General features: G+C 37.8%; 3 protein-coding genes and 1 pseudogene across 3 annotated transcripts in view; 3 read left to right on the forward strand and 1 right to left on the reverse strand.

The window, feature by feature from the left end:
• Positions 1-2,365: 2,365 nt before the first annotated feature.
• On the reverse strand, positions 2,366-35,131 carry LOC133978674 (Golgi apparatus protein 1-like). The gene is made up of 26 exons (XM_062416998.1): positions 34,814-35,131; positions 24,503-24,532; positions 20,776-20,862; positions 19,781-19,996; positions 17,864-18,070; positions 16,840-16,911; positions 16,521-16,707; positions 16,133-16,350; positions 15,023-15,144; positions 14,748-14,849; positions 14,346-14,499; positions 13,478-13,615; positions 13,171-13,257; positions 13,016-13,078; positions 12,687-12,800; positions 11,888-11,976; positions 11,565-11,682; positions 10,128-10,220; positions 9,816-9,953; positions 9,600-9,723; positions 9,345-9,487; positions 8,233-8,334; positions 7,989-8,096; positions 6,942-7,062; positions 6,665-6,771; positions 2,366-6,177 (listed from the first exon to the last, which is right to left on the reverse strand). The coding sequence occupies exons 1-26, from the start codon at positions 35,129-35,131 to the stop codon at positions 6,010-6,012; spliced, it is 3,426 nt and encodes a 1,141-aa protein (XP_062272982.1). The 3' UTR covers positions 2,366-6,009.
• Positions 35,132-37,460: 2,329 nt separating this feature from the next.
• LOC133995246 (troponin I, fast skeletal muscle-like) lies at positions 37,461-45,592 on the forward strand (annotated as a pseudogene).
• Positions 45,593-46,614: 1,022 nt separating this feature from the next.
• Positions 46,615-54,437, forward strand: aph1b (APH1B gamma secretase subunit). The gene is made up of 6 exons (XM_062423031.1): positions 46,615-46,887; positions 48,221-48,391; positions 50,710-50,783; positions 51,518-51,640; positions 51,817-51,944; positions 53,146-54,437. The coding sequence occupies exons 1-6, from the start codon at positions 46,775-46,777 to the stop codon at positions 53,311-53,313; spliced, it is 777 nt and encodes a 258-aa protein (XP_062279015.1). The 5' UTR covers positions 46,615-46,774; the 3' UTR covers positions 53,314-54,437.
• A 7,339-nt stretch (positions 54,438-61,776) lies between these two features.
• The window catches only part of otog (otogelin), a 70,993-nt gene continuing 60,680 nt past the window's right edge, over positions 61,777-72,089 (forward strand). The window contains exons 1-11 of the mRNA XM_062434736.1: positions 61,777-61,801; positions 61,952-62,094; positions 62,543-62,713; positions 62,761-63,187; positions 63,312-63,680; positions 65,770-65,871; positions 67,081-67,238; positions 68,631-68,752; positions 69,021-69,229; positions 70,566-70,696; positions 71,408-71,514. Of these exons, the coding sequence (XP_062290720.1) occupies positions 61,777-61,801; positions 61,952-62,094; positions 62,543-62,713; positions 62,761-63,187; positions 63,312-63,680; positions 65,770-65,871; positions 67,081-67,238; positions 68,631-68,752; positions 69,021-69,229; positions 70,566-70,696; positions 71,408-71,514 (1,964 nt within the window). The remainder of the gene's footprint in view (positions 61,802-61,951; positions 62,095-62,542; positions 62,714-62,760; positions 63,188-63,311; positions 63,681-65,769; positions 65,872-67,080; positions 67,239-68,630; positions 68,753-69,020; positions 69,230-70,565; positions 70,697-71,407; positions 71,515-72,089) is intronic.

Raw genomic sequence — 72,089 nt, forward strand, 5'->3', positions numbered from 1 at the left:
TTTGTTTTTAAGGGAGTCTCCTTTCCCCCCCCCCCCCTCCTGCTCGGCTAACCCATGTAGACGTCCCAAAAAATAACGTTAGAGAATTTAAAGCTACTACGCTGCTGCTCCTTTTTTTTTTTTTTTTTTTTCTCCCTTTTCTTCCCAAAAAATTGTAACCTGTACAGTACATAACGTTGTGGGAAGCAACAATAAAGAGCTTTCTACCGTCAGAAGTTTTACAGACTTTTGTTTTGTCTTCATGTCAGTTTTAATAACCTGCATTTAAACAAACATACTAAATAATTACAGTATACTTTTTGAGTGCATACCTTGTCGAGTGGAGCTAAAGCTGCTTTTCTTATACTGTAATTTATCATCCAGCGGCTGCGTCCCAATGCTTTAAAGGACAGGTTCAAAAATGTTCAAGTCTGTCTTAAATCAACAGTCATGAGCCCAGACAATCACTGAAACATGTGTTTCTTGCTGTAATCATTCCTCCTGTTCATTATGTTCCAATCATAAAGACATTAGGGAATAAAACCGTTTCCCATTATAAATCAATCTTAGGATCTTTGCATTTAAAAATATGTTAATATAAAGTTTTAAATTATGTTTATGTTGGAAATTACAACTAAAGTCTGAGCAAAATTTGATTGATTATAAGGTTACAGTTAAAAAAAAGTGTTGAATGATTAATTTTCTTTAGTACAGAATGTTCAGTAAATGTCGACATCAGCAAAAAGTAAAACATTTGTTGAGGTAAAGGGTTTTTAATTTCACCCTGTAGCTTTTTCCAGAGTTTTCAGCCCTATCCTACAGCTGTCTACAGTGAATAGAGGTTAGGTAACATCATTACGTGATGTGTATATGGGAGCAGGAAGAGAGGAAGTTTAGGGGGTTTCATGATGATACCTGAGTAGCTTCCACTCACTGAAGAAGGTTATAAGATCTGCTCAAAAGCTCTGGAAAAATCTATGAAACTCTGGAAATCGGCTAAAATGCCAAACATTATTTTTTATGCATCACGACTAATTGACTAATTAAGAACTCCCTACAAGTCCTCTGATTGGAATAATACATTGTTTATTTTTTTCATATAAAAAAGTTATGAGTCATTGGAAATAAATCAGAATCTATTAATAATGAGTCAGAATATGACTGGATACAAGATGTAAGTTTCTATGTCATGCTTGTGTACGCTGCGTCTTGGACCAAAACTGGCTCTAAGCTAGTTGTAAAGTCACACTAAAACTCAAGTTTGAGAGAGATGAATGTAAAAAATTAAACTGCTCATACATCATTCTGCACAGAGAACAAGAAAAACACATTTTTGAGTGGAGGGGGTAGTTATGACCAAACACAAAGAAATCAATATTGTTTCCTTTGATGTTTGTCTGTTGGGTTTGGTTTGTTTTAAATATTGAAAACCACTTACAGTATTGAACACGATCACAGCGCCCTCTGGTGTAGAAAACTGCTTCTAGTTAGGAGCTGAACTCTTCCTGACTGTCTGTGTTACGCCTGAATAATTCAGTGTGACACGAGTTTTTCACAGCAGGCATTTTGGCTTGTCAAGTTTAATAATAAAACTTTAATAATAGCTCATTTAAAGTGTGTAAAGCATGTCAGTGAGCCAGCATACATGAAACTCAGCCTTAATTATTAGTAGTAACACTTGTGTTTGACACGTCAAAACGACTGCAGGGAGAAAGGTTTATACGGTAGGTCTGTATTAAATCCTCTCTGTGCAGTTAAAGGACAGGTTTATAATTTTATATGAGCACTGAAATATGTTTTCCTCGCTGTAATCATTCCTCCTGTTCATACTGACTGTTAAAAAATCTCCTTCAAATGTGCTTTCAGTAGAAGTGATGGAGGACAAAATCCATTTAAAAGTAGATGTGAAGCTTATATTGAGCTTCATCAGTCTGAGTTAGTCATATCAAGTGATATCTGACACATTTACAGTCTTTATAGCATCAGATTCCCTCTTAGTGTTTCCCTGTTGAGCTGTGGTGGAAGTATAGTAACAAAAAGACTTTGGTACTAAAAACACTGTAACATTGAAACATAGAAGATGAAGATTTGACTCATGTGGACGACTGAAGCTTCATATTAGCTTCAGATCAACTTTTAAGTACTTTATTTTACACAGAAGGAGGACTGTGGATTTAGTCCTCCATCACTTACATTATAAGTTTATTATAAAGATGATATTCTAATGGTCAGTATGAACAGGAGGAATAATTACAGCTGTTTTTGTTCCTTCCAGACCTCCTGAAAGTTCCTTTTTGATTTAATGCAATATATCTTCATTTTAAAAAACACTATAGACCAAGAACACGACGCTCAGTATTTAAAAACACTCACGTTGAGACGAAGATATGAAAATCAGCAGACAGTTTTATTAAATTGACAAATTTTTATCTGTACAGCAAAATCAAATCTCACAATGATAAATCTGTTACATCTTCATATTACATAGCATAATCTAAAAAGAAACAAATTGCACACCAATAAAGTTTGTACACGTAGAGACTTACATACAAAACTGGTTATGATAGCTGTATTTTAATGGCCTGTTAAATCGCTCCGATTCAACGTCCGGCTTCAGCTGACGCAGACAGAAACAAAAGGATCATTTTTAGAAAAGCTCAAAGCAGCGAGCTGTTGGTTTCTATCTGACGACCGATCCGCTCTGCTCTCACTTAAAAGACATTCCTCTTTTATTTTTTCACAGTCAAAATCCTTCGAGAATGAGTCCACAAATTATTTGCAACTTGAGCTTCGTTGACGTTTGTAAATGAGCAGAAAAAAGTTTGACGGTTTTTTCTGGTTTTCATCATTTACAGAAATTAATGTGCAAGCTGCAAAATATTTGCAAAAAAGAAAAAATGTGGTTATTTCTTTTTTTTTTTTTTTTTAGAAAGTACATGAAATGCATCACATAAAGAAAGAGTCAACACTTAGAAAAAGAACAAAACTGCAACAACAACAAAAAAGAAAACAGTATAATGTCAGTCATTTTCCTGCAGCACAACTATCTGTTTATGGCTCTAATATCTGTAAAATACTGGCCGAGGGAATTTATTTTCATTTATGAAATGTTGTGATATCAGAATAAATCCTTCAAAAACTTCCCTGCATCTGATACATTTTTCTTAAATTGGACAACGTCAGTTTTAAGGGCACTAAAACTCTGATACTTGAGTTGATCTTGAGCTTCTAAAACCATGACTGGAGACTCAAAATGATAAAAAATGTTTTATAAATATGTGTTATTTAATTGAAAATACACATCAGATATTAATCAGCTCAGGCTTCAAGTTGATGGTCACACACTTGGTGGAAATAAATAAAATCTAAACACACAGATCAGCTGAATGCCTCAGCCTTGGGAAGTACAACTGCATATATTTAAACTTTCTCCAGGGATTAGGAAAGTTATTTTACCCTCTAAAAAGTCCCTTTTTATACTTTTCAAAAGTAAAGGATCTTTAAGGTTTGCTGATTGGTCAAACAGACTCTACAGCAGTTCAACTTGTGTACCGCTTCATTCATAAAACAAGGAAGTATTTTAGTGTCAATTTAGGACAAGGGGAAGACATTCTTCTTCTTTTGTTAATATTAAAAGTAAAGTGAAGTATGAAAAAAGTAGTATAAACCTTTTCGTGGGAGCTGTGTGACATCTGATAAATGTATCTGTTGAGGCTGAAGACTACACATTTGAAAATGGAGCCATAAAGAAGTGAAGTTATCAGACATGTGTAGCTAGCTCCTCGAGGCTATATTAGCCACTATTAGCATAAAACTGTCAGCGATCAAATTGAACTGTGGGTAATGTAGGCGCAAGTTTTTGACAAGAAAGAACAATGTGTGGATCTGCTGCATTAACTCTGATACTAAACTGTCCATTCTGAGTCAGTCATGATTAAATGTGATGCTAAACTGGGGGAGTACTCTTTAAAAACTGCTTTAATTATATGTTTTTTGGGCTCTTGGAGGGCAGCAGAACAGGCAGGTAGTGTACATTAGCTTAATACGAGCTGGAGCCAGGAGGCAGTTAGCTTAGCTTCACATAAAGGCTGAAAAGCAGAGAGAGAAAAACAGCTAACGTGGCTCCGTCCAAACTAAATAATTCATCTGCCAGCATCTCTAACGCTCACTAATTAACATGTTGTATCTCATTTATTTCATCCGTAGGAAAAAAAAAAGACAGCTGTTTTTGGAGGGAGTTAAATAGAGAAATTAGTGTTGTATAAATGTACTTTACGAAACTCGCCTGGCAACCTCACCATAGCAACAGGACTCCAGGAAGTCAAAGCATAGTTACAGCTTATTGTTCTAATTCATCACTCTTTTGTCTTTTTCTCCTCATGGCTTAATTTGTTGAAAATAAAGAGATATTTTTAGTTTTTTGGACATTTGGACCGACTCATCTGGACTCATGGAATTACTCAAAACTTGCTGGGAAAAAAAAGAAAAAAGGAAGAAACAACTTTACGCTGTATTTCAGTAGGTTAGCAACTCAGTGCAGGTTTAGGCTCAATAAATAAATGATCAGATATTTTAAGAAAAGAGAAAAAACAGCTTTTTTTTTTTCTTTTTTTTTTCTTAACACAAGTCTCATCTTTAAAAAGGCGATATCCACATGATCCATCATTTCCTCTGGAGCTGCAAAGATTAGTCAACTTGATCAATGAAAAAATCAATCAGCAACTATTTTGATAATCTATGAATCATGTGCTAAACATTCTTAGATGCGTTTTCTTTATCTTACATTACAGTGAATTGAATGTATTCAAGATTTAAACTGTTGGTTGGATGAAATAAGACAATTTTCGGATGTTTTACAGACCGAACGATTCATCAGCAGATTCATTGATAATGGAAATAAGGATTAGTTGCAGCTCTAACTTCCTCCCTCATAAAACAAAGATAACCGCTCATGTCTGTGCTGCTCTGTTTATGTGGCAGGTTGAGTCTGTTCATTAAAAGGCAACACAAATAGTGACTTTTATCGTCTTTACAATCCAACAATTGAGATGAATAAAACATTTTGGCTTCCACTTGTGTAATCTGACCTCTCACAGCTGCTGACTTTCACCTCAGCAGCTGTGTTTAGCTGCACAGCAACACACACAAAACTCAAGAATCAGTCATTAATCAACAATAAATAAGGCATAAAAATAAAAAGTGCAAAGATTGAATTATTAGCATTTAAATGAAGTTATAAAAGGATAAAATTGAATGTGCACACAATGTTTCTGATAATAGAGACCAGCTTAACCCTCGCGATGTGGGTCCTAACTGGTCTGAAAAGATGTTAAGAGTCGTACCTGGCGAGCTGGATGTGAAGAGGACGGGATTTTCATGAACGATGAGAAAAAAGGAAAAAAAAAAACGTTTCAACAAGCAACAAGTTGATCTCAGAATTCAACCTTTAAAAGTTTGCCTCAATTTTCCAAGTAGCTTCTTGTGCGATTCAGGCAGCCGCAGTCACTTATAATGAAACGATTTCTTGTAGCTCTACATGCTTCCAGTCTCCATTAAATATGACAACAAAAAAAACAAAAAACAAAAAGCTTCAGGATCTAACGAAAGGGAAAGGGGGGAAAGAAATCCTAACCTCAGCGAGAGAGAAGCAGCATCCCTCAGTCACACCATGAACAGCGCTTATTTAAGAAACGGAAAAGATGCCTGACGATCTCGCATCCAACTCCAAACAAATGTCATCGGAGAAAAGCAGGATTTGCTCGGAGGAGGAAAAAAAAGTACAAATGCTCCGATCAGAGAGACGATCAATCGAGGTTTGGAGATGCCCAAATGGAGATTTTTTAAAGGTTTTTTTCGTGAGATTCGGGGACCGAGGAGGTCTAGATGTGAGCTCTGGCGTTGGCACTGTGCAGGTTGGCTGGTTACAGACCAGGCATCTGAGAGAAGAGGAGGAAGAGGAGGAGGAAGAGGAGAGATACAGGGAGGTGCGAGGAGTCAGTCTTTTTCCGAAGGCGTCGAAGCGCTCGTCCTCTACCGGTCCTTCAGCTCTCTCGTCACCCGCTTGGTGATGCGACCACACAGCAGCCCCACCAGGAAGAGGATGCACACGCTCAGAGCGATCATGAGCAGGATGTAGTTCTTTGAGGGCGACAGCATCACCTGCACGGCCAGGTCTGAGAAACCCTCTGCTGGCGCCACCTACAGGACAGACGGACAGATTAAAACAGCGAAACTAAAGATGCTCGACTCGTTCTTTTCAGATCACGAGTTTGAGATGTCAGCACTCAAAAATCACTGTATACAGGGGCATCACCAGGGATGTTGGGCCCCTTGAAAAGATATTACATCGGGCCCCACCAACCATGCATTAATTCTGTAACATCACCTCTATCTATGAAGGCGTGCAACTCTCTTGTAGTCTAATACTAACTGTACAATATTGACTGACATTGAGCTGTGATAATATAACACTGTGTAGACATGCATGCAACACTCTGCATACAAATAAAGTGTTAGTTTAATGCATTAGTTTAATTGTGAATTAAATATTCTATTAATGTCTTACAGCACCCCTGACTGTATATCATGACTTTTATGATGCACAGCAGCAAAAACAAACAATAAACAGATTAATACAGGGAGTAAAACATCTTTTTAAGTTGAGATGCTTCCTCCTGGTGTTTACCTTGGCAGCGTAGCTCCACATGTCGATGCGGTCTTGAAGTCTTTTCTTACACTCTGGCTGCAGACGGACTCTTTTGTCCTGCAACGCCTCCATCAGACACGACATCTCTGGATGGTGAGAAAGAAAGACAAAAGTAAAACATGCAAACACAAACTGAAAGGTGTCAATCCTATGTGTTGATAGTCAGAGGTAAAGCCAACAAGTTGATACGTCTTTATGAGTCAGTACAAACACGAGAAACAGCGAAGATGTGAATAAAATGAGTGAAAGCACCCACGTCTTCCTCTGCCGGGAGTGATGGCAGCACAGTGGTGTTTGAGGTCCAGAGCGCAGGCTGTGTGGAGGACCGGGTCCACAAAGATGTCCGCCTTACTCTCCTTCAGCATGTTCAGGACTTCCTGCACACGAGAAGAAGAAATGAAAAAATAACTTATCTTCAAACCAACACCAGATCTTTTTTTGGACTGAATCATCTAAACAGCTTCTAGACACAGACAGTGACTCAAAGTCCTGGTTGAGTTTAATCTTTGAGACATGCTGGATATTTTTGATGGTGAAGCCTCTTTTTTAACCTTAATAATATGTTTTATATTTGACCAGGAGAGTCTGTTGAAATCTAAATGTTCTGAGTCTTGCTTAAGATTGCTGCACAACTATATTACAGACCAGCATTCACCAAAGAAATAAGAATAAAGAAAAGAAGGAAAATGTAAAATCTACTTTAAGATGTTTTTGTTTGATAAAAGTTCAAATTTAGCATCAGTTTCTATGTAGTGTTGTGATTTGGACCGTTTCACCTCTAAATCAGTAAGCTCAGCCTCATTGTGGTGTTTTAAATAAGTCAATCAGACAGAAAGAAATTAATGCAAAGACATTTAAAACCTTTGGAACAAATGTCCATCTATGCTTACAAAAACATGTGAATGTTTCCAAAATCTAAATATTGGCTTGTTGATCATTTAACACATTTTTCCTACAGTTGTCAGACACCTGAACACACCAAGGAATGATTTTTTAAATAGTCCCTGTTGGTGCAGTAACTGTGTGAATAATATAATAATGCAACTTTAATAAGATATATAAAATGAAATGTGATAAATTCAAGTAGTAGACTCAAGTAGTCGTCTATTTAATTTTCTTCAAAGTGTGTTAAGATGACCTGAAACCTGCAGCCTGCTTTTGAAAATGTGCACAAGACTTATAAACATCTTATCTTCTAAACTGTGTACTGACTGAAGATTTTCAATAAATATAAAAAGAAAAAAGATACTTTTAGTCGAAGTAATCCTCAACTAGTGCAGCAGACAGTGTGAAGTAAATGTACCTTTTTACAGCCCTCCTGTCTGATCTTCAGCAGGTTGACTTTCAGACATTCTTCCACCTGACCGGTTTGCTCCTGAGCTGCTGCCTCCTCCGCACACAACCTGGAGATCTGGAGGAGCGGGGAGGAGAAAAGAGGAGGACGGGACACGTGAAGGGAGGAGAAGAGACATCAAGGAGGATATGCAGTGTGTGTGTGTGTGTGTGTGTGTGTGTGTGTGTGTGTGTGTGTGTGTGTGTGTGTGTACCTCGTCGGAGCAGTGCATCTGCAGCTGTGGGTCCAGTCTGTAGTCCAGCGCTGACTCCTGCAGGATCACTCTGATCTGGTCTTCACAGTCTGGAGACAACCTCTGAACCAAACAGCAGCCAGGAAACACACAGTTTAATACAACAATCACAAAATATCACAATTCTCTATGTACATATTTTAAAAGACTCATGAAACACAGATTTAGGAGTACCTGGCTTGTACCTGTAATTTCATAACCAGTTAAAGTAAGTTAAAATTGTATTTAAAAATTAGTCCACCATTAACTCAAGTTTTATCTGCAGTAGTTAATCTGAACACAGTGTAGATGATCTTTAAGGTTAACTGGACCTTTATATACATTTATATTGTTTGGTTTGAGCCTTTTTTTAAATCCTCATCTTTTATTTGCAGTTTTGAGTAAAACTTTATTTTACAGGTCCCTTAATTTGATAAGAATTTCCTGGCAACTTTCAATGAATGGTTAATTTTACAGAGAGGCTGGTGCAATTTGGTACAAATTATAAGAAAAAATATAAAAAATATTAAGTTGTTTAAGTTAGTAAGTGCTGATTCGAAATATTTGGGTTCATACGTAGCTGTTAATTAGAAAAAATCCTTAGCAAATTAAACTATTGACAATTCTGGATCTGATAGTTAATACTTAGCTTTCAGTGTAGTTTTGTGTGTCAAACAATATATTAACATTTTAGTTTTTTTCCCTGAAGGTAATTGCTGTTTAACTGTCAACTCTGAGCACATTTATTTGAAAGGGTTATAAAACAAATGTGCAAATACTTGGTTTGAAAAAAATAAATACAACTAATTAGACACTGAAATATGTTATGCCATTTACATAATTGTTAAGAATCTAACTTATTAGGAGTCTTAGCAGTTCTCATTTTTCTCATTATTTTTACCACATTGCAGCACCAACTCTGCTAAATGTCACAATTATTAACCATTAAATATCTGCAGCTCTTCAGACCTCAGAGAATTTCCAGGAAGTTTGTATAAAATAAACTAAAACGTTAAGTTTCATCGGTTTTAAAGCCTCCTGCTACTTCCTGCAGAGGTTTCAGGAAACAGACTGTGATGTCATCGAGGTCTCACCTGGTCTGCGTATTTGAGTTTGAGGCAGGCGATGACCTGACCCTCCAGCTCGCTGTCCTCGCTCGCCTTGTTCAGGATAGACTGGCAGAACTTCGGGATGTCGGCTCGACAAGCTTTCCTCAACACCGGGTTCAACCTGTAGTCTGGAGGAGGAAGAAGAGAGGAGGATGTGTCAGTAAAGTCAACGTGGAGATCGGATTATATGAAATCTTGCATCATATTTGCATATTCCAGGTGTTTTATTAACGTGTGCACCTGTGTTCTGGGTGATCTGCCTCTTGGTGATCATCTGTTTACACTTTGGATCCATCAGCTCGCTGTTCTTGTTCTGTTTCAGACACTGAAGAACGTTTCTGGCGTCGGCTTCGGTGCAGAACCGCTGCAGGAGAGAGTTTCAGTCAGTGACATCGCTCCACTTCCTGTCTTAAATCACAAGTATTTTCTCTTCCTCCTCCTCCTCATCTTCCTCACCTTGATCATCTGCTTGCAGACTCTCATCAGCTGGTAGTCGAGCTCGGGGTCGGTCATCTCCGTCTCCTGCAGCCGGAAGATCCGCTGGTGGCATCGCTGACTGAGCTGCTTCTTCTGCTCCTTCAGACACTCGATCATCTGAGGAGGAGACGAGAGGAGGCAGATCAGAGGGAAGAGGGAGAGGTGGAGAAAAGAGAGAAGAGAGATCAGACGGAGGGAGGGAGGGACAGGAGGAAAGATGAGAGAAGTGTTTTAAACATTTCTGTATGTCTTCATATTTCTAATGTTTGTAGTGCGTCTGATGTTTCTTACCTGAGCGTTACCGAAGGCCACGTTGGGACACAGGCGGCTGATGTCAGACTTACAGGGATCGTACAGCTCTGGCTCCAACCGAATATCCTCCGACTGAGATGAGAGGAGAATGAAGAGTTGTAAGTTTAACGTAATAAAGTAGCTACGAGGTTTCATGGTGTTACATAAGCTAAAAGCTTTACAGGCAAACAAAACTGCTGAAACTGTTCGACAGCATTTTCACACTTGGCCTAATGTGTTAGTGTTTTAAAGTATTATTATAATATTTCTCCAGGATTAAAGCACGTTAACGATGAAGTCTGTTAAATGAAACACTGAGTCAACTACTAAACATTGGTCTGAAGTTTGCTTTGAGTAAACTCTGGTGATGGACTCTGCACCAACTGGCTCATAAGCTGATAGTTAAACAATATAAATGGACTGTGATACACACTAACATTATCTGTCATTGCATGAAGTCCGTCATTTGTTGATTTGTTTTAAGATATCAGTAAATATATAATTAGATTTTTCACAGGCTGTTTCACACAGTCAGTCAGAGCATTGCAGACCTCATATTATAACCTGCAGAGTCTTCAGTCTTGCTATCAGCTGTGTGAACTTTGGCACAGTGAAGCTTTGAGCTAACATACATAAAGTGTAATGTTTACCATGTTCACCATCTTAGTTCAGCCTGTTAGCATGCTAATGTTTGCTAATGAGCTCTAAACACAAAGTACAGCTGAAGGGGGGGTGGGGGTGTTGTTAGTATTGCAGGTATGTGGTCGTAAACTAAAGTATTAGACACAGTGAAACTGATTTGATGATGGTTATTATTACAATCCATCCAAATTTGGTGCCAACTCATACAGGAGGTTGATTTTATTCTTTTAGTGTTTCACTTCTAAGCATTTTATTTATTATTTAATTCACCATGATCTATTACTTCTGTGTCTCTGTCTTTATCTCTGTGCTCTTCATAACTTACTTTTATCTGCCTCGTTTGGTTTTATTACTTCTGTAAATAAAGTTTATTATAATAATATTAATTATTATTATTATTATTAAAAGTGCATGACAATCCATTCAATAGTTATTGATCAATGCTGCTAGCGTGGCAAAAAAAAAACATTATCAGGACTGAGCACAATAAAATAAGAGTCATCTACTAAAAGCCTGTTAAGCCATGCTAGGAAACAAGAAATGCATCTTGTTTGAAGTTGATGCTGCAGCTCATGTACCGAGGTATGACTGTTTTTATTGGTGTGTGTGTATGTGTGTGTGTGTTTGCTATGAAGACCAAAACGGTTGCATTAACATTATGTGACGTAAGTAGAGAGTTGTCATGGAAACCTGTCGCAAAACTAATCTGGACTCGTGTGGGTGTGTGTGTGTGTGTGTGTGTGTGTGTGTGTGTGTGTGTGTGTGTGTATGTGTGTGTGTGTGTGTGGGAGGTACCATCTCCAGCTCCTCCACCCGCAGCTGTTTACGACACTTGAGAGAAACCCGCTGCTCTTTGGCTTCCTGCAGCGTGTCGTTCCTCACTGTGGTGCTGAGACAGATGACCACGTCCACCCTGAAGGGTCACAAACATCAAACGTGTTAGTTAGTTCAAATCAGATCTACTGGATGCATACAATTACTTTCTCACTAAGTGTTCTGCAGAGAAACAAAGAGAAGAATAAAACAGCATCAAATGTGACATTAATTCCACATTTTGGTAAATACACATACTCACTTTCTTCTAATCCAAAATGTTCAACTATGTCTGTAAAACTCACTTCTTTTTGATGTTTGGACACAGGCGCAGAACGTCCTCCTTGCAGGCCATCTTGAACTTATAGGAGAAGCGGAAATCCTTCATCTGAATCTGTAAATTGGGAACAAGGGAAATGGAGATTTAATGAAGCCTCTTATTATACAGACGCACCTGCAGCAGAGCAAAACACTAAAAAAACAATTATAGTTTCCCAATCCTATGATTACTTTTAAATTACTTTTAAAATAAATAATGACTTGCTTCTTTAAAATGACTGTAACAGAGGTAGAAGAACAAAAAAACCCTGTTATCTATTTAGTTGTAGGCGAGATAAACTTGATCTTTAAGTAAAAATAATTTGAAATTAGTTATAAATGTAATCTAAAGCAAAACATTTAAGGAAAGATTAAGCAAAGGTGCCTGAATGACAGAGAGAAATAGAAAACAACAAGTAAGCACTCACAGAAACACACCTCTGTTAAGGTTGCACAATCCTCTAGATCTTTATTAATAAGAGATAAATGTGCAGAAATTTTTAATATAAATTCAAAATCAATTATTTATGCCTCAGCCCAATTAATTTCACACGTTTTTAAGATATGCTGCTTCATAGCAACCAACCAACCAGGACTGAAAAACTCCTTTTAGTGAAAAGAAAATAGCTAAGAGCAGATTCATTTGGATTTATCTCCCAAATTAGTTGTAAAATGTAAAATGTAATTAATGAAAGTATTTCTGGTGAGAATGGGGCAAAAAAAAAAAAAAAAAAAAAAAAAAAAACAGAAAGAAAGAGATAAAAACAGAGAAATGTTGTAACTGACCAGCTGGAAGTGCGTAACACCCACTGAACACTTGTCGTTCATTTCCTTCTGTTGTTTATTCTGAACCAAACACTCCATCAGGTCACCGGTGTCGATCTGGTTATCAGCGAAATCCTACACACACACACACAAACACACACACACAAACACATATAATTATCTACATATCCATAAAGGCAAAGTTAATAACTGGACTTGCTTTAGATTCATAAAGAACTAAAGGAGTGGATTTAAGAACTAAAGAAACCTTTTGGATGAGTGTAATTGAGCTTTTACCATGTTAAGGTAAAACTCTTTGTGTGTACATAAAGCAAAGTTGATATTCTTACATGGCAGTGAGTCTGGATGACGGGCTCACAGGCTCTGATCAGCAGCGCGTCAATCTGGATGTCCTGAACAATGAGACAGTATACAGGTGAGACAAAGAAGATCCCATATCATCAACACCTCTCAGCTACTCAGGTTAATACTGCTGAGCTCTGACCTCTGACTCCAGCTCTGTCAGGTTGCCCACGACTTCCCTGCAGGTAGAGACCAAGTCCTCCAAATGATCCTGCAGACACTCCAACTCCTGCACACGCAAATACAGATGTGGGAAATAGTCAGTCAGCAGAAAGTATGAAAGATTAGTGTTTAAATGACTACAACGTGCAAAACTCTAAAAGGTTTTTTATGGTTTAAATATAAGAAGATACATGATGATGGGTCGAACAACCAACAGAGGGCGGTTAAAGATCAACCAGCTGATTAAAGCATCAGTTATAATTGATATCAGCATTTATGTGTCCCACCTGTCCAGCCTCCGTCTTCTCGCTGCACCACTTGCCGAGGTCCGTGATGCATCGTTTCTGCAGCTCGGGGTCCAGCTTCACGTCCAGCGCCCTCTGGTGGAGAATCCTCTGCACCTCCACCTTACAGTCCCGTGATAACTACGCACACACACAAACAAATAAACACACACATTAGTACTAGAAACAGATACTAGATTATAGATTGATACTGAGACTGATGTGATATTGATATCTTGGATTGATTGTTTGACGTGAAATACTTTAACATAAAAACAAATTGTGTGATTTTATTTGCTGATGTTGGTAAGCTTCTGCATATTTAAGCAGACAGAGTGATAAACTGGCACTGCTCGGCATCGCTGTGGGGAAGGAACACACACACACACACTCACACTCACACACACACTCACACTCACACTCACACTCACACACACACTCACACTCACACTCACACTCACACTCACACTCACACTCACACTCACACTCACACTCACACTCACACACACACACACACACACACACTCACACACACACACACACACACACACACACACACACACACACACACACACACACACACACACACACACACACAAAATCACCCCAGTTTATCAGTCAGGCACAGATTAAAATCTCATCTCAACCTGGATTGTCGATGTCATTTTCATCATCATCATCATCAATTAACCCCTTCACCAGGATCAATACAGATTGTTTGAGGTGAACCATCGACCACTTACCTTCTCCTCAGTTTTTACCTGTTAAGTTTAAAAAACATGAAAGTTTTTACAGCTGCAGAGTTACAACAATAAACTATCTCAACACATTTTGAAAAGGAGCGAGATTGATCACATGTTACAAATCGTACCCTGCGTCCCTGCTCCTCGGTGCGGTACGCGTGGCGGTAGAGGCAAGAGAAGACGGCGCCCGGCGGCATCAGCTCGCTGGTCTCGTTCCAGCTGTGCGTGCGGCAGAGACGGGCAGCGTCGCCCTGACACTTCTTATACAGGATGGGATCCAGTCTGGGAGACACAGAGAGGAGATTCATCTGTATGGTACTATTGTCTCCTCTACTATACTGTTCAGTTTATAAAGAAAAATGAATATGATGAATACATAAATAATCTACCTATGAACTGTTATTTGTCATGCCAATATTGTTGATAACTGTTTGTGTAAACTGTCGCATTAATCTCAACTAACTGCAGCGATGATTTAAAGCAGCTCTGAAGTGAAGAGCAGAAACTTCACTGCTGATGGATGAACTCACTTCCAGTCTCTGGATATGAAATACTGCAGCTCCAACAGCCGATGTTCACAGTCCTCCACCATCTTCTCTGTGTATAGATGCTCCATCAGGCACGACAGGATCCTACACACACACACACACAAATACACACACACACACACACACACACCAGATAATGAATTTGTGTCTATTAGGAATGTGCACAATTTATCACACAATCAAAACGGTCACTGATCATAATTTAAAGGGATATTTCAGATATTTGGACGTGACGTTTGTGTGTTTAACCGGCTCACATTGGGTCTCCGTTGCGGATGTGTTTGCAGGCGGTCTGGATGACGGACTCGCAGGCCTCGTTGAGCGCTCGGTCGATGCGGTAGTCAGCGCCGGGGTCGGCGGACTGGATCAGAGTCTGCAGCTGCAGCGGAAACAAAGGTTCAGGAAAACACGTCAGCAGCAGGAACAGTGATTTATAACCTGTTACAGTCTCTACATGTAAATTAGAGTTTAAATGATAATCATTTGATAATTGAATAATTGTTTTACTCTATTGTCAAGTAAAAGTGCCAAACATTTGATGGTTGCAGTGTTTTTAATTAATCATATATGATAGTTAGTTAGTTAGTTAGTTAGTTAGTTAGTTAGTTAGTTAGTTAGTTAGTTAGTTAGTTAGTTAGTTAGTTAAATAGTTAGTTAGTTAGTTAGTTTAATTTTGGGCTTTTGGGAAATATAATGAGACAATTGTTCGAGAAAATAATTGGTAGATGAATCAATGATGAAATAAAGTCTGTTAGTGTCTCTTCGTGTAAATTAGACTTTAAATAATAAGTCAATTAATCGATTAGTCAACTGACAGAAAATTAATCAGTCACTTTTGATATTTAAATAATTGTCAATTGTCAAGTAAAAGTGCAGAATATTTAATGGTTGCAGTGTTTTAAATTAATCATATATGATAGTTAACAGACATTTTGTGGTTTTTAGACTGTTGGCTGGGAAAAAAAGGACTCTGAAAACATAATTTTGGGCTCTTGGGGATTATAATACACAATTTCACAGACAATTGTTCAGTAGATGAATCGATAATAATAAATAGTCATTAGTTGCATCCTTCATATTAATTATAAAGTACTGTCTGATACTGCAAAACTATTATAAACCATATAAAACTATTTTGAATTATTGAATTATCATTTCTTTATACTCTAAAGTAGTAGATAAGCACTAAAGCCTGATTTCTCAACTCATTTAGAAGAAGATTTGACTGCTATAATTGGTCCAACTACAGAGAAATAGAGACTCTAACCAATCAAAGCAAACTTAGACATATTTTTCTATGCTGGATTGAGGCTAATCTACAGTATCTCTAGTAGAAAATCACTATAAATCGACTCCAGCTAACTTACAGCGGTCTGGCAGGCGTTGTCCACGGTGGTGCTTCGGTCGCCCCGTCCGATCTTCATCAGGCAGTGCAGCGTGCGGCCTTTGCGGTGCAGACCGGAGCAGTGAGCCTCGATCTCTGTCCGACAGTGAAGCACGATCTCCGGACTCAGAGAGAAATCCTCCATCAGCATCCGCCTGTAGTCCAGCATCTCTCCCTGACACTCTCCGCTCACCGGACGACCTGTGAGTAAAAAATCAGATTATTACTGATAATAATTATATATTCTATTTATTTAAAATGTATGTATCTGTATCTCTAGTTTAGTAGTTAACTGGGCATTTTCACTACTTTAATGATTTTGACGACTGAGTTAAGCGTGAAAGGAAACAGAATGAGTCATGGATCAGGACCTCGGTGCACGGCGGCCTCCAGGCACAGCAGCAGGTACGACAGTCGGGCCTCGCGGGCTCTCGGCAGGTTGGTGTCCAGACTGCAGCGCTGCTTCCTCAGATCCACTTTACAGGCTTTAGCCAGAGAGTAACTGACCCGGTAGTCCTGAGAGATCAGCTTCTGACGGGTGGTCAGAGCGTCTCTGCACTTTTGGGGGGGAGAGAGGGGAGGAAGAAAGAGGAAGAGGAAGAGGGGAGTATTAGTGACTGATCGAGGCCGCCTGAGTTCATGAGTTTATGAGATTCCTCTTGCGGGTGATAGATGTTGAGTCGGTGTTACCTTTTCTGACATGGCCTCTTCAAACTTGTGATTGAACAGACACTTGTAGACTTTTCCTTCTCCTGCCTGAGTCTGAGGAGACGAGGGGCAAAGAGAGAGAAACACTTTTATATCATCATCAAGAGAATACTGATGGTTTTCATGCTTTGCTATAACTGTTCAAACATGTTTAGACTAATTTCACACACTCCAGGAAGCTGTTACCTGTACTCATTTTTGTTTATCATAGTAGAAAATCGACATGCCTTTTTAAGCTCACATAACAGAAAATAATATATCCAGTAAACAGCTGTTTGTCTTTATTTTTCATATTAAGATTTAAACAATATGTTTGCATGAAAATCTAATTGAGAATCTAAAGATATCATCATCAAGATAAAGAAATCGTATTTATCAGTTAACTCATCCAACGACCATATTTATAAAACTGTATTTTAATTTTAAAAGATCAAAGAGGAAAAAGACTATTAACGTATTAGAGACACTTTAAGAGCAGCACTAGTAACATTTAGCAACAAGGTAAATAATGATTCATTAATGAGGTTATGCTTTGGTCTATTTATTCATTTGTGAACATTTTGAATGAAATTTGGTGGGAAAGTAGAAGATTAGCATAGAAAGAAGAGGCTTGTTTTTTGGTGCTGATTCAGCAATTTTTTAAAACCTGAAATAAAAGGAGAGGAGGATTTTTAAAATGTCTCACTCCCACACTTCCTGTAGTTGAAGTTAAATGAAAAATCTGTCAGTATGTGTGTATTTTGATGCAGATTGCAAATATTTATAATTAAATGTTTAATTGAAAGAACAAATTCAGAGGCGTGTACACTATAAAGTCTCTGAGTCTTTCAACAGCCAGAATCTAGTATTATTAATTGTGGTTAATGAAACATTTGTGATTTGATACATCCTAATTTGCTCCTGATTTTGGATAAAAACAAACATGTCAATGAATGACACACATTTTGAAACCTAATAACATCTTTATATAGTTTTAAATCTTCAGAAAACAGCAGCGTCTCCTTACGTTCTGACAGAATCTCTCCCTGTCGTCTCGGCAGGAGAAATAAAGATGTCGGTCGAGGTGGAAGTCATCTGACGACAGCTCCGCCACCCGCAGGATGGCCCTCTGACACTCCTCTTTGATCTGATGAGCAGCCCGATCCTGCTGCTCCGCCTGCTTCACCAACGCCTTCTCCAGACAGGAGATCACTTCACCCTGAGAGTGGACGTCCTGACAACACACGAAATATCCTTCAATCAAGTGTAATAACTCAATCATCAATCTGAGAGGGTAGCGACTCTCTGCTTCACTGTGGAGATGCTCTGCATGATTCAGTGAGAAGCAGACATGTAGTTTAATGCTGCCGTCACCAAGCTTCACTGTAGAGATGATACTTAACCCTCCTGTTGCCCTCAGGTCAAGGAAAGACAGGAGGAAGCAAGGAAGGAAGGAAGGGAGGAAAAAAGGAATGAATGAAAGGAGTAAGGAGGGAGGCAGGGAGGAAAAGAGGAAGGAAGGAAGGAAGGAAGGAAGGAAGGAAGTAAGGAAGGAAGTGAGGAAAGAAGTAAGGGAGGAAGGAAAGGTGGAAGGAGGGACAGGAGGAAGGTAGGAAGCAAGGAAGGAAGGAAGGAAGGAAGGAAGGAAGGAAGGAAGGAAGGAAGGAAGTGAGGAAAGAAGTAAGGGAGGAAGGAAAGGTGGAAGGAGGGACAGGAGGAAGGAAGGAAGGAAGGAAGGAAGGAAGGAAGGGAGGGAGGAAAGAAGGGAGGAAGGAATGAGGAAGGAAGGAAGGAAGGAAGCAAGGAAGGAAGGAAGGAAGGGAGGAACGAAGGGAGGAAGGAATGTGGAAGGAAGGAAGAAAGGAAGGAAGGAAGGAAGGAAGGAAGGAAGGAAGGAAGGAAGGAGGGAGGGAGGAAAAGAGGAAAGAAGTAAGGAGAGAGGGAAGGGAGGAAGGAAAGGAGGAAGTAAAGAAGGAAGTGAGGAAAGAAGTATGGAAGGAGAAGGGAGCAAAGAAAGAGGGGAGGAGGGGAAGAACGAAGGAAAAATTAAAGAAAGAGGGAGGAAGGAAGGAAAGAAGGAACAGTCAAAAGAGATCCAGGACCCGGGAGGAGGACAGGAGGGTTAACCAGATGATGAGCGCTGCCTTGTTCTCACCAGACACAGAAGTTAAATCTAATTTATACTAAAAGTTTTACCCAAAGACTTCAAGTTTTGTCTCATCAGAGCAGAAAATCTTCTTTCTTCTTTGCTCTCAGAGTCCTTTTAAATTCTGTGAACCTCAAAGCAGGCTGTAATGTGCCTTTTATTTAAGAGTGGTTTCCGTCTAGCCACTCTATCACAAAAGGCCTGATTGATGGCTTGCTGCTAAGAAGGTCATTCTCCCATCTCAGCAGACGATTTCTGTACCTACGTTAAAGGTTTTTAATCGCCTCCGTGACCAAGGCTCCTCTTTCTGGATTCATCTCAAGAATAATTCAAGCAAACATGAAGCACTTGATCATACTATACAGGACAAAGGCTTTGACAAACCTGTGTAAATTCAATGAGACATCACAGTTTTTTGATTTTTAGTGAACTTGCAAAAATGTCCAAAAATAGGTTTTATCCATTTACAATTAAACCTACAAAAAAACAATAAAGTGTGCATAATGTGGAGGAGTCTGAATACTCTGTGTACATAGATCTAAAAATGGCTCCTACAGACATGTTTTGCAGGTTGCAGTGACGCCTCCGCTGCTAACACAAAAAATAACACCTGAAATTGGATTTAAGAATAAATAAATCTATAAATAAGATTCAACTTTTAACTTTTAAGCAAACTTCTCTCTGCTGATAGACTGAGATGTGGTTAAAAGTTGCAAAAAAAACAACAACTTAATTACAGTTACAGTTACAGTTACAGTTACACACACAGACACACACACACACACACACACTCTTCACCTTGTGTCCTACGTTGATGCTGCCACAGTGCAGGACGTTGATGTCGTCTTTACATTTGTCCATGAAGCCGCAGATCAGTCTGAAGTCGCTGAAGACGATACTGGTCATCTTGGTGATGTACTGGTTGCACTGGTACTCGCTGACGTTGCCACGGTGATCCACCAGGCAGGACACCAGGTAGCCCCGTCCACGCTCCTCCTCGTTACACTCCTTTATCTGAAGGCGTAGGATGAGGATGAGAAGCTATGTTAGACTGAGCTGCTGGTGAAGGAAGCTGAAGAGACGAAGCTGATGATTATTGTGATGTCCTAATCAATAACTGATGCTTCAAAACTAAATGTATTACATTTATTTATTTTTTTAAATCAAGAAAAACTGCTATGGGAGAAAATAATGACCATAAAGATTTGATTCTTAAACTTGAATATGTGAATAACTGTGAATATAATCAATCCTGAATAGGAATGAATGAAATTAGAGCTGCAACGATTAGTCAATTAATCAATTAATAATATAATAAACTTTATTTATAGAGGGCTTCAAACTGCTTTACAGAGAAAAGTTAAAATACAATACAATAAAACAACAGCAAACATACAAATATTATTTTAAAAATTAATAATTAGTCGACTGAAAGAACATTAATCAGCAACAATTTTGATAATCGAATAATAATTCTAGTCAATTTTTAAGACAAATGCCAACCACACACTGGTTAAAACTTGGCTTAAATGTGACAATTTTCTCGTTTTTCTGTGTTATATTTGACAGTTAAATTAATATCTTTTTTAGACTGTTAATTGGATAAAATAAGCAGACTGAAGGCATCACCATGAGTGCTAAGAAACAGCAACTTTTTCACTATTTTCCAGCTTCAACTGTGACTTCACGATGAATCGATAATGTAAATAATCATCAGCTGCAGCCCCACAGTAGACTACTCCATTTAACGTCACAGGAAACTGAACCCCGAGCCTCGTGTGGTGCAGACTGACCTCAGCGATGGTGCTCTTGCAGACCTCCATGGCCACCGACTCAAACTTGGGATCTGTGGTCAGGTTGAGTTTATAGTTCCACAGGAGCTGATGGAGGAGAAGGAGGGAGGGAGATATTTACTTTTTCATACAAGCACACAGTAATGACATCCAAGATCTGTCATGAATTAGCAATTAATCTAATTCAGCTGGAAATAAAGATAAAAAAATAAACCAAACAAACTTGTAAGCATCAACAGAGCAGAGCGTGTGAGGACAGCTGATCCTCACGAGGTGAATTATTAAAGTTCTGCGTGAAGATGTGTGTTTTGGTTATAGTTAAATTAAACACACACACATAACTAAACTCCACTGAGCCTTTAATTTAATCATTAACATCCTCTTCATTGTAGTTTTGGTGTAAGAGGAAGTCACACACACACACACACACACACACACACACACACACACACACACACACACACACACACACACACACACACACACACACACACACACACACACACACACACACACACACACACACACACACACACACACACACACACACACACACACACACAATCACTTGAATAAGAAAGTGTCTCCAAACTTTTGACTGGTACCTTTTAATACCCTTCCTCACACTTCTGGTTTTACCCACTTTATTTTATAGTGACTTTATTTTATTATTTCTTTATTTTATTTCTTTCATCTTTTATAACCTTTTATTTTATTTGGTGTAATCCTACTTCTTACATGTTTTAATCCTACCTCTGGTGTTTCCTCACTGCAGATTCATGAGAGTTATGATGATAACATTTCCTCACTTCCTGTTTTTATTGAGTCATTTTTTTGTTCGTTCTTATTTTCTTTTTATGTTTTTTTTTTTTTTTACCTCCTAAGTGACAAAAACAAGTCTTGATTATTTTAGTAAAAGATTTTCTCCACACATGCTTTAAGATTCATTACATAAAAATCTTCTGCTTGTAATAATAATAAATGTCTTCCTGTTAAAAGCCCACATCTGTGTGACAGTGTGAGCATCTGCAATGTGAGAAAATCATCATCTCTTTTATTATGCCTTTCATTTTTTTTACAGTTAAGATCATACAGTATATTTTCATAAACTTTCTCCTTCTTGAGCATTAAAGGCATCAAACCTCATGAAAGCGGCTGTGATGCAGAGACCTTTAAGCTCCCTGTGATTAGAGTGGAGATGATGAGAAGATGATGACAGCATCTTTTCATCCCACACACAAACAAAACATGTACGTTCAGATGCTGCTTTCACAACATCGGCTCTTAAAGGTGCAGTATGCTCATAATGAGTATATTAAAAATGTTAATATGGAAATCTGGAAGTTTTTAATGTTTCTTAATGCTCACCAATTAAGAAATGAAACAAGGTGCATGTTTAATTGGGCGATTCCAATAGTTTTAGATTCAGGACATTTAAATTTGACTTATTTTTAAGCCAATATGATAAAGAAACATGTTTTTTCCACCACTGGAAATTAGTCTTGCCAGTACTGAGAAGGTTTTGGAACAGCATTTAAACGTGTAATTAACCCTCCTGTTGTCCTCGTAGGAAGGGAGGGGGGAAGGAAGGATGGAAGGGAGGGAGGAAGGAGGGAGGAAGAAAATGAGGGAGGAAGGAGGGAAGGAGGGAGGAAGGAAGGAAATGAAGGAAGGAAGAAGGATGGAAAGGAGGGAGGAAGGAGGAACGACAGAAGAAGGAAGGAAAGAAGGGAAGGAAGGAGGAAGGAGGGAAGAAGGAAGGAAAGGAGGGAAGGAAGAAGGAAGGAAAGGAGGGAGGAAGGAGGGAGAGAGGAGGGAGGAAGGAAGGAAGGAAGGAAGGAAGGAAGGAAGGAAGAAGGAAAGGAAGGAGGGAGAAAGGAAGGAAGAAGGAAGGAAAGGAGGGAGGAAGGAGGGATAGAGGAAGGAGGGAGAAAAGGAAGGAAGGAAAGGAGGGAGGAAGGATGGAAGGAAGGTAAGGGGGAGGAAAAAAGAGAGAAGGAAGGAAGTGAGGAAAGAAGGAACAGTCAAAACAGACGGGGTCAATTTGACCCGGGAGGACGACACAAAGGTTAAATATATATATATATATATATATATATATTAAATATATATATTAAATATATAATAATATACAGTCCAGATGTGCAACCCTGATTAAGACCAATCCACACAGACTCAAAGTGTATCTACTAAATACTCACTAGAAGAGGATGAATATTTATCTAATAACTTATTTTACATTATATATTTTAATTAATTGACATTCTGTTTCCACTTTGATATAAGAGGGTTTGTAGGTGTAAATTCTTGTCAAAAAAGTCAAATGATATTGACCATGACTCCCATTTATAAAAGCAATAAAAAGGGTGAAATCTCCCAGAAGGGGGTGAATGCTTTTTATAGGCTCTGTAAAATATGAAGGAGGTAACAGAGTCCTGGCAAAGTGATTCTTCCATTTATTTTAATTTAGAAGACACTTTCTGGGTCATTAACACTAAATGCTGTAAAATACTTATGAATATGTTCCTCAGTTTTTAAAGAAGAGCAACATGGTAAATATAAAACCATCAATCCTGCACATCTTCTCACAGCATCACTACCTAAACTAAAAATATCAGTCACTTTAGATTTATTTATTGATTTAGAGAAGTTTCCATAAGCCTCATTTTTTTCCCCTTCGGATTCACTTCTTCCTTTCTTTCTTTCTTTCTGTCTTTCTTTGTCTTTTCTTTATTTCTGTGTTTATTGTTTTTCTACCAGCGAGGCTCCAGCTGCAGCAGCCGCAGATAACAACGTCTGACAGTCAGGCCGCCCAGAAAATCACACAACGACAAAACAAGAGAGTCTGTGTGTGTGTGTGTGTGTGTGTGTGTGTGTGTGTGTGTGTGTGTGTGTGTGTGTGTGCGTGTGTGTGCGTGCCCCATGTTAATCGAACCAAGTGCTTTCCGCTGCTGTAATAGAGACAGTCCAAGCACTCCATTAACCTTGTGGTGTTTCATAAACCTGTCTGCCATTAACTGCTCTGAACTCTGAACACTGAGGGTTTATCATCTGGGAGGACGCTGCCGAGACGAGCTGCGGGAACTTCTTATACTGTACTGCAAAAAAATAAAGAAAAACCAGCAGACGACTTGTGTTTGTCAAGGTTTTCAAGAAATGAAAAAATGAGCTGTTTTTATATTCGAATAAAGATCCAAAAGTTTCTAAAGACTCCACGTTGTTATTCTCATTTAAAGGAAATATGAATAATAGTGCATAAGGCCATACATAATCAATCAGTTTACATATTTCCATCAATTTACAGATCATCCAGTATATCTTTAAGGAAGTGTTGGAACATGTAAATAGAGAATTTAGAGATATTATCATCCAGTGTGAGAAAAAAGGCAAATTTAAGGGCAAATCCTCCGTAGTCACATGTACTGTAGAGATCCTTGTGTTCATGTTATATAAAATCCTGCTTCACTATCCTACAAAGGGATTTATGTCAGTGTGAAAAAATATAAAAGGCTCCACTCTTCTGTTAATTATTAACCTTTGAACAGTAACGCTACATGTGATGGACCATGTTCACCGGGGCAACAGAAAAAGGTCGTAAATCACCCGTTTCCTGCCTGCTTCTCCTCTGAGCTATCTAGTAAAAATGTTCAGTGTGTGTGTGTGTGTGTGTGTGTGTGTGTGTGTGTGTGTGTGTGTGTGTGTGTGTGTGATTTAAAGGAATACTCACATGATTGCAGTCAGGAGCAATCTCACTTTCCTGCAGACAGAGACAGAGAGACAAAAGTCAAATGTAGTCTTCAAACATTTATAAACACACGCAGTTAAAATAGAAACAATCATGAGGATCTTGATTGGATTCCTCATCAGGAAATGTGTTCTTTACATTTTGAATGTGTGATTAGACTTTCTGCACACAGTGTTTGGTGGCAGTGAGTTGATGCTTGAGAGAGAGTTTAACCCTCCTGTCGTCCTCCCGGGTCAAATTGACCCCATCTCTTTTGACTGTTCCTTCTTTCCTTCCTCTTTCTTTAATTTTTCCTTCGTTCTCCCCATTCTTCCCTCTTTCTTTGCTCCCTCCTTTGCTCCTTCCTTCCTTCCTTCCTTCATTCCTTCCTCCTTTCCTTCTACCCTTCCTTATCTCCTTACGTCCTTCCTCTTTTCCTCATCCCTCATTACTCCTTTTCCTCATCCCTCATTACTCCTTTCCTTCCTTCCTTCCTTCCTTCCTTCTTTCCTCCCTTCCTCCTTTCCTTCCTTCCTTCCTTCTCTCCTTCCTCCCTTCCTCTTTTCCTCCCTCCCTCCTTACTCCTTTCCTTCCTTCCTTCCTTCCTTCCTTCCTTCCTTCCTTTCCTTCCTTCTTTCCTTCCTTCCTCCCTCCTGTCCTTTCTTGACCTGAGGACAACAGGAGGGTTAAACTAGTGCACAAACTCTGCTTACACCTGGAATTAAAGGTTTATTTCAATATTTCATTTTAGAAAATATACTTCTATATTTATATACTCCTCTTTTTCACGATTGAGCTATCTAAACCAACTCAATCCAAAATGTAATCTTTATTTAATTAGGCAGCCTCATTGGGATTAAGATCTCATTTTAAAGAGACACACAAACTTCACAACTAGAGTCAACAAAGATTTAATAAAAACAGTTACAAGAGTCATTAAAAAATGAGAGATAATAAAGTAGATAAAATCTTCAAGAGGAATAAAAGACTGCAGCTTAAGGGCAGTTTGCAGTTTGTTGCATAGCACCTGAAACCAGCTCTGCCATCATTAGTATGAACATGTGATTTATAAAGTTAAATAGTTACTGTATTTAAATGAGAGAAGAAATGCAAATTAGTTTGGAGCCTTATAGATGAATATTTGTAAGGAAATCCATCCAACCATGAGATACAGAGGCTTTAACTAACCAATGTTTTCAGCTGTTAGGGTAAATGTTCTCATTAAGCACCAAAATCTAAGTCCAGCTGTTTTTCATGGATACTGACATGATTTATAAGGGAGATCATTTCTTATAAAGCAACATTTATCTCTCATTTGAAAATGTATTCATTAGTTCATGTAGATTTTGGAATATAAAATAAAGATATTTGATGAAAAAAGTCAAAAGTCTGGCATGGAGCTTAATTAGTAGTGGCTCCAATTAAGCCCACGTCATGATTTATTTACTAAATATATAAAATATATTGATTTCAGAGAATTAAAAACAGCAATATATGTATTCAGTAACATGTTAAATATTTAAAAAATGAGGAAAAAACCCTCCTGAGCAAAATCTTAAAGGTCTGACTTCAGATGTAACCTCCTTTTAATCATCAACATTTTCATCAGTAACTGTAATGGATTACAGTTACATTTATTTTGTAATTAAATAACATAACGCTGTGTGTCCAACACTGCCAATCAACATGTTGTATCTCATTTGTAGTAAAGACGTCAGCTGGGATGAAGCTTCCAGACGTCTGATCATCACTGAGAGGTTGCCAGCTTTAGTAATGTAGAGACTGTATAAAAAACACTACAGTCACATAAAACTACACAGATGTAAAGCTGCAGCAATTATTTTCAATATCAATTAATCTGCAGATTATTGTTTCATCTCTTCCTTTTGTCTAAATGTTAGTTTGCATCATAAAGACGACAGCAGCCTCCCTATGATCCAGTCTATAAGGAGAAATAGTACCAATATCACACCAAAGCTTTTTTCTTTTCTTTTTTTAAATTCTTAAATAGCAGTTTAACACGAACGCAGCGGTGACAGCTCTCTTCTTTGACTCTCCCACAACATCCTCGACTATCAGAGGAAGGCAGCAGGAGAAGCTGTTCTTACAGCTTCACACCACTTTCACTGTGAAAAGACATGAAAGCACTTCATGTTAACTCTGCTCTGCCCACGGGAACAGAGACAAGACAGAAAATCATAAAAAAAGCCTTCTTCTGACTTCAAACCGTCATTTGCATTAAATGTTTCAGAGACAGAGGAACAAGTGGAATGAGGAAACAGACTCTCGGCAGCCTCCCAGATAAAAAAAAATGAGCAATTAGTAAGACTATGAGTTATTAATTAAAGTAAGGCTGCTCCGTTCAGATCAAAGGCTTCTGAGACAAGACCAGATTTATTAGCTAAACTGATCAAACTGAAGTGATAACAGACTAATTGTGTGTTTGGGTTAAGATGATACTCAAGACCAAATATCAGGGATTTCAAAGTTCACAGTGAGACACAGAGCTGCGTGATATTGGAAAGAAACTGATATATATGGCGATTTGAAAAAATACAGGAAGTTACACCAGATACATTCAACGTGTTATTCATGTGTAGAAATATACAATTAACGATTATAATCTTCATTATTTGGGTACTTTAAAAGTTTTTCCTCTCCTATTTAACCTTCCTGTCGTCCTCCCGGGTCAAATTGAACCCATCTGTTTTGACTGTTCCTTCTTACATCCCTTCCTTCCTTCCATCTGTCTTTCCTCCCTCCTTCCTTCTCTTTTTCTTTCCTTCCTCTCTCTTTCCTCCCTTCCTTCTTTCCTTCCTTCTTTCCTCTGTCCTTCTTTCCTTCCTCCCTTCCTTTCTCCCTCCCTCCCTCGTTCCTTTTTTCCTCCCTCCATCCTACCTACCTTCCTTCCTTTCCTCCCTTCCTTCTTTCCTTTCCTCCCTTCCTTCCTCCCTCCTTTCCTTCCTTCCTTCCCTTCTTTCTTCCTCCCTTCTGTCTTTCCTTCCTTCTTCCTTCCTTCTTCCTTCCTTGACTCGAGGACAACAGGAAGATTAAAGGAAAAATACACAAAAATGAATGTCTTTGTATTCTTATATCAAAATCCAATCATGTTTTTCTTCCTGTAAAATAAAATATTGACGTGTACTTAAACCAATAACATCATGACGTCCAACCCATCAATTCATCTTCAACTTTTAGCAGCACAGAGCAAAGAGATTCATTATGAAACGCCCACTTTTCAACCTTCAAATCAGCCTCCTCTCAACATAATGTCCCCATGTTTCACTCAGAAATACGCAACCATACCGAGGAGGTTTGGATATGAAATGCATCTTAATCATCAGCTTCATATTCACAGCAAAGCTTATTTTCCTCATTTTGCCAGTCTCTTTTTCTTTGTGATTACTGTGGCTAGAAATGCTTGATTCTGCAGTGTTTCATGGGCTCTATTTGCTGTAAAATTGCAGGAAAAAAAAACTACAATTTCTTTGAAGAGTCATACTTAATCTTCAATAACAGGCATACCGCGTGCCACAGAAACAATGATATGTCTGTGCTAGTTGTTCAATCTATCCTCAACAAGAAAACAATGAGCTCAAAGCTATATATGAAAAAGAAACTACTGTACTTTAGTTTCATTTATATCCTTACTGAATGACACAAGTTAAAATGACATGAAATGTGACAATTGGTCCAAATCACAGGAGGATTGTTGATTTTGTCATTTTATGTGGAAAAGTTGTGGCACTGGAGAGATTTTTTAATTTGTTTTCATTATCATTAAAGACTATTTTTTATCTCCAACTAACTTAACACAAACATACACAGTAAATAACTCATCATAAATAGCTTTTTTCTTGCAGCATCCGCTAACATCAGAGGAAAATATGACACTATTATGACATTTATCCTTCAAGGAAACAGAGCAGAGGTCTTACATCACACAGCAAGGGTTTATTTATAATGAGTTAATTAATCAGAGGTGGGATGAAGTTATAAAGTGGTATAAAGGCTGAAGCTAAATCAGAGCTGTAAGAGTTTTTAATATGGAATAAGGATTTTAAATGTTTTTAAATTTGATGTAACTTGTATATTTTTTATTTTGTTATAAAAGCCAAACTAGGGACTGAAGTTGGAAAGTAGCAACAGGACTAATCTCTGTAAGCAGAACATTAGTAGCACTATGTTAACTTGCAAAACTGAATAAAATAAAAAATTAATTATTTTGTCTTGGCAAAGAATCCCTAAATGAAAACCAATTAGTCAGCCACCGTGTCTGCTTTCACTGAGCCTGAACATTCAATACTGTCTCATTTCTGTTTATTAATGTGTTTTTCCAGCCTTGTTACTTTCATAGTGCTTTTATTTAATTGTAAACAGGGCGTTGCTGTAATAGCACGTATGCTCAGGGAATCCACCCTGTAAAAATTGCATCATTTTGAAAACATCTGGGGACCTGTAGAAAGAAAACTGTTCAATACCGAACTAGAAAAAGGCAAAGATGATGTCTCAAATAGATGATGATAGTGTGATTGAAAGCAAATGTGGCAGAACAAAGTGATATCCTACATCAGTGTGTACTGAAACAATCACAGTGAATCATAATGAATTCATTTGACACAAAGTTTAAAAAAAAAAAAAAAAAAAAGGAAAAAGCTGCAGTGACATAAAACAGCCTCCTCTGTGTGTCTGTCTGAGAGGCTGAAGCTGCTCCGCTCTCTAATAGCATCCTTCTCACGCCGTCAATCCAGACTCAGTTAGTGACAGACTGACGCAATGACCACAAATAAAAAAGTGTCCCTGGCCGCCGGCGTGTTTGTGCGGAGGCTAAATGACTTCCTCTCTAAAGCAGTTGGCTCCTAACTGCAGTGATGTTTCTCCGAAGTCTCTCAAATGTCGGATTTCGGGGCTCAAACCACCAGAAAATAAATTGTCAAACGCTGTACCATAACCACATGCTGCTTTGCTTTGGGCTCTGCTGCTGCTACTGTGTGTTTATGTGTGTGTGTGTGTGTGTGTGTGTGTGTGTGTGTGTGTGTGTGTGTGTGTTTCTTTCTCTGGAGAGGAGGCAGATTTATAGGAGCCATTTACCTCTTCAGGAGGCCGCAGCTGTTATAGAGTTGAAGCGATGTAATTATCTCAGTAAAGAGGGCATCGCTCAGGGCGGGTGGAGAAGGAAGGAGTGTGTGTGCGTGTGTGTGTGTGTGTGTGTGTGTGTGTGTGTGTGTGTGTGTGTGTGTGTGTGTGTGTGTGTGTGTGTGTGTGTGTGTGTGTGTCTGTGTTTGACGTCAGCATGGTGGAGGAAGACGAATGATGACAACATGGTGGTTTGGTACCAGAAGCAGGTAAAACCCAGAAGGATAGCCAGGTAATCACAGATGTGTGCTTACATCCTTTCAGTTTGTTTACACACATATTACTGAATTTATAGCTGCAATAATTAAGTCAATTAACTGATTAGTTGATTGACTGAAAATTAATCTAACCCTTTTGATAATTGATTTATTATTTTAGTCATTTTTTAAAGCAAAAATACCAAATATCTGCTGGTTCCAGCTTCTCTGATTTGATTATTTCATGATATTAAAGTGAATATCTTTGGATTTCAGGACTGTTAATCAGACAAAATAAGACATTTGAAGATGTCAACATGAGCTCTAATAAATTGTAACAAGCAATTTTCATAATTTTCTGACATTTTAAACACAAAACCATCAATATAATAAACGGCAGATGAACCAATGATGAAAATAATCATTAGTTGCAGCCCTTACTGAGTTACTGAAGTAAAACTAGATTAAAGTGAGTTCAAGTGTTGATATTGTGCAGAGTAGGAGCCTGTTTAAGATTATTATTATGAGGTATTTTAACCATCCTGTTGTCGGAATTCAAAAATGTGGCATAATTTAATTTAAATGAGGCCTATTGATGATAATCTCCAAAAAAATATGTGTAAAACCTGTGGTAGTAAGTGTAGGGTCTGACACAGAATTGGGTGATAATTTATACCTTTTTCTTTTATAAACAGTCAAAGCATGAATGAGTCAACTCTGATCCAGTAGGACAAAAGTTACACAGACAACAGGAAGGTTAAAAATCCAACTATGATATTTGGTCAATATTTCTCAAGTGATTTTACATCACTGTGTGTTTCCAGGTGCAATAAAGTTCTATAAAGCCTGTTGTGTCTCCAGAGGAAGGGTTAACAAGGCTGAAGACGACGAAGTTTGAAATGAAACTAGAAATATCGTCTCATGCCAACCAGTGAAGTTACAGTTTACATCCACGTCTGTCGAGTTATAGAATAAAATCTACAAACTCTTTAAATACATTAGCAGCCGTGACGATGGTGGAAAATATGGTTAACAGAATATACATTTAGCAATAAGTTTGTTTTACTTATACGTTCATTTCTGTATCATATTTAAACTCCGAATGAATTCAGACTACGTAAAATGAGTTTCTTCCCAGTGAAGAAAGGCAGAGAGGATTTATTCATGATAAGTACAACAGCTCTGAACACCTTGTAACTTTCATTCAAAAGGTTTGAATGCCAAAAATGTTCATGAGTGCTTCTTGCATAAGGCCAAATGAGTGGAATAAAAAAAAAAACCTCTCCATTGTGAGTCTACCAATGTCATAGAAGTGCAATGCTAAATAAGTGCAGCCATCTTTTAACATGAGCATATAACATTTATATTAAAAAAAAGAAAAAGGCACTGCTTCTAAATCACCTCCAACATATCTTTGTCACACCTGTGCTGAATTATTCACCAACATTCAGACACCAAAATATCTGTGATCAGCTAAAACTGGCTTCCGTGCAGCGTAACTCGATTTCTGCATCGCTCAGGGCCGATGGAGGAGGAGGAGGAGGAGGAGGAGGAGGAAGTAAATGTGTATGTGAGTGTGAGTGTGAAAGAGTGAAAGCTACAAAGAGAAAGAAAAACAACGGACAGATTAAACTGGGTCATCAGACTTGTCATCATCGCCACATCTGATATCTTCCTCTAAAGATCAGAGTCCAAAAAACTCTTGAGGGGGAAAAGGAGAGAAGACAACAACTGCAACAATCAGCTAAATATCACTACAGGATTATTTGTAGTGACACACTTCTCACATTAACACCTTCACAGTTTTTTCAAGTGTCTTAAAGCAGCAGTCAGGTGTCCACATGAACAGTGAAAGAGCTTTTTACCTCGCTGTAATCATCCTTCCTGTTCATACTGACTATTAAAAGATCTCCTTCAAATGTGCTTTAAATGTAAAGTGACGGCAGCCAAAATACATATTTAGTGTGAAAACTGTATTGTAAAAGTAGATGTGAAGCTTCTATTGAGCTTCAGCAGTCTGAGTTAGTCATATCAAGTGATATCTGACACATTTAAAGTCTTTATAGCATCAGATTCCCTCTTAGTGTTTCCCTGTTGAGCTGTGGTGGAAGTATAGTAACAAAAAGAGGGACTTTAGCACTAAAAAACAGTAGTAAACTATCTATCAAAATGTCCCAGAGCTCAATTTGACACATTTAAATGAAGTCCACAATCAAAAGATATTCGTTTAAATATCACACAAGATCATAGAAGAACAAGAAACGCTTCAAACTGAACCTGGAGACAAGAAATAGACTAAAAACAATGAATTTATCTGTAAAACGTTGCTTATTAATGTCCCATTGATGGAAAAACCAATGCTTAATCATTTCATCTCTATGTGATTGTATCTTTATCTTCCTGTACTTGCATTTGAACTGTGTATAGGTGAAATAAATGAATTTAAAAGTAGATGATCAGCTTCTATTCAGCTTCATCAGTCTGAGTTAGTCATATCAAGTGATATCTGACACATTTACAGTCTTTATAGCATCAGATTCCCTCTTAGTGTTTCCTGTTGAGCTGTGGTGGAAGTACAGTAACAAAAAGACTTTAGTACTAAAAACACTGTAACGTTGAAACATAGAAGATGAAGATTTGACTCATTTGGTCGACTGAAGCTACATATAAGCTTCAGATCAACTTTTAAATGCTTTATTTTGCACAGAAGGAGGACTGTGGATTTAGTCCTCCATCACTTCCATTATAAGTTTATTATGAAGGGATCTTCTATTGGTCAGTATTAACAGGAGGAATGATTACAGCAAGAAAAGCAGGTTTCAATGTTCATTCAGTCTCCTCACTGTTGTTTTAAGACACTTGAAAAACTTGGGAATCTGTTTTTTTTTCATGTGGGCAGCAGATCTGAAAATAGTGTGTGAAATGTATAATTTTAAATCACAAAGTTAAAAAAAGAAGAAGAAGAAGAAGGAGAAGTCGGCCTCAGGAACGTTCGTGGTTGACCTCACCGCAAAAAGTCATGTGACAGCCGGATGACTGAACACACACTGGCGACCGAGTTGCACCTTACTCAGGTTGATAATTAGTGAAGGGAGGAACGTTTATAGAGCACGGAGAGGTTTGTTCTGCACAGTCTGCAAACCTCAACAACTAACTCAAACCTTTGTCTTCAGAGGAATCGTTCTTTATTATGATGTCATTGTCAGCTGTTTTCACCACTACTGTTTTACAACTTTAAGGCCATAAACATAACATTAATAGTCAGAATCTACTTTTTTTTTTTTACTAATTAATTACTACAAAATGACAAAATGCCTTTCTTTTATGTTACTTCTGCTATTTCTTTTTCCATTTTCTTCCTGTAAATTGTTGGTTCTTCTTCTTTGTCACAAATTTTTTCCGTCACTGGTGGCAGGAACTCCTTCTCTCTCTCTCTCTGTATAAAAATAGATTTGATGTCGATTCACTCACAACAATAAAATCCATTTTATTTACCAGCTACAGGACTGAAAAGATCCATTTTGTTTATAAGTAAGAATGAGAAATACTGTTTAATGTTGCAACTATTGATTATTCTTCTGTTTATTATTAACAAATCTTTTGGTTTATAAAATATCAGAAAATAATAATGAAGAATGTCCATCACAGGTTCCCATATGTATTCACATGGTTGTTGTTTTGTCTTGTTTTGATCAGCAGTCAAACATCTTCAGTTTACTGTGATTGAAAACAGAGCAAAGCAGCAAATCCTCACATTTGAGAAGCTAAAGGATCAGATAATGTTTGTCAATTTTAATCAGTTATTCTTGTTGTTGTTTCATTTTCTGTCCATTAACTAATCAATGAATCCATTTATACTCTAAAACTGAGCATTTGTTCAGCTGCATTTGTTTTCTTGGGCACTTAAAGCGAAGCAGTCAGAGCTTCATGCTGGAAAATATGTTTACAGGAAATCTGACCAGTTGATTAAATAAATAAAATATTACAAAATCAATATAATTAACACAGATTTAATTAGTTTGACTAATGACCATTGTCAAATCTTGTGTACAGCGCTGGTTGAAAAGTATTTTAATATACTGACAAACATCTAAACCTATAAGAGATATGAGAGTCTTCTTCTCTTTACTCTCTCTATTACTCTTTAAATCAGTAATGCTTTTAAACTCAGGACCATATTTACACAGTTAATATGTCAAACTCATTGATTATATTATTGGATTCATTAATATAGTCTCAATACTGCAAAGAAGTAAAAGTGCATAAACATAAAAACTGCTCATCACACTCCTGTAAATTGAATTTCGACCAAGATTGGCTTCCAAAAAAACAAACCATGACCTCAGACACACGCCCTAAAAATCTGATTTTCACTGAGCTCAGATTAACTTTCCACTCTCAGAGAGAGAGAGATGAATGTGGAAAACAAACTCTGCACAGAAAGGGCTCAAGCATGCAAGCACAGGTACAAGAACAAAAACATACTTTAGAGTGGAGTAAGTGAATTACTCCTCAGTGATTTTGCTCAATTTAACAGGATCATTTTGTTTGTTTTTTGTAGTTTCTAGGTTGTCACACAGCTGTGAAATAAGGATGATAATACTGATGAGTTGATCTGGAGCTACTTTACTGTACTGTGTGTGTGTGTGTGTGTGTGTGTGTGTGTGTGTGTGTGTGTGTGTGTGTGTGTGTGTGTGTGTGTGTGTGTGTGTGTGTGTGTGTGTGTGTGTGTGTGTAGCTGGTGTAACCCGGGCAGTGGTGCAGGTGATGGAGATGTTCACCTCTGCACGAGCGTGTTGCAAGGTACAGATGTTCACCTCTGCACCAGCGTGTAGCCAGGTACAGATGTTCACCTCTGCACCAGCGTCCAGCAGCCGGGTGTACATGTCTGACCCACCGGGGCGACACACCCAGCTGATGCTCCTCCTCACTCCTCCTGCAGACCGGAGCTGATCGTGCAGCTCTGCGGGATGCTCCTTACCTCTCTGCGGTCTTGCAGACACTCCAGCACGGCCAGGTTGTTGGTCCAGGTGTGTTTGGGGCAGAGTCGGGTCAGGTCCTCCCTGCAGGCCTCCTCCTCCGACAGCTTCCAGCCGGTCGCCCTTCGAGGCTGTGAGGCCCCAGCACCGGCGGCCGGGGCAGGTGCATCCTTTGCCGGGGGGTCCACGGCTCTGATGACGGGCGGGTTGGGGGGCTCTGCGGGGCCGCTGGCTGCCTTCAAGCCCAAAACGGAGCCAAAGCTGCAGAGACACACTGACGACAACAGCAGCAGCAGCGGAGAGCGACTGTACGCCGCCATCTTCACACCACTGTCAAGCTCGCACTAATGAAACTGAAGCGCTTCCGGTCAGCACATGCAAAATAAAAGCCCGAGTGACCCACACTAAAACAACACTTCCGGTGACGTTATAAAACCTCATGTCATCTCACATGATAACAAATCAGTTGTATGCACTGTTATTTTGTAAAGCAAAAATAAAGTTGTTAAAAAAAAAAAATTAAAAAAAAAGATAACAAATCAGTTATTCTTCTTTAAACCCACTTTACATTGTCAGATTGTAATATAAGACCTTTAATATATATTACTGCAGTAAAGGAGGGAAGTACAGAGGTCATCAGGTGCAAAACATGACAACATTTCAGGAAATACAACATTACAACATTGGGTTTGTTTTTTTTAAATTGTTTTGTTTTGCACCTCAGGGCCACCATACAGAAATTCTTAAAGGTGTAGCGTGCATAATTTAGTGGCATTTAGCAGCACAGACTCGGCAGAAGTGGGATATAGTGGAATATATTCATATTTATGAGTTGCTTGGTGTATAATCACCTCAAAATAAGAGCTGTTGTGTTTTTATTATCTTAGAATCAGCCTGTCAGAAAATTGTCTTTGGCTCAGCAATAACAGAAAATTACATAAACACCATAGAATCCATAAAATAAAATAATATTGTTTCTTAAAATACATAAAATACCTAAATACATAAAATATGTGAGGTATAGAAATACAAGTGCATAACAGTTCCTGTGTGTGTATTGATCATTTGCAAGTGTTTAAATTAAAATATGAATTGCACTTGGGATAAAAGATAAAAGACTTTATAAATATTCCTGGTTGCCAAAGGATGAGAGCTGCCTGCGACAATGCTCCTCGCTTTCTTCTTCATCCTCTCAGTGAACAGTTGGTTCATAAGGAGATGTTCCTCTTCCACAGAGCCCGTCATGTTGCACCTCCTCAACGGACAAACTAAAAACTGACTCTAGAGAGAGTTTCACAGCTACATGAAGTTATTTTACCACAAGGGTCAGGTGAGGGGAGGGGAGTAGGTATTCAATTGGTTGCAATCTACAACATCAACACTAGATGGCACTAAATCCTATACACTGGTTCTTTAAGATATTCAAAGTCTTACTCTCCATGGATGTATTACAAGAACTGGATACTGGACTCAAAGTTGGGGCCTATTCAATCAAATGAGGATTGCTCACCTGGCCTATGGAGAAGGGTCTACTTACACAATATACCCACTTCACTACATAACAACCCCCCTATCTAGTCCAGTCCATCTAGTGTAGCCCTGGACTGGAAATACCTTGTTTGCAAGAATGACTGCTGTCAAATTTTCCTTTATATGCATCTCACTCTCAATTACATGAAAACATAAGATCTATTGATCAATACAATATGAAAGGTAAGTAAAAGTTTGCGATACAGATATTTTATCAATTTTGCAGCATGGTGCTCTGTCTTTTTGGGTTTATCTGAAGCTTCTGTATATGAGGCTTCAGTTTCAGTCTTTTTAGCATTTTTTGTGTTTCCCTGTTGAGCTCTGGTGGAAGTATAGTAACAAAAAGACTTTGGCACTAAAAAGACTGTAACGTTGAAACATATCTACTTGATTGTACTAATTTGGACAATTTAAGCTTCATATTATCTTCAAAAACTACTTCTAAATACATGTTTTGCACAAAAGGAGGACTGTGGATTTTGTCCTCCATCGCTTACAATGTAAATGCATTATGAAAGGATCTTCTCATGGTCAGTATGAACAGGAGGAATGACAACAACAAGAAGCATTTGAACATGTGACTGACAGACTTTAAAGATGGTGAACCTTTCCTTTGAAATTGCAGCAGCTGTTACATTTTTGCCGGTAGGAGGCGACTTTAGGTCTAAACCTAAACTGCTGCTGATTTTACTTTGCTCTCCTGTACAGTATGTTGGGCGGCCTCATAGGTGCAAAACTGGTCCGTTAATGTGCAAACAGAACTCTCCATGAAGTGAATCTGCAGCCTGCTAAACATGAATGCATTTCCATAAGAAGAAGAAAGATGAATTGTACAGTAAAGTTCAACAAACCCCTGAAATATTCATAATTCAACTCTAAAAGTTACAACAAAGTATTTACATATGCATCTTGAAAAAATATGAATTGAAAGTATTGGAAAAGTTTATTTTTGTGTTGCTTTATTTTACCTTTCTTCAGTTTAGTTTTGATGTTCACATATATAAAAAAAATACAGCACAGAAAACTTGATGCTTTAAGAAAAAACTCAATACTGGAAGAGTGTTTGTGTATCTGTCGTTTGCATATCTGCCCTTCCCGCCAAGGGTGCAGCTAAATATAATGAGAACCAGTTAGAGCAATAAATCCTCCTCCCAGTTAAGAGCTGACAGCTGCTGGGAGGCTTTTTCTGGTTCTTTACCAGCTACACACCCACCATGCTCTCATTTAGAAGATATTTGATGGTATTACTGTTGTATATTATTGAGTATTTCCACTTTTTGCTGCTTGTTTCTTCTACTCCACTGCATTTCAGAAGGAAATATTGTACTTTTTACTCCACTACTCTTATCTGACAGCTTTTTAGATTAACCCCCTGTTGTCCTCAAGTCAAGGAAGGAAGGGAGGGAGATGGAAGGAAGGGAGGGAGGAAGGAAGAAGGAAGGAAAGGAGGGAGGAAGGAAGGAAGGGAGGAATAAGGAAGGGAGGAAGAAGGAAGAAAAGGAGGGGGAGGGGGAAAGGAAGGAAGGGAGGAAGTAAGGAAGAAGGAAGGAATGAAGGGAGGAAGGAAGGGAGGAAGGAAAGGAAAGGAAAGAGGGAAGGGAGGGAGGAGAGAAGGAAGGAGGGAGGGAGAAAGGAAAAGAGGAAGGGAGGAAGGAAAGGAACAAAAGGAAGGAAGGAAGGAAGGAAAGAAGGAGGGAGGGAGGAAGGAAGGACAGAAGGAAGGAAGAAAGGGAGTGGAGGAAGGAAAGAAGGAAGGAAGGAAAGAGAGAGGAAGGAAAGAAAGAGAGAAGGAAGGAAGGAAGCAAGGAAGGAAGGAAGGAAGGAAGGGTCAAAACAGACGGGGTCAATTTGACCCAGGAGGACGACACAAGGGTTAAAGAACATAAAAAACACATCACAGGTTTATAGAATTAAACATATTTTAAAGATTAAACCAATATTTCTCAACTTTTTTAGCTTTGCAGTCTATGAGCAGTTAGTTAGTTATAATATAACCACTAAAGAGTGATTTTGTTTAACTATATTAACTTGGGGAAAACTTTCTAATCTGATATTTACATTTATGACTTGAATGCTTGACTACTTGTCACCATTCAGCAAGATGTTTTCATTTTCTTTTCACTTTTTAACATCACTATATACTGTAATGTGAAATAGCAGAAATAAAGCAAACTCCAGAGAGATGAAAGGAGCAGTCAGCTGTTACAGACTGCAGCTGAGTTGATTAACGCTGATTCAGCAGAAATCCCTCCAAAAAGTGAGCTGTCATTGCCTTTATAGAGCGGTGTTGGCTTTATTTTCTCCGGTGGGGCTAAAGGCCAAATATTGCAGAACAAAGACCTTCTTTAACATCAAGCACTATATCTGATTTCTGATTATAGATTACCTTTAAGATGATTTACAACTGACTGCTTCATATACTTCAAGCCACTTATCTCTCACTTACAACACTATCATAGCTCAGACAGAGCAGTTCTTAGTCAGAGTACGTACACACCTTATTAAATAAAAGCTGACGAAGCATACAAAAAGGGAATATTGGTTTCATCAAAGATTTAGCTTTCCACAATTTTACTTTGGGGACTTTTTTTTACCCAGTTTTAGTGTTATTTTGAGTTATTTAACCAAACTAAAGCTTGTTATAATCCATTCTACTCTTTTTAATCTAACATGTCACAGTTTGTAATAGATTGTCAATAGCTTGTGTATTGTTTGAATGACATTTTGTGCATGAAACAATACATTTGTGGCAGTTTTTAGCTGAAGCGTATTGTGTGTAACACTCCTGGGATAATGTAAACCCAATGTTGTATAGGTGCTACATTGACCCAAACTGGTTAAAATTTGAGCCCAGTGATTTTTAGTGTGATGAAAAATGGGTTAACGAGATTTGGAAGCCAAAACTCAGAACATATTTATTTAAAAATGAGTTTAGTACAGAAAAATATGTGAAATTTAATCTGTCTGGACCCAACTTGGATGTGGTATCTCACCATTACATTTGGACACGGGACGTTATGTTGGTACTGATTATTTGGAAGTGAGTGTTTGGAAGACACCTAGTCAAACAAATGTTTTGTAATGGTAACTTTCATATTGTTTTTTCTTCCATGAAACTATACAATATGTGGTATTATGTATCATGTGGGATGGACTATTTTTAATTGTATGTATGACACGAAAATCTGCCTTTCAATACTTTCTGACATGAAATCACTGCTCTTTGAATATGTAACTTTCTAAAAACATCTCAGAAATATATCTTAAAAAGGTTCAGTAACTTCTTAAAACAGCTGGTCACTGGAGTTTAGGAAACGTCACTCAAGCAGGAGGACTTGTTAGAGACTATTTTCAGCTGCGGATTAACACACATTTGGTGCTTAAGTGAGTATTTCTGGCAGCAGGATGGTGTGTTTGTGGTGAAGAAGGAATAGTAGTTTAATAGTTTTTATAATATTACATATCATATTTTAATATCACCAGTTTTATCCTGTAAGAAAACAGAATTTAAGATAAATACAACCCTAAAAAAACTAAACTAATAACATGTAGAGCTCTTGTTATGGTTCCATAATGACTGGAGATGCTTCCAGAAGAAAATTCCTGGAGCATTTGTGTTTTAGCCTCAGCTGCCGTCGTCGACCCTTGTGTCTGGTATTCAACCGACAGCTTCTGAGGACAACTGCTGCTGGTCGATCACACACACACACACACACACACACACACACACACACACACACACACACACACACACACACACACACACACACACTGACCCAACATCTATAAAGACACCCTGAAGCATTCCCATTTATCTCTTTTCTCTTCTTCCAGCTCGCAGGCAGGAGTCAGCTGCAGTCAGGATGGCAGAGTAAGTTCTTCATCACATTGACTTTCTAAATCCATAAAAAAAACTCACAGACAGACAAACTCTAATCTTTGTCCTTATGTTTCGTTTTTTTATATAAAGAAAAAAGATGTCGACGAGCCGGAGGATGCATCTCAAGGTACAGTAAGATGGTGTCGATGAAAGCGTTGAGTATTTAAAGTTTCAGATTTGGGCTTGGTATTATTTTCTCCTGTCAACAGTCAGTAATGAAATATCATCATCACAAATTAAACAGTAAACTTTTGAAAACAATACAACACTGAGGCAAGATGAGCAATTCAAAAATATCTTTAAAAAATAGTTTTAAAAGCAGCATCAGGTTTGTTAAAATGTACATTTTGTATTTTTGTTGGTTTTATATCATTTGAAATTACATTTACACCATTTTTTTTAAAAAGTAAGACTGAATGGTCCTAAAAATGTCAAATGGTGTAACCACAAAAGAATGATAAATAGTAAATATTTTCTCCAAAAGTAAGAAAGAAAGAACAAGAAGTTGGAGGTGGAAAGAATGAAAAAAAAGAAAGAAAGAGGAGGAAGAAGAGAAAGAACAAGAAGTATGAGGAGGAGGAGAGAAAGAAAGCAAGAAAGAAAGGAAGAAAGACAGAAAGAAAGAAAAAAGGAGAAAGAAGTTGGAGGAGGAGGAAAGAAAGAAAAAGAAGTAATCACAAAAGAACGATAAATATTAAATATTTTATCCACCTACAGTGTATTTAAGTGGACCTATACTAATAATTATTTCATTTAAAAACAATGTAAATGATTCCCCAGATGAAATGTAATATTTAGAACAATTGTATTCCATTACCTTTATTTAATATAAAAGTTATAATGTAAGATCAGCCAAACTAGTTGATATGGTGTTTTATTGACAATTTAGTGTTTTTAAGCAAGTTGAATTATTTGGTACAAAGTTTTTATGGTTACACCACTTAGACATTTGTGCCATAATCCTCTAATATATTCTCTCAAAATGGATTAAAAGCAGAAATTTGATGCTGGGTCCACAAAAAAGAATGTGTGCAAAATTATTAACATGTTTATTTTCATATTTTAACCCCTTTTAAATTTGACTAAACCACATGGACACAAAAAAAACATCATTGAAAGTCATATACAGCACTGTGCAAAAGTGTTAGGCTCTAAAAGTAAAGTGAGGAGGGTTTTGAAAATAAAGCCATGAATAGTTTTTATTCATCATATAACTACAAAGTTCAGTAAACAGAAGAAACATAAATTAAATCAATATTTCTTGTAAGCGGCTTTGCCTTTAAAACAGCAGCAGTTCGACACCTGCACGCAGTTTTTCAGGTACTCGGTTGTTGCCACAGTTGTTCTTCTTCTGTGGATTTTGGTCTCAGCTGCTTCTGTCTCTTCGTGTAATCCCAGACTGACCCCATGATGTTGAGATCAAGGCTCTGCGGGGGTCAAACCATCTGTTGCATGACTCCTTGTTGCTGAAGATAGTTCTTTATGACTCTGGCTGCATGCTTGGGGTCATTGTATTGTAGTAGAATAAATTTGAAATGCCTCCTTGATGGTGATGCCTCATGGATAATAATCTGAACATCTAAAGTGCCCAAAATGTTTAAGCTACATTATTGTATAAATTCATTGCCCTCAGAGGATTATAAATATGTTTTTCTTCTTATTCCTTCAGTTGGATGTTATACTGTAGCTTCACTGTGCAGAATGAATTTAACATGCGTACCTATGAGCATGGTTCGTTCCTCTTCCTCCTCAGAGCTTGCTGCTGCAGATCGGAGAGGCGATGCTGAAGGAGGAGGCACAGGAAGCCGAGGAGGATAAGATGAGGTACGTGGAGGAGAAATGTCCCGAGCTCTCCATCCCAGGCTGCATGCAGGAGCTCCAGGTAAACCTCGACCACCTCGATGACAGAAACACTCAGATGTTCACAAACATGACTGATGTAGTTGTTAACAGGATGAGTGTAGAGCTGATGTAGTGATTTAATTCAAGCTAAATGGGTACATACTGTGCTTACCAGTAACATATAAACACATTATATTCTAACATTTAAGGTATCGACCAAAATAAATCGATACCAAGTCGAAATGTCTCCCATCAAACAATACCTGCAATCAATCCTTTTTACACCAAGAGCTAAAAAATATGACTATTTGTATGGACCTGCTCACAGCCAATCAATGCAAGTGTTAAATATTAATAATTTGAAGACTTTCAAAATGCATTTGTGTGAAAATCAAATCCCTTAGATGTTGAGCAGTGGTGGCATCTAATGCAATTTAATGGGTATTGAATGAAGTACTCAATTGGTATTGTATCACTTTAACCCTTTGTAGGTCACACCAAGAAAGCTATTTTAAAAAGCATGTATTTGTTTTCCCTACCTCTTTGAGGCCATGACAATATAAAGCATGGGTTTATTCTCTCATTGACCCTAAATTTGACGTTTTACAGACCTCTACAGACCTCATTTGTTCAAAACTTTAAAAAACCCAAAACATTAAAGACTCATTCTGTTCGTGTATTAGATGACAAAATGAAAGTCAACTTCAAAAATGTCTCCAGCAGGATCTCTTATCTCAGCAGTGATTTGTGTTATTCTTCATTTATACTAGTACAACCTGTATCTATAGCAACCATGACGCAATCTGATGGTCTTTTTGGGCATACATACCTCATACAAGTGGTAATGATTTCCCAAAAAGTTAAATGAGTTAAATAAAATTGTTTTTGACCAGATATCATGACACAAAGTGATGTCCACCAAACGGTTGAGCAAACCTACAAAGGGTTAAGGGTACTGGGATTGGTCCTGGTATCGTCATTTTTTAAACAATACCCAGCCCTGATTATTAAACATTCCACAGCAGCTTTGACAAGTCTTTGAAACTGTGCCATGGGGAAAAAAAGGTTGTTGAATGTTAAAACAAAGTAGTGTTCAAATATGTTCAGTCCAAACAAACTGGTGAAATTCTGTGTTGTGTTTTTAACTGGAAACCAAAGATATATAAAAAGATGTATCAAATCCAATGAAGATGTATTTCGAAAAATCCATTTGTTGTTTACCCAATCTGGCTGAACTGGTGCAGCAGTACAAATATCTTGGTACCGTGATCGACAACAAACTGTGCTTTGAGCTCCATGTTGATGCTGTGTGTACACAACGAACATGAACGTATGCACTTTTATCGTAAGCTTCGCAGTATTATTATCGACACCACTTTTATGTTTTATTCCTGTTTTATTGAATCTGTTTTTACCTTTTCTTTTATCTGCTGGCACGGGTCACTTTGTGTTAAACAGAAACATCGCCTGCAGGGTATTGTGAAGGTGTGCAGCGAAATTGCTGGTACATCATTGAATAACCTCCATGACCTGCATAAGGTCAAGTCCTTGAAAAAAGCCCAATCAATCTTGGCTGATACGACCGATCCCCTGTGGTATAAATTCATGCTGCTACCATCAGGACAGAGATACGATCTGCCACCATGCAGAACTAACAGGTTCAAGAGGTCATTTAGTCCTGCTGCTATCAGCCTTGTAAATGACACTCTTAAAATGTCATTTGTATTTGGTTTGTTGATGTATTTATGTCTGCTAGCTAGCTGTGAATCAAATTGGCCCCCGGTGATAATAAATATACCTTGAACCTTGAACCACATCACTGTACTCTGTCTGCAGACTTTCTCATTGGTTGACTTTTATATACAGCTCTCCTTGGGCTGGTTCCTCCTTATCATGTGTAGAAATCAAAATCAATATAGCCTGTGCTCTCATGCTATTCTACACATGTTAGGATGCAGCTGGGCAAAAAAGCTTTTGAATGAGTTGACACAATGACCAAATTGTCTTTGTGTTATTTTAAAAAGTACTAGTAGGAGGCAGAGGCAGGATGTGCGCAGGTGTTATGGGTGCCATCAGGAACTATCCACCAGTTGCATGAAACCTATTAGTTCTCTTGAGGAGGAACAGATCTGTATATTCAAGGACAGGTTACCAATTAATCTCTATCACACAACATCAAAGATGAAACAGACATGTGAGGATATCATTCCAGGCTAATTCTTCTAATACAATACGCTGCCCTCTCCTCCTTGAACATGTGCAGTAGAGACCAAAACAGAGCTAAAAAGAGAGTGAATACTGGATTTATAAGCGGGTGGCCAGAAAATCAACAACAAATAAATGCTAATGTTGTTCGTGTCTACTGGTGTGTCTATTGTTTGCTAACACAGCAGCAACTTTATAAGGAGATGATGTGTCAGTCTTGTGTTCATACTTGGTTCTGCTGCCCCCAAGTGGCCAAAAATAGAACAACACATGAATATAGCTTTGATTTAAAAGTCTTGATGTTTTGAGAACATCTAAATCATGTCTGGGGACATTGTGTTATATGTGAATAACTGTATTGTCTTATGCTATATTAAAACACAATATAATAAAATAAAACAGTTTCCATCAGTGATATGAAGACTCACCTACTGTCTCTTTTCTTTTCTATGACTCCAACAGGAGCTGTGTCGGAAACTTCACAAGGAGATTGATTTGGTGGACGACGAACGATACGACATGGAGTTCAAAGTGAACAAGTCCAACAAGGAGGTGCGTCTTCTAAAGTTTGACTTAATTTAATAACCTGTAAACTGTAAAACCCAGTAATTTATTTATTCACAGTCAGTTTCTTCTGTCTGTTTGTTTAAACTCAGACACTCAGTAATTAAATAAAACATCATAAGACAATGTTTTACACCATGTTTTATTTAAACTAGAGCTCAGTCTTGTTCTTAAATTGTGCATTGTGTTTCTAGACTATGAACATTTTAAGAAACATTTAGACTGCAATGTTTTGGTTTGCATCTTTAAAACAATCCATCTCATTTAAGCAGATCATACATGTAGATGTTTAAATATTCACATTATACAGCTACAGGTGGTCCGAGTAACTGTCTTTTCTGATAGATCGACGACCTGAAGTTGAAGGTTCAGGACCTGAACAGGAAGTTCAAGAAGCCGGCCCTGAGGAAGGTGAGGATGTCAGCTGACGCCATGCTGGCTGCACTGCTGGGGTCCAAACACAAAGTGTCCATGGACCTGAGAGCCAACCTGAAGCAGGTCAAGAAGGAGGTGAAAGAGGAGGTGAGTGGTTCAGATTTTTACATAAGACACTGAAGGATAGTTTCAGCATGATGATGTTTGATGTTTTCTGTTTTTTTATCACTGAAATCAAGCTTTAATGTTGTAACATGCTTTAAATGTGCCTGGTTTCTCTCAGGAGAAGCAAACAGGCGACTGGAGGAAGAACATTGAAGATAAATCCGGGATGGACGGCAGGAAAAAGATGTTTGAGACAGAGGCCCCAACTCCACTGTGTTGATCTGCTGTTGACCAGCATCATTCATGTCTGTGTGTTACTGTGCGTCCGTGTTTCCACATTGTTGACAAGTTGTGATAAAAAGGAATAAATCATGAAGTGTTTTTGTGTGTTTCATGGCAATCATTTAATACATAGTTTCATCCTATACGATAAAGCAAGACATCCACACACGTGTAAAAAAAAAAAAAAAAAAGAAAAGAAAAAGATAATCAAAACACTAAAGAAAACATTTTATTAAAAATAAAGAAAAAACAAACAAGTCATTTAAAAAATACATTTTAATAAATTTGAGAACAGAGGCACAAGTGAAATATAGCAGAATATAGCCTAGAAATACAAACAAACAATAAATAAATGTAGATATACAGAAATAGATAAATTAAATATTGTAAAAAGAAATGAAAGACATTAATTTAATTATGTCCTTTTCCCATTATCAAGATTTATTTATGTATTTAAATGTTTTTTCACATGCTCAATAGTAAATAAATAAATGTAAAAATAAAAAAAATATGTAGATATATAGAAATAAATGAATTAGATGTTGTCAAAAAGAAATGAAAGATAATTTAATTATGTCCTTTTTATTTCCCATATTTATTTATTTGTTTATGTTATTTCCCATTCTTCAGTGCATAGTATCAATAACATTGTTTTTTTTTGTTTTTTTGCATTTATTGTATTATATAAATATAAGAATAATGGTAGATATACATAAATAAATAAATGAAACGTTGTACAATAAATGAAAGGCAGTAATTTAATTATGTCCTTTTTCATTGCCAAGATTTAATCATTAATTTTTCATGCTCCATAGTATCAATAACATTTAATTTTAATTTTTTTAAATTTTGAATTCATTACATTATAGTTTCATTAAAAATGACAATATTTGTCTTTTTTTTCTCCTTTCCAATAAAGTCATGGGGCCAAACTCTTTTGTTTCTCCTGGGTCACGTGAGGACGTGTGACGCCATGAGCTGGGTCACGTGATGACGTGTGACGCCATGCGTTAACTGGAAGCAGCTAAAAAGAGAAACCAGATAAGCAGCAGCGGCGGCGACTAAGAGCTGGATTACTAAACAAAGTAAGAAGAGTAACATTTAACTACCTCTTTAAAAAAGAAGACAAGGCTTCGTGTGGAGCTGCCGGTCGCTGAGTTCCCCCAGAAAAACAGCCAAAATGACGGCGGCGGTGTTTTTCGGCTGCACCTTCATCGCTTTCGGCCCAGCCATCGCTCTGTTCCTGTTTACCATCGCTAAGGAGCCACTGAGGGTCATTTTCCTCATAGCAGGGTGAGAGTTAACTCCTCTTTATCTCAGCGGGGTGGGCAGGGGTCTTATCTGTGTCGTAGTGTGAAGATAATAACACTTTTGTTGGGTTTAAATCGATGAATTGCTCGTGTTTATCAGAGCTAGCTTTCGAGCTAACAGACTGCTTCAATGGAGAGCTGTGGTGTAGTTCCATTATCGGACATTGTGCTATTATATTAAATGTATTTCTTATTGTTAGACCCATACACAGTCACACACACACACTTACACAGTCACACAGTCAAACACACACACACACTCACCTATACAGTCACACACACACACACACACACATATACATACATACATACACACACAGACATATAAATATACACTAGGGGTGTAAATCACAAGTGATCATGATACAATAAAGGGCTGGGCGATATAGATGAAATCATACATCACGATATTTTTGACCAAACACCTCGACAACGATATATCAACAATATTGTAGAGATGACTATCGGTGCTTTCACAAAATATTTACACAATGTGATTTTTGACAAATAATCATCAGTAATTTGCATAAAATGACAAAGTGGGTAAATATGACAATAGAACAGTCTCGTAAGTTCAGAAAATTCCATCATTTTACTGTAAAGCAGCCTTTAAAACCAGGAAAAGACGACTCTGAGACGATATGTAGTCTCATATCACGATATCGATATATTGCACAGCCCTAATACAATATAATATTGATATAAATAGCATGAAAGAGGGAGTCAAATGTAAATATTAAAACACCTCAGATTTAAATGCTCATTCTTGACCTTACAAAAAATAAAAGCAGCTGACATCACTTCAAACAGCCTCAAATCAAAGTCACTTTATTAGCTGTTCTGAAACTTTCAATCACATCATTTTGATAGTGAAATTATGAAGAATACGTGTTATGATTGAAAGCTCCAGAACAGCTACTCAATGGACCTTAGAGGTAAGATTGTTCACATTTGAATTCACATATCTGGCACATTGTTTTATATCAGAGCTGAATGGAGCAACGTGCCATTTAATGTCAAGGTTGATGAAATTTGTCCTGTGCTCAGTGAGCCGTAAAGGACACTTCCTCCTTCTTTTGTTCTTAAAATTCAGGCCAGCTTTGTTCCTAAAATTGGACAGCCTGTTTAAATTGAAGTCCCTGTGTGAATGACCTACTTTTAGAGCACTTATTTAGACTGTTTTAGCTTGTACGGCTGTGTAAATGTGCATAAAATTGACTGTTATTGGGTTGAAATCATACAAATTATACATTCAGAAACTCTTTCTTCATATAATAATTGTTCTTGTGTGTCTCTGTCTTTCTTTTCCTTCTCAGAGCGTTTTTCTGGCTGGTGTCTCTGCTGCTGTCCTCTCTCGTGTGGTTCATCTCGGTTCAGATCAGTAACAAAGACAGCGCGGCGCAGCAGAAAGGTCTGCTCATCTTCGGCGTGGTGTTGTCCGTCCTGCTGCAGGAAACCTTCCGCTTCGGTTACTACAAGCTGCTCAAGTAAGTCGCAGCGTTCACAGCTGTGTGTGTGTGGAGGTTTTAACACACCGTCGCTCTTTAACACAGTTACTATTATCAGGTTTCCATCACATCCTTCATTGTAGAGTTATATGTTTTCCATATGGTTCATTATATTGGCAGAAATTTACTTTCATAAACTATTAATTTAATCTTTATTAACTTCCTAAAAGTGATGTTTTGTGTCATATATGATAGACAAAATGGTTAATTTAGATAATAACTGTCAGATGTATTTAAAGCTGAAACCATTACTTATTTAATCAATTAGTTGGTATCAACAGAAAATTTTGATTATCAGATATCAATAATGTTTTTTTTAAAGGAAGAATGTCAAACATGGGCTGTTGCAGCTTCTCAAATTTGAGTATTTTAAGTTTGTTTTGTTTGTGTTTATAAATGATAGTAAACTGCATTTCTATGGATTTTTTTATTTATAACGAGCACTTTTCACAGGTCTGACATTTTAATTGAGATAATGACTCTTAGATGAATTGATAATGAAAATAATAATAATAATAAATAGTCGCATGTCTGTGAAATATTTACCAGCATAAATCAGGCTGAAACATATATAAACTTTATTTAGTATCATGATTGTGAAGACATCCAACACATTGTTTTATAATGAATCTTAGAAGTTTAACCTTACTAAAGGACTAAAGGACTAAAGGACTAAAAGATAGAAACTATCAGATCAACTACAGTCAAACAATCGTTGTGTCCCAATTCCTATTCATTATTTATTCCTATTTATTGTATATATTCTATTCTATAATAATCTTTATAGTATACAGTTTTTTATAGTTAGTACAACAAATCAAGAATAAACAATAATTAATACCATACATGTGCAAACAAATTTCTTTCTAAATATTATTGTCTTAATTTAATCTGTCAATAGTAGATATCTTAAATATACTTCCCCACAAGCTAGAAGCAGCACATTTTTTCTGCTTAAAGATATCTTATTAAAATGATTGTTTGATTATCAGAATAATTGCAGATTAATTTTTATTTCAGTCGACTAATCGCTGCAGCTCTAAATTTTTAGTTTTCCAACATCTCACCAGCTCCATTTCCTGTGTGCATTACTTAGAGGGACAATAGTGTCCAACAGCAAACTCAAAAGACCTTTTTAAGTACCTTAAGTCACACTCAGTCTGCTGTAAAATGTTTTTAAGTATCAGCAAACACTGGAGGCCTCCTAAAGTTTTAATGTCAGAACTTCTGTGCAGCCTAAAAAAAACAAAAGACTTCCAGGAACTTTCTGTTGTTACTGAATTGTTGACTTTAAACGTGCAGAGACTTGAAACGTATATGAGTTATGAAAATCCACCACAGAGGACAGAAAACCTGTCTGATGACACAACTATGACAGTATGGATATGTGAAAACACAAATCTCTGCCATGTTTCTTTAACGTCCAGGCAACTGACTGAAATGAAGAAGACAGAAAGTGTACAATGTCAAACACATTTTAAAAACTTGTTTTGATTAGATTAATTTATAACTTTAACTTTATTTTAACTTTATCACTGCACACAGTAAATACCAGTTTAACAAAATAAAGTATAACATCTAACCAAGAAACAGCAGCTAAAGTACATATAAAGATTTATACATATAATCTAATGTACAGGATGGATTATAGACCAGAGGTATGATAGAAGACTTTATTTATATAGCACTTTACACACACAGTAATGTAACACAACGGGCTTAATATGGTAAAAATACATAAATAAATAAATAATGACTCGATTAAAAACAGGAACTGAGGAAATGCTGTCATGACTCTCATGAATCTACAGTGAGGAAACACCAGAGATGGGATCAAAATGTAAAAATGGAGAATACATGAATAAAATAAAAGGTAATAAAAGATTAATAAGATATAATAAATAACAGATCTAATTGTGATGTAGACAAAATAAAACAAAACTATGTACAAAAATATAAAAGCTATGACATGATCATCTTAGCAATATGTACTTTTGTGTACAATTTTTAAAAACAAACTTCCGTACACACTCATCCTCTTCCTCCTCTTCATCATCACAGCTTGATCTGTAGTTTCTCAGTGTGTTTGTCTTCTTCGTTCTCACGCTGTCACAGTTTGTCCCACTTCTTCTTTAAAGGCTCATTGTTGCAGCGTGTATCGTCTTCCACTCGCTGACATACATATTTCCTATTGATACTCTGCTTACAGCATCACAAGGACACTAAAAGCTGATATAACGGTGTGTGTGTGTGTGTGTGTTTGTGTGTGTGTGTGTGTGTGTGTGTGTGTCCTGCAGGAAAGCAAATGAAGGCCTCCTCACTCTCAGTCAGGAGGAGACCATGCCGATCTCCATACGTCAGCTGGCCTACGGTACATTTAGTCTTTACTTCATATCTGATGCTTTATTTTATTAAACACTGACTGTGTGTATAATGCTTTAGGAAAACTATTAAACCAACTTTTCAGCTACTGGACAAAATGTTTATGTTCACACAAGATGAAATTAGAGTCGACACCATGGATCAGCTGTCGTCTCAACATCTTTCATATTTAGATTTGAGAATTTGATCTATCACAGTTATATCGTTATCGGTGAATGTGCCGATATATATACATTTTAAAAAGTTATATAGGCAGCCTTTTATGCATATTTGACCCTTTTTCTTAATTCAAGTTTAATTAATGCATATGTTGATGTTTTCTTTGTTTATTCTGCATGTTTTTTAAAAATTCGTAGCTAAATCTAATGATTAATTCCCAGAGAGGTTTCCTGCTTTAGAGCACTGATGTTATTTTATACCATAAAGTTTACTGTTAACCTGTAAAATATCATACCTTCATAAATTTTGATGGATCATTACAAAAAATGAGTGTATGTTTATCTATTAATTCTATATATTATCAGTCAATATATTGATATCTGAATGTGTCACTTCAAAGCATTACAAGCATTTTTCTCTCTTTTCTGACATTTTACATCCAAAACAACTGATTAAGAAGATAATTTGCAGATGGATCAATAACTAAAATAATTGTTAGTTTCAGCCTGACATGCAGCAGTCAGATTATAGTTTAAAATGTCTGTTTCTTTTGTTGTGTCTCAGTTTCCGGCCTCGGCTTCGGCTTCATGAGCGGAGCGTTCTCCGTGGTGAACATCCTGGCTGACTCTGTGGGACCGGGGACCATCGGGATCCACGGAGACTCGCAGCACTACTTCCTGTCCTCAGGTGCCAATTCCCCCACAGACTAACTAATCCATCAGCCATTAGCCACACTTAAAATAACAATAATAAAATAAAATGGAGAATGTTCCCACTCTTTTGTTCTGTAGGTTGTTTTATAGTCCTGCATGTCGCACCACATTTTTAACACTTTTCCCCCCTTTCCTTTTTCTCCCCTCCAGCCTTTATGACCATGGCCATCATCCTGCTCCACATGTTCTGGGGCGTCGTCTTCTTCGACGCCTGCGAGAAGCAGCGCTGGTGGGCGGTAGCTGCCGTCGTCGTCAGCCACCTCATCGTTTCATGTCTGGTGAGTGATGAGTGGGAGATAAAAGTAAAGACAGAAAACAAAGCAAAAGGCTGTGCTGGAGTGAGAAGTGTGTGTGGGTGTGTAGAGGATGATGTTGAGAAAACTATAAAACTAGAGGTAGGATGAATATGAGTAAAGTGGGACAGTTAAGTTTAATCATTTATATCTTTACATGTGTAGAAACTAACACGGAGCTAATAATAATAAAGTATAAGTGGAAAAAAATAGGTTCTGTGGTTATAACATCACTACTGGGGGCGTCGCACACCATATTCAGCAAGCTTGAATGAGGTGATTGATGTTAAGGTTTAGAAAATGGTCTTATATATTTTATGGGATATAATGGGGAATCATAATCTTTAAAAAAAAACATTTTTTTATTTAATTCTTCCTTTTTTTAAGGTGATTTTGTCCGACTTTACCAACAGTGTATTTTTAACTGGGACAACCATTCAACTCATTCTAGTTCCCTTTTTATTTGTCTCTCATAAATGTATCTAGCTAGCAAGATGTTTTAACAAAGATTTACTTACATTTTTGATTTACTTTGTGTTTGGTTAGATCTAGCTGGGTATTCTCTGTAAAATCATTTAAGAGATCTGCTTGTGAAGTACGGCTATATACACTTGACTTGCACTGATTATATTGAGTTAGCTAGCCTAGGTGCAATTAATGACCTATAAGAAGAGATGTTCATGGAGGTTTCTCTTTTTGAATCTTACATTTATATGGTATTTTAAAAAGTGATGCTTATTGTTATTGCTGATTTTTTTTTTTTATTAGTGTTTTTAATTCAACAATTGAATTACATTTTAAGTGTTTTTTGTCATCATTATTATTGTTATTATTGTAGTAGTAGTATCATTGATTATATTATTAGTGTGTTTTTAATTCAACAATTTAATGTGATTTTTAGCACGTGGAAAAGTTTGGTATTGGATCAATGTGTGCATGAAGAAGAGTCATCTCTCCTGTGTTTAATAGCTTTCTTTTTTCTTCTGTATAGTACAGTAGAGCTTTTAAACTATTTAGAATAGCATCATATGAGGGGCTAAAGGGTTTGGATCGTAATTAAAAATGACGCAGAAAGTCCAACTTTACTACAGAAAAACAGCGATAAAAGCTGGGAAACAGAAGAAAAGCAGGAGATGATGTTTGTTCATGTTCGCTGTTAATTTCTGTTTCTCTTCTTCTCCCGCAGACCTTCCAGAACCCGGAGTACGTCGCCAGTCTCGTCCCCACCTACGTCATCTTGTTCGTGATGGCCGTCTGGGCGTTTTACTCGGCCGGCGGCTCGCTCAGGAACCTCAAACTCTGCCTCACCTGCAAAGACAAGGACTTCCTGCTCGCCAACCACCGGCCCAGATAACGCAGCACGCCAAGGGCAGCGTGCAGGACTCTCTATCCAAAGATCACCCAGTTCTCACACACACACACACACACACACACACACACACACACACACACACACACACACACACACACACACACGCTGAACACAGTGAAGAAGGAGTGTTAATCCTCTTGTTAATCTACTTTTTCACTGCTTTACACCCACGGGGGTTTTTCATCTTCTAAATCGTCCACAATGAGAAAAAAAAGGTAAAAGCAGTGAGTGTTTTTCTCCGAGGAGACGAGCGAACACGGGAGATTATTTTTATCTCTGACAGTGAATCATGTTTTGCTCTGAAAGCTCAGTTTGTACAGATTTAATGCACATCTGATATTAAAAAAAAAAATAAAAATCCAAAATATCTGTGTTTGGCTAATAAAAACACGTTTTCTTATCTGGTCTTCTAAAAGAAACAACAGGTGAACAAACTAAATACAGCCTTTTAATTATTAAACATATTCAAAGCTTCAGATGTGTCAAATCTTTCAAACGGTGGATTTATCATTCATGAACAAAAACTCTTTGTGTGTATATATGTATGCATTTTTAAATCCCTGATGTGTAGATAGTCACATGTTTTCATCTCTCTTCTTCTTTTCTTATGATATCACCATGTTTAGTCCTGCCTTTGACTTTAAATGAAGACAGAAATTAATTGACATGACTAATGAAATACAGATTATGTAATCATGAATTGTGATGAAATGGCCTTAATCCTAAACTGGAGTGTTTATCTACTAATTTGAAGGCGAAAAAGTTTAAAATGTTCAATTCAACAAAAGGAGAATTTGCACTTTTGTGGTCATTACTCTTTTCTCAATATCATTTCAGCAGATTATTTGCTTTCTGAGTGGCCAGTACTTAAAATACACTAGAAACAAACAAAGTTAATCATGAATTCAGATTTGACCTTTTTCTTTTTATCTCTCCAGATATGAAAATGATAAAGTCTTAATCTGAAAGTAACCAGAGTCAAATAAAAGCTCCCAGTTTCTTTTCAGATTAGCAGACATTTTTTTTTAATACTTTATTTCTCTCACTCTCCTGTGTGTAATCAGCATTATTATCTCATGAATAAGAACACGAGCTGGTGAAAGTGATCTTTGAATGTTCGATTATCTTTGTTGCCTTTTTTTTTTTTTTTTTTAATTTTAATGTTTTAGCCGTTTTGTGGCCGAGCGGAGGAGTTAATGTGACGTGTTAGTCATTCCAAATAATGAATGTTTTCTTTTTTGCACCTGATTTTTTTTGTTTTTTTGTTTTGTTTTGTCGTCATCGTCCTTCTTGTACAGTTTGTGTAGATCACGTGAGGATTGGCTGCGTTTGAGTTGTAACGTTGTGTGTTCAGCGTGTTGCTCTCCTGCTTCGGGCTGACGCTGTGACTCCAGACAGATCTGAGTTTGAAGTGTTAAAGCATAAAAAAATCTGATGTATGATTGAAAGGAAGTGGGCATATATGGCGTGTTTGCAATACAACATCACCTGCAACTGCTCAATGATTAGTGTGATTTTTTTGGTTGATACACAATAATATTTTCATCTTATTTTAAAGAAGATGGTCGCATGTTCTCATGTGTTTCTTTATATTTTTCTCATATTAAACAGAATTAAGTGCAGAAAACCACTTAATTCAGTCACTTCCTCACATGCTCATTTCCCATCAGGCCATGCCGATCACACAACTTGCACCTTTAAACTCAATGCTGCTCATCCCACTTTGGATTTTTAGGCTGTTAAAGGATCATTCCAGCCATCTCTGGTGGTTCACCAACAATAAATAGTTTTTTACTTTGACTTAAATGCCTGAGAATAAACAGGAAGTATGTGAGAAATGCATGTACTGTACTGTAAACATCAAACTGACTGTAACTGAATATTATGATAATTAGATCAGTTACTAAAATTGATCTTAACTGAAAAGTGATTTTTTTCCAACTCAACATTGAAGTTAAAATAGCTGGAATGATCCTTTAAATCAGACATCTTACAGTGAGAGAGATATTTGTCGTCTCTATAATGTTTATATATCTTTTTATGTTCGTGTCTTTTAATCTAAACATCACAATCTGTTGATTTCATGTTGCTGCACACAAACCTGTTGAGAGGAACAAGCTGATAAAGTTGTGGTCATGAACTATTAAAAATCAAGTGAAAGAACACTTTGGATTTATATACACGTCTGCTTTATGACTTATAAGAACTTCTTTTAACTCAGAGATGTCAACAAGGGTCTGAATAATGATTACATAGAAGCATCATAGTCAAATAAGGTGATTCAGAAAATTAAAGTATCTATTTGAGCCACTTTCTTAAAACTCAGTTAAATTATTTTTTCCATTTATAATGTGTAATCATTAAATAATAATTTTGAATGTTAGGTGATACTAATTGGTATCAATTTATTCTGATCGAGTAATGATAGCCAGCTCTATTTAATTGTCAGATTTTTATTATCTTTATTTTCCTTTATTAGATTTTTGTATCGAATGTTTCAGTTTACATCATATTTAAGATTTAAAAAATGCTCTATCCAGCTCCACTTAAACCTAAATTTCTTCTTTTTAATTCAAGTCACTTTCACTTTTTGTTATTGTCATCAACCTCAGTAGTCAGTAGTCCAACATAAAGCCACTGATCTGTTGAAATAATAAATGTGGCTTTTCACAACAGCTTTTAATTTCATTCTTCCACTGCAGCTCAACAGAGAAACACTTACTGTATATGCTGGTTTTGACTTAGCTTCATATTATCTCAAGATAAACATTTAAATGCATTTTTTCTCGAAATAGAGGCTTGTGCATTTTGACCCTTATCATTTACATTTAAAGCACATTTGAAGGAGATATTTTAATAGTCCATATCAACAGGAGGAATGATTACAGTGAGAGAAAACCTGTTTAAATGTTCATATGGACGCCTGACTGTTGTTTTAAGACACATTTGAAAAACTGCGTACCTTTCCTTTAAATCCTGCTGCAGCATCTAGTTTGACGCAGAAGCACATAAACAGAAAAAAAATGTTCTCAGTCATTTGGGACCTTTAATGAACAGTCTGCAGGGCACAAAGCAGGCGCCAGGTTTCGTGTGTTTGTGTGTGTGTGTGTGTGTGTGTGTGTGTGTGTGTGTGTGTGTGTGCATACTGCAGAGAGATGCTCGCTTTCACATCCATTAAGAGAAGAAGCTGGAGAAGAGGGTGTACGTGTGATTAAGACACTGAAAAGAAATTCGATTTTTTCTTTTTCTTCTTTTCTTCTTTGCTTCCTAAAACCACCCTCCATCTTTCCCCCCCTCCTCTACCCTCTCTCCTCCTCTCCTGGTCCTGTTTCCATTTATGAAAGCAGACACCTCCTGGCTGGGAGACACAAAGCCTGTCGGGGTCTCTGAGGGCTCCGGTCAGTCAAAGGCTTTTTTTTATTTTATTGGGACAGACAGACAGTCGCAGGAAGTGTTTCCTCTGCCGAAAACCAGACTTTCACATGCTAATACAAGGCTGTGCAGCTGGTGACACCGGGGTCACCGCCGCAATATTAAAGGAGGGCTTTTCTCCTGGGGTTTGTGTTTCCTGTCAGGTATTAGGAGGCTGTGTGCTCGGGTTCAAATCGGGTCGTCACGGTCTGAACACGAGTTCACCTGATGAGAGATAAAAGGGGGACAAATTTAAAGCTTTGGAAAAGGTTGATCTGTTAAATATTTTAAATAAGAGAACAAGGAAACACACTAAAGGCCCCCAGAAGCTAAATTGTTCATTACATCAAAAATCCTAACATTGAAAGTAATGACAAGCACACAAACTGGGACATTCATCCATTAAGCACCTTTTTCATCACTGTGAAAGTTTCTAGTTTGCAAAGTTGACATTTTGGCCGGCAGGTGGCATTAGAGGAAAAATTAGATAGTAAAAATTAAAGATCCTCTCCAGACATGTTTTAAAATATATAAAGAATGCTCTGATTTTAATAATATGTGCCTTCTCCTTCAGTGTAAAGTCTATTCTCTATTCTCTTTTCCACATCACACTTGTGTAAGTTGCATATTGGACCACTATTGGCTCCAAAATTGTTGTGATGTCATAAATGATGCTCAAAGCTACACACCTTAAATGGTGCAGGTTATATTAGTTTGAGGCTGTCAGATTGTGAGTGTGTAGTGAATCTACATCTGATGCAGCAAAATCACACTAACTTCTTTTTTCCTTTCATCACTATTGTTTCATTATTTTGTGCTTGTGTGCCATGATCATATTAAGGAGACCAGGTGTGTTTTCTCCCTGAACAGTATTAAAAAAACTACACTTACAAAATGTCTCGTCGGCCTGTGTTTTCTGTGTCATTTCGTGTCATATTCTGATTGGTTGGTTTGTAGTCTTGAGTTGGAGCAGAAGTCACATTTAAGATCAGAATTTAGTCTTAAATGTTAGTCAGAATTTTGCCAGTCAAGCTGTTTTTGGTCTCCAAAGCTCCAAATTATGTTGATGTTTATTATTTTCTCTATTGCACATAAAAAAAAACAACACAATACATAAAAGTAAAACATTTTTGCTCAAAATTAGGCTCATTTACATTGAAAGGGGCTCTTTTTAATAGCCAGTATGAACAAGAGGAATGATTACAGCGACGACAACCTGTTTAAATGTTCATATAGATACCTGACTGTTGTTTTAAGACACACTTGGAAACAGTGTGAACCTGTCCTTTAAATCCTGCTGCAGCATCTAAAGAAAAAAATAAAAACATAATACAAGAAAAGTAGACCATGCAGAATTTTTTTCGATAAAAAAAAAAAGAAAACTTAGCTTAAGGGAAATGTGCATTAAACCCATAAGGGCAAATTGAAGGAAGAGTCTTACTTTGAGATCGAGGACCAACTTTCTTTCTTCTCAGACACAATCGCCCAGTGGCCTTCAATTTTCAACAAGCAAAGAACATCCAGCTGAAGGAGCGAGAAGTGAAACACATTTTTGAGTGCAGGGAGACTTTAAAGACTTTCATATTACCATTTAATTTCTAATGTGGTGCAAATTGTACCATGATTTTATTGTATAATATTAATAAAACATTTAGATTGATTTACTATGTCAAAGAACGCTTTTGTTGTGTTTCAGTCTCAGTCAAACCACCATCTGCTGCTCAGTGGTAAGAAATTAGGATTCATCATGTGAGAAATGAAAAATCTTGTTTTTATTCTTACTTCCTTTTCAGAACAAAAAAACAAAACCCACTCATTTTCATCTTGTGTGATAACTTCCCTTTCTCTCCACATGCAGCTGTAATTGCTCCTCTGACTGTTGACCACAAGGGGGCAGTGTTCAGCACTGCACTATTAACACCTGTCAGGTTCACACGTTTTACACACATCTCTCTGTGTTTAGATTCAGACTTTTACAAACTAATTGCATATCTCTTATTAAGGGGTTTGTTGGTTTGTTATATTTAGACTATGTTTAATATTATTGGGAATTACTTCACACAATTTAAGTTTAATATGGAGAAGTGGGTTCAGTTTCAGTTTCAGGCTCTTATTTCTGCAGCAGGTTGAACTCACCACAGCAGAAGGGCAGAGGACCCATTTACCTCTGTGCCTTAGCCCCGCCCACCTGCGCGCTCACCTGCGCATATTTTATGCTAATGAGCAGGTGCAGCGGTTCTTGAGGCGCGCGGCGGGCCGCTCGGGGATGAGCCGGATGGAGCAGCGCAGGGAGCAGCGGGAGTCCAGCCGGAGGGTTTTCACCAGGTGATGCTGTCCAAACCCGACTGACTGCGGATCCGCGAAACACGAATGGATCCCTATTTAAGAGTCAGCTGGAAAAGGCTTTTTCACTTATTACCTTTGTATTTTATCCTAATTTATCAAGGTGAGTCTCCTGTGAGGGGGGAAACATGCACACCACTCTGATCTGCTGTTTATTGCACAAGAAAAGTGAGGAAATTATGTGAAAATGGGAAATACAGAAATAAAATAATAGTTATGGTTAAATAACTTTAGAATAAAATCATATAAGACAGTTTATCTTCCATCCACATGTGCTTTATGTGGCAGCTGCCTCAACTTAAACTGTTCATATTGATCTTAAAGTGGGTTTGCTGTTCAGTATAATTTAGCGTCACCCTTTCTCTTTATTTATTTATTTCTGCATGATGTTTATTTATTACTTTATTTATTTTCTTTGATTTCAGCGCAACTTTCCTGGAGTGTTGAGAGAGTGAACGTTTCTAACTGGGATGATTTTAATAAGTGAGTTCATTTTTAAACATTTAAATAATAACATATGTGTAAATATTGTTTCTATAATTTTATCATGAAATTATTTTTTTTAATAGATGTATTTAATAGATGGTGGTATGGTGTTATGCATTATAGGCCTGTATATCATTGTGGGTGTCTGGTTGTGTACACTATTTATAGTCAGACTAATGTTTCCTGCCTTGCTATTCATATAGTTTATAATTTACTTGAAATAATATTAATAATAACAATATTTAAGGAACATAATTATAACCAGAGCTGAAATGATTAGTCAATTAATCCATTAATGAAGTAGATGAACAACAGATTATTAAACTGCAAACATTTTGATAACTGATTAATTATTGAAGTCATTTTTTGGTTAGAAAAATGTCAAAGTTTCAGTAGTTGCTGCTCACTATATTTTATGTTTGATTAATTAATTAATTATTAATAATTTACTGTTATGTGAAAGTAAGTTGTGAGAAGATTTTTGGTTTTTGGATGTTTGGTCGCACAAAACAAACTATTCTAATATGTCACTTTCAGAAATTGCAAAGGTCATTTTTCCATGTTTTTGACACTTTTTAAACCTAACAATTAACTGGTTAATTGAGAAAATAATCAGCTGATTAATCAATAATGGAAATATTGTTAGTTGCAGCCCTATTCTCTAGTTTTCTTTATTTCGAGGAGCAGCCAGTGATTGTTAGGTTGGTTAATAGTTTGTTTTTTTGGGGCTGTTTGGCTCTCTGGTGGTTTGGTTGCTTCTTGGTTGGTGGTGGGTTTGTGGAGTCAGGGGGGCAAAAAGCAACAGCGGGGACAAACCTCTCCTTGTTCTCTCTGTCCCAGCAGCGGGAGCAGCGGGATAAAGCAGCAGAAATGGGACACCGCTTCCCAGGGAGGGCAGGTAGGCAGCCGCATTGATCATTGATGCTGATGGAACTGCTTCATGCGGGCGAACACACAGTCAGAGATCACCGAAAAAATCTGTAACAATCACACCAAAACATCGCCGGAGAAAAGAAAAGACCTGACAGCCTCTATTTCCACAATGTATTCCCAATCTTCCAGTATTTCCAGTAACACGTCCAATACTGTCACTACTTTGTTTACAGATGTACTAGATGCACATACAATAGATATAAGTTAAACTATACTATTTAAATATGGAATTAAGTAAATATATAAGCACAAACATGTTTTCTGATTTTTTCACAAAATTACACGTAAAAAAAGTGGCCGCCATTGTTTTTCCAATTAGTTTTAAACCGTCTTTACACCTGCTATATGTTGTGTTTATGACTGTAGAATTATTTTGGTTTGATCCAAATTAATTTATATTCAGTTTGAGTCATGTTTCACTGTAGAAGTACACGCTAATTGGGTCCAAACAGCCTGTAGTTGTGTTAAAGTAATATATAAGTACTAAGTATAAAGTGTAAGTATAGTTAAGTACAAAGTTAATATGAATAATATGTATTTTTCATTCAAATTTAAAAATGCACCTTTCCCATAAGAGCTGACCGATGCTGTAGATGACACATAAAGAAGACAATATTTGACCTGATAATCTTCATTGTTCCCCGCTGACATGCACTTGACATTTTCTCCTCAGAAACAGACATGTGAGGGAGTCCCACCAGGAATATACAGTAGCTGCTCTGTTGTCTCCCTCTTCCACTATGAGAACCCCTATCAGCCTGAATGCGGTAGCTCCTTTTGTCTCGCTTCCCTTTGGCTCAGAGAGGCGTGAGAATCCGGTCCAAACTATAGAAGTTGGTAAACGAACAAAGCAATTAGTAGCACAGGTCGCAGGTCACAGGTGTCGAGATCATATCTATAACGTGTCGGATCTCTGAACAACACAACAACTTTACAGTACAGGTGGTTAAATCATCGTGTTGTGACATCTGGGTCGACTCTGTTGTATTGGTGCTTGACCTGCTCAGTCTTGATATCTCTGATACTGATCGGCGATTAATGATTCATAGCCACCCACCCTCCCCCAAATCCCCCTACCCATCACCTTTGCCATCTGTTTTGTTCCTGCTCTTTGAGATGAAAGCCTTTGGTTTGAGAGCTCAGGTATCCAGAGAGGCTCAAAGTGTAGAAACAGCATTTGAATGAATGCTGATGTATTTTTAAACCAAAGCTTCTGTTACTATTTATGTAGTCAGTTCGATATCCTTAAATCTGATTTAAAAATAAGAACCGATGTCGGTGCCAGAACTCACCAGAAGTCAGTTTTATTCTTGGAAAACCTTCTGAAATCGTTTTAATGTAAAAGTTGTTGTAAATCGTAAATAGAAACACTTTTATTGGGAGGAAGTATTCACATTTTAGACCTGCAAACTTAATCCATTCAGCCTAGAAAAACCTCTCCTTGCAGTATCTTGTAGAACAAAGATCCACCAAAATGGGAAAACACACAAGCTGGAGGAGGAAGAGGTGGTGTGGGGGCCGTTGGCGGGTAGGGTTGTCGACCTGGATGGGAAAGCTGTGTTGGAAGTCACAGAGGAGTCATTAATGAAGGTTGGATGACAGGTCTTTTCTGTCGAGCCTCTTCTTTTCCCAGCGCTGCCTCGGTTCCATCCTCACCAGGCAGGAAACAATGAGCGTAATTCTGGGAGGAATTTTGCCCCAACAAAACACAGAATTGTAAAAGTTTAGGGTGTCCCACATTTTTAATCAAATCTTTATTAATCTGTCACCTGAGAGCTGAGCTTGTTTCTCAGCTTTGCTTGATATTATATTAAACTCTTGGAACTTTAGTGGGATTAATTAAGAGAATCAGACTGCGTTACAGACTTAGTTTTGGTTTGCTGAAATCGGCTCCTTGCTTACCTTGCCAAATGGTGGCAAAGCCCGATATGAAAATGATTAGATTTAATATATGTGGTATCGAGTTGAGGCTGTATTACTGATTAGTTGCAACTCTTGCATGAAATACCTGTTGATGTGAAAGTTTCTCTTTTTGAAGGACCTTCAGACAACAGCTGCTGTATTAGAAACCAACACGTCATCATCCAGTCGATCACAGGTCACCCGGACTGCCACGTCTAATTTGACGTCCAACCTGACGCCTTCCAGCTCAGAGAGGACGCTGACCTCCAGATGGAGCCTCAACTCTGACAAATCGTCTGCAACCACAGTGCCATCTAGGAAAATATCAACTTCATCCATCCAATCAACAGCTAGCCAATCAACAACCACCACAAAACCAACCAGCCAATCATCAACCAAATCACCATCCAGCCAATCGTCAACCACCAAATCACCATCCAGCCAATCGTCAACCACCAAATCACCAACCAGCCAATCATCAACCAAATCACCATCCAGCCAATCATCAACCAAATCACCATCCAGCCAATCGTCAACCACCAAATCACCATCCAGCCAATCGTCAACCACCAAATCACCAACCAGCCAATCATCAACCAAATCACCATCCAGCCAATCATCAACCACCAAATCACCAACCAGCCAATCATCAACCACTACAACACAATCCAACAAATCATCAACCACCAAAGCATCAGCCAGCCAATCATCAACCACTACAACACTGGCTGGCCAATCATCGACCACCAAATCACCAGTCCAGCAATCATCAACCAAGACAGTGCTACGCAGCCAATCACCAACCAGCAAAAAAACAAGCACAGCACCATCTAGCCAATTAAGAACCAGCACAGCACCAGGCAGCCAGTCATCAATTAGCTCACCAGCATCTAATCGATCACCAGTCAACAAAGCCAAACCTAGCCAATCACTATCCAGTCAAACACCACTGAGCCAATCATCAAAAAGCTCGAACAAATCCTCACTCACCTCAACATCCTCTAACCAATCAGCAACCAATATATCCAAAAGCAGCTCAAAAGCACCACACCACCACTCTTTCTCTAGCTTAACGTCTCCTAACCAATCACAGACAAGTTCAACACCACCTGATCCATCCTGGACCAGCTCAGTGATACTATCAAACCAATCGTCATCTGATTCAGAGTCACCAGCCAAAGGAGCCTTTTCACCAGACGAGCGTCCAGTTAATATTTCACAGCTCACCAGACAGACGAAAGAAGCTCTGAGGTCGTCGATTCGTAGGATTCAAGGTAGGTTTACTGTATTTGATTTGGTACTAAAGCATAAATTGTCCAACATATTTTACTTATTTATTATTATCTATAATCCTCAGACTCAAATACATTACAGATTTTTTGAGCAATTTCAGCATTTTTAAAATTATTCTAACAGCATGATTTTGCTTGAGGGTCCTGGTGAAAATTGGTGCAATCTGTGTGTTGCTTTCTATAAATGAAGTGGCTTTAAAAGAATGGGTAGACTTTTTTGGAAAATACACTTGCCAGTAGTCAGATGAGAAGATTGATACCACTCTGGATATGTCTGTCAAAGATGGCGCTCAGTTATTCTTATGAAAGTTGCTCAGTGACACACAAAGCCAAAAAAGTCATATAACAATAATCATGTGTCTCTTTTAGACTTTACAAATGTTATTGGACCAAATGAATCAAATTCAAGCAATGAAATGAATCAATTCACAAGAAAAATGTATTCACTGTTTTGTAGCTGCTACTTTTCCAATGATTGTGTGCAGGAAAAATGCTTTTTAGGCCAGTGCGCATCACAGGATGGCTCCAGAAGTTGTAGTTGCATGATTTGACCACTATGTCAAATGGGCACTGTTGCTAGGGGCTTTGTCCGTGCGCTATGGTTGGGTCTAGAAAACTCTTGCAAGATTTGTCCGTGTTGTTGCTTCGTTGTGCATGTTGTTTGTCATTGTTCAAAACTGTGGTTAAGGTCTGGTTAGGTTTAGACACAAAGACACATGGTTAGAGTTGGGGAAAGATCGCTCATGAGAGAGCTTTCATGAATCTAGGGTTACCATCTAGACATGAATGTGCGCTAAGTGGAGTTAGAGCCAGAAGTTGATAGCTTAACTAAGCATAAAGACTGGTAGCAGGGGAACAGCTAACCTCATTGTTTACATTTAAAAATGCATTTAGCAACGCATCTGAAGTTCTGTAATATTACATTGTATATTGTTTGTTTAATCTGTACACAAACCAAAATGTAAGATTAACAACAGCCTGGAGCAGTGACTTCCTGTAGTGTTGTCAGTGTAAAGCTTTACCAGGCATCTAGCAGAACATAACTCCCTATGACCACAACTTGTTATTTTCACATTTCCGTTTGTCTACAGAATAAAAAAACGAGATATATCCTGTAACTTAAGAGCAGAGAGCCAGGAAAAGCTGTTACTCCACACCTGTCATCTTCATGTTAAGCTAAACTAATCTCCTCCTAGGTCCAGCAAGCAAGAAAGCTAATAAGTGGTTTGGAAAATATTGTAGTTAATATGGATATAAAACTAGCCAACATCATTTGCTTGTCTAAGATAAGATGCAAACCCAAATCTCTGCTGTCAAAGTCGAAGAGTTTGCCCATCTTACACCACTGAACATACTACTTCCTGTAATGACACTGAAGATTTGACTGCATACTCATCTCATGTCAGCATATTCGGTTTATTGGGCCACACTAAATAGAAATGAGTCTCTTTATATAGTCTTTTACCTGTTTGGTGTAAAGCATCAGAGACCTGACATCACTCTGCAGGAGTTGTAGATAAAGAGGTCTCAAGTGTTCAAACTGTTTCCTCCTGATGCCATTTTCGAAGGGCCACAGACTTTGTGTAATGTGTCTTTAAACAGACCAACAAGTAAGCCCTCTGTTTTACTTTCCCCCCGTCTAAAGTGAGCAGAAGGAAAATAGCTTTTATCTGAATCATCAACTCCCCCCACCCACCCACCCACCCATCCTCTGTATGGTACCTGTGCTTGTGTAGGACGTGGCTGACTGAGCAGACATGCTGTAAGCCCACTGAGCAGATGTTGTTACTGCAGAATGAGGAGCCATCGTTTGGTGTTTGGTGGTGCGTTCAGTGACTGGAACATTTGTCCCCACAGTAACGATATAACCCCCAGATACACAGAGTCAGCTGTCTGTATCAGTGGTTGGTGGCATTGACGTATGGTTTTGTGCAATTTTTTTAAACTTGTGAATTACTGCATCGTTGAGAGTGGATGTTGGATGTTAAAAAGCATCACTGTTCTGAGTTATCTCCAGGTTTCCAGTGTGACGAGCAGCTGTTCAATGGTTTATTTTCTTGTTGTCTTTCAGCGGAGCCTTGTGCGTTTCCCTGTTTGAACGGAGGAGAGTGCGTTCATTCGGAGTCATGTGACTGCAGCTTGTATCAGGCCACCGGACACAGATGTCAGACAGGTAAAACACACAGCTGTCAAACAAAAATCAGCAACCTAGTTCGGATTTATATTCTAACATTACATGAACAACAAAGCTTAATTAAAGTTAAATGAAAAACTTTTTTCCTTTATTGCTTTTTCTTCAGTTTATCGACATTTTTTGGTTTTATGGGTAAAAATGTGTCACAGTGCATTAACATTGAATATTATCACACTTGTTTGAAATAAATCATTTTGTTCATGTCCTTTTAGGAGTCATAATGAGACCAAATATGAGTTTCTAAAAATTAGAGTTCATTTTAGACAAAAGATGATATCAAGGAACTACTTGAATTAGTTATATAATACACTCATTTTGGAGTATTTTATCTGTTATAGGGAGTACCAAAATATTATTTTTGTAAAACAAGTCAAAAATCTGCCATCTATCTTAATCCTAATTGAATTTAATTAAAGTTTAATTAATTGAATTGCACTTCAAAATTGGCACAAAAAGGGTTAGCGTTAGGGTTAAGACCCATTAATCAATATTTCTACATTAACTTTCTGAGCTTTTTTGGGTTGACAAAACATTTACTGTTTAGATCTCAGTGCTCTCATCAACCTTGTTTACAGTAGCAGCAGACAGCTGTTTTCAGCAAACAGGACGTTCACAGCACCAAATGGCATAATAGACTAAGTCCGTAACTAGCTGGTGAAGAAAGTGTAACATTTAGCAGCTAAATAGCGAGATATTTTACTCAGGAGTTAGTGGAGACCAAACCAGAGCTAAAAGGGAGTGAATGTTGGACTTATATTCATCAGGTGCACAGAAACATGTACCAGAGCCCAAAGAAATGTGCTTCAATAGCTTGTTTTATTTGACCATCAGTCCAAATTCAAGTCAGTTTGTTCTCATATGACAAAGAAAAGCAGTCAATCGTCACATTTGAGAAGCTGGGACCAGTCAATGACTTAAACGATTAACCAATTATCAAATATAGCTGCAGATTTTCTTATCAACCAATCGATGAGTTGAGTTAATGTTTTCAGCTCTAAATTGAGCATTAAGAAAGATAATGTGATGGCTGGATAACAAGCAAATAACTTAAGATAGATGTTTGCAGGGACATTTCTTCAGCATGAAGTAAATGCTTTTAAAACTTTCCTTAAATCTAATCAACTTCATTTCTTTAGACTGATCCTCACTGATGCTCATGTTTTTCTCTGCCCTGACTCATCTGCTCAGTTCCAAATCCCGGCTTTGAGAGGGAGATGACGTGCAGGACGTGGGGTCAGTACAACTTTGAGACCTTCGACGGCCTTTACTACTACTTCCCCGGTCGATGCACTTACACCCTGCTGAAGGACTGTGAGGAAGCCACTCAGGCCAGCATCGTCGTCCAGGTAAGCTCAGACTCACCTGCACCAGCACAGAATAAATCCTCCTGCCTTAAAAGCTGCCCAGAAGGTTTCAGTTCAACGCCTGCTTCAAGTCGAGGGAAAGTTTGGACTCAGCGCCATCCTGCTCTAAAACACACTCTCCTTTCTGACCACTGCGAGGTTCAGTCTCAGCCCGAGGAAAAGATTTGCTCTGAAGATTAGTGAAAGCTATCTGGTTATTAGAGTCAATTACCATTAAATACTGCAATTACCCACTATGCCTTGAAAGCATCTGCAACAGACCGAGACTTTGTTCCCCTGAAAAGGCCGCAGATACAGTATCTGTGTATGGGAAAACCAAACAGGGGAGACAAAAAGATCCAAATGCATTAAGACCATTGATAGTCATTTAAAGATGATAATGAAAATAAAATAAAATGGTATAAAAAAAAAGTATAAAACAAGCTGGATATGTGGAAGTAAAACGGACAAAAGATGACATTTTCTTTTTTTAGTGGATGAACTCACACTTTCTTCAGGGATGCTTTAAATGGCAATCTGAGGTTAGAGTGCGTTTGATAGTTTTGAGGTCAAGTTTCAGCTTTCTTTTAAGCAAAGCTGGCTTCAAAAGGATTTTCTCTTATTTCTTTTGATTATTTCTTTTTTTTTAGCTTTATTCGGATCCCCAGTAGCTGGTACAGTGTAAGCCGCTCTTCTTGTGGTCCAGACATTGTATGACCAAAATAACTAATGTAACTCTCTTAATATCTAAAGTAGTCTGACAAGTAATTATTTAAAAAATCGTGCAGGTTTTAAAGCATTAAAAGAATAAGGCTGGTGTTCTTTTATATTTTTCCAACTCTCATGAATAGAAAAGCAATAAATGTGTTCGTCTATCTCTTACGACTTCCCTACCCTTTTTTAAGCACTTCGGCCTTAAGCTCATAGTTCCTACGAAGGAATTAAATATACACCTTGCAAATATATGATTTCATTCTTAAAAAGGCCCAGGAGTTTCCTAAAACAGCTGGCCACTGTAACTTTCAGCAAATGTCACTAAAACAGGTGGAAGCAGTGAATTTATAGGGGACTATTTTCAGCAGCAGATTAATACACATTTGGTGCTCTAATGAATATTTCTGGCAGCAGGACAGTGTGTGTGTGATTAAAATGAACTCACAGTGATATGGAACACTTACTGATGTGTTTTTAATGGTTTTTGGACAACAGTAGAGCCTTTAAACAGACAAATAAGATGTATGAGACATTGGATACGCACACAGCACTTGTTAATAGGATCATTTCACTCTTGGTTTTGATGTTTTTGTGGGATTTGACTTACATTTTGAAACATGTTGTCACCATGTAAATACACACATATTAATTGAACGTTGATATTAATCTTGCTGTTTACAGGTCCACAATGACCCGGGTTGCAACTCTGCTCCCTACACCTGCCAACGGTCCGTCAGCCTCTTCCTCCCGTGGGAGGGCGAGGTCCGGCTTCACGCCAACAATGTGACTTTCAAAGGCCAAAGGTTAGCAGTGTAAAAGGAGACAAAGCATCTCTTTATATACAAAATATATTGATGTATTTATGGTCTTTTCGGCACTAGGAATTCTTCATATTATTTTACATGTATGTGAGATGCTCTAAAAGTTTATTTTAAAACTCTATATGTAGTTTTCCTTTGTGTAACATCTGTTGAAAGAGAGCTAAACACAGTATATATCAGCCAGTCTGAGCTCTTAACAGAAGAAAAGGTAGTATTTGTATCAGTGTGGATTCACTGTCTCTGTATCCAGTTTGCAGCTGCCTCATCACATCCACGACCTGCAGCTGGAGCACATCTCCCAGTACGTGCTGGTGACACAGCAGCATGGCTTCACGCTGGCCTGGGAGGGACGAAGCGGCTCCGTCTACATCAAACTCAGCCCGGAGTTTGTGGGCAGAACCTGCGGCCTGTGTGGGAACTTCAACGCAGACGTTCAGGACGACCTGAAGACCAGCTACGGTGAGATCGGTTTGTCTGTGACATTATAACAATGAGTAGATTTCAATGGGTAGTTAGAAGAACAGTCACAACTCAGTGCTTTAAATGATTTCCAGCAAGTTACTTAACCTGGTTATCACTCGGAAAATCAGACCATGAGGTGTGAGCCTGTGAGGCCCAGCTGGTTCTAAAGTTTCGGGTCAACTGTATCAGCTTGGGTTTTAGAGGACCAGATTATAATCAGAGAGCACCTAACCACATGAAAACCTGGTGTAATCCCATCCAGAGAGATTGTTATCTGTGTTGAGAAACCTCATTAACAGAGAAATATAAATGCAACACATACAGCTGATTTATAGCAGCTACAATGACAGACATCAGATTAAATGTTTTGATTGAAACAGGAAGCTGAATAAGCATGGACAGTGGCCATGGACTTGTTCATGTGATATTTTGAGAAAGAAACTCGAATTTCTGAGATTGAAGTTGTGAATTTATGAAAGAAAAAAAAAGTTGAAAAAAGGTGTTTTAATCCTCCAAGCAGTCACATAGCCTCAATTTGCAACACCAGAGAGACGTCGCTTGTCGTGCATTATGCCTGCTTTGGAAGAACTGATCAAATTGTACTTTTCAGTTGGGTTTATAATAAGGAGATACTTGTGTAACCGAGCGTTATAGACACCCATACTTAGTTAAGTTATAAAATAAAAACATGGAAGCTCCGCTGCTTGAACAGGACGGCCACACATGTATTACCCCTCACTTTTCTGATCACACGTCAATCACTGCACATCCACATACACTCACTTCCGTTATACTCCTTCAAATTTGTGAGAAATAAACTCGGATATTCTCTGACATGCTATGTTTTTTTCTCTGAAACAGGCCCAGTTTCTTGCAATGTCTTTTAAAATCCGGATGCTTAGGATGATAATGGTGATTCTGGGCTAAGATAACAAGATAACGAACAGATGGCTTAGAGTTAATATATGTTTCTACCGGTTAAGCATTCAGACAGTGAAGATGTGGTTTTATTTTTCTCGTAAATTTGCGACTTTATAATTGGTTGTTTCTTATATTTAAAATTCAAAGGATTGCTGTTCAGTCTCAATTATCTGATTTCGGCGTGTCCATGAATGCACCAGTTGACTTGAGTTTTTAAAGACATGCACTACTACACAACACATATCGTAACTAAGCAAGTCAAGCTGATTTACTCCGTGTACTGGACTAAAAACTTGCATTCTTTTGAAAATCTTGCACAAAAGAACGAGAATAGTCTCTTTAACTTCAGGAGAAAATATGTTTTTCCATGATGTTTTTTTAAAGACACACAGCCTGTTTCCTTCTCTCCCAGGTGTTCTGACTCATGATATAGAAATGTTTGGGAACAGCTGGGTGGAGTCGGAGCCACATCAGACCCCATGTCCTACGGTGCCGCCTGACTTCTCTTCACCTTGTGCTGCGGTCGATTTTCATGTCATGGTGGTAAGTTTCTGATACAGACTGCAGGCTTTTCTGCTGCAGGAAAACCTCCTCTTAGTGTCAAATCAGTGATGCAGTTTAAAGAAAATAAATTAAGTTACAGTGCAGTGTAAGATGTTAAACTTAAATTTGGATTTAACCCTCCTGTTGTCCTCGAGTCAAGGAAGGAAGGGAGGAAGAAGGAAGGAAGGAAGGGAGGAAGAAGGAAGGATGGAAGGGAGGAAAGAAGAAGGAAGGAAAGGAGGGAGGAAGGAAGGGAGGAAAGGAAAGAAGGAAGGGAGGAAGGAAATTAGGAAGGAGGAAAAAAGGAAGTAAGGAAAGGAGGGAGGGAGGAAGCATGGGAGGGAGGAAGGAACGAAGGAAGGGAGGAAGGAAAGGAAGGAAGGAAGGATGGAGGAAAGAAGAAAGGAAGGTAGGAGGGAGGGAGAAAAGAAGGAAGGAGGGAGGAAGAAAGGAAAAGAGGAAGGGAGGAAGGAAGGAAAGAAGGAAGGACAGAAGGAAGATAGAAAGGGGGGTGGAGGAAGGAAAGAAGCAACAGTCAAAACAGATGGGGTCAATCTGACCCGTGAGAACAACACAAAGGTTAATAAAAAGCAGTAACAAACAGAAAAGTTGAAAAAAGGAAAATACGAGTTTCTCCTGAGGGAAACCATTAAAGTGACCTTAACCTTGACCTTGAGTGTAAACCTGTCTTTGTGTGTTTCATGGCTGCAGAAGGTGGAGGAGGTGTGCGCCATGCTGCTGGATCCGCCTTTTCAGAGCTGCCACGAGTTTGTCAGCCCGCTGTCCTACATGGCCAGCTGCTCCAACGACCTCTGCATGTAAGAACAACTGATTCAGATCTGACCGCTGATACGTTGTGTTCATTGTGTCGAGATAATGGTCTTTAATGAAAAGGTCGGGAGGTGACCAAAATCATAAGGGTTAATCTGCTGTGGACCATTAATATCCACAGTGAGTGTTGGAGAAATCTTTTAAACTCTTATTAAAATTAATTAATTGAATTAGTTGTGCAGAATGTAAAGGATTCATCCTCAGAGGAGCATGAATGTGCTGATTTAATGTCATGGTGAGTTCTTGAGATATTTATTTAGCACAGTTGGTAAATGGTAAATAGTAAATTGACTGTATTATTATTATATTATGGCACTTTTTAGTCTTTTTGACCACTCAAAGCACTTTTTACACTACATGTCACATTCACCAATTCACACACACATTCATACACGGTGGCACAGCCATCAGGAGCAATTTGGGGTTAAGTATTTTGCCCAAAGACACATTGACCCAACTGGAAATCACTATGGATTATCTTCTGGAGACCATGACTATGACTATTACTATAATCTATGAACATCTGTCCTGTTGTTGTTGTGGACGTTAATTTGGCTCATCC

The sequence above is a fragment of the Scomber scombrus genome, chromosome 1 (assembly GCF_963691925.1).
Source record: "Scomber scombrus chromosome 1, fScoSco1.1, whole genome shotgun sequence".
NCBI classification, from domain to species: domain Eukaryota; kingdom Metazoa; phylum Chordata; class Actinopteri; order Scombriformes; family Scombridae; genus Scomber; species Scomber scombrus.

Coding starts and splice junctions, on each gene's coding strand:
- LOC133978674 (XM_062416998.1), bottom strand. CDS start 35,131: ATGGCGGCGTACAGTCGCTCTCCGCTGCTGCTGCTGTTGTCGTCAGTG. Junction 12,801..13,015: donor TCATCCAGACTCACTGCCAT/GTAAGAATATCA, acceptor GTGTGTGTGTAG/GATTTCGCTGATAACCAGAT. Junction 6,772..6,941: donor CACTCCCGGCAGAGGAAGAC/GTGGGTGCTTTC, acceptor CTCACCATCCAG/AGATGTCGTGTCTGATGGAG.
- aph1b (XM_062423031.1), top strand. CDS start 46,775: ATGACGGCGGCGGTGTTTTTCGGCTGCACCTTCATCGCTTTCGGCCCA. Junction 46,888..48,220: donor GTCATTTTCCTCATAGCAGG/GTGAGAGTTAAC, acceptor TTTCCTTCTCAG/AGCGTTTTTCTGGCTGGTGT. Junction 51,641..51,816: donor GCACTACTTCCTGTCCTCAG/GTGCCAATTCCC, acceptor TCTCCCCTCCAG/CCTTTATGACCATGGCCATC.